The following is a 72,089-nucleotide window of genomic DNA, read 5'->3' on the forward strand; positions in this document are numbered from 1 at the left end:
CTATATAAGACGGGCCACAGCAGTGGGGAAGCCATTCGGCTTTTGACCGGCGATCGGTCAAGTACTCCGAAGGAGGACTAACCAAGGAGTCATCCCCTGGATTGGATCGCCGGATCAATGCGTCCATGCCTCGGGCACTACCGCCGCAGCCGGCGCCAACGCGGGAACCGGGCGCCTCCACTGGAGCCGGGCACCTCCACTAGAGCCGGGCGCTTCCACCGGAGCCGGACGCCACCGCGGGAACCGCAGCCGGGCGCTTCCACCAATTTCTTATAAATTAACGATACAAAATAGATTAAAACTTTTTTATAAATTATGGGTAAGTATTTTAGCAAAACTGAGTATGCAATTTTGTTAAGCTAAGAAAAACCTATTCAGAACAGCTTTCCGATTCCGCCGTTTGGTGTTTCGCCATTTTTTTATTAATATAGGTAAAAAACCGAGCGACCAAAAGTACCAGATCGTCAGAAATATATATCGGCAAAAAATTCCAGAAATTAGTTGGCTATGAAAATATCGATACTTGGTATTTCTCAAATATATTCTCTTGGTCACACTAAGCCTCGCCTCGGCCCTATATAAGACGGGCCACAGCAGTGGGGAAGCCATTCGGCTTTTGACCGGCGATCGGTCAAGTACTCCGAAGGAGGACTAACCAAGGAGTCACCCCCTGGATTGGATCGCCGGATCAATGCGTCCATGCCTCGGGCACTACCGCGGCAGCCGGCGCCAACGCGGGAACCGGGCGCCTCCACTGGAGCCGGGCGCCTACACCGGAGCCGGGCGCTTCCACCGGAGCCGGGTGCCTCCACCGGAGCCGGGTGCCTCCACCGGAGCCGGACGCCACCGCGGGAACCGCAGCCGGGCGCTTCCACCAATTTCTTATAAATTAACGATACAATTATATATAAATTATGGGTAAGTATTTTAGCAAAACTGAGTATGCAATTTTGTTAAGCTAAGAAAAACCTATTCAGAACAGCTTTCCGATTCCGCCGATTGCTGTTCCGCCAGTTTTTTTATAAATATAGGTTAAAATCCGAGCGACCAAAAGTACCAGATCGTCAGAAATATATATCGGCTAAAAATTCCAGAAATTAGTTGGCTATAAAAATATCGATACTTGGTATTTCTCAAATATATTCTCTTGGCCACACTAAGCCTCGCCTCGGCCCTATATAAGACGGGCCACAGCAGTGGGGAAGCCATTCGGCTTTTGACCGGCGATCGGTCAAGTACTCCGAAGGAGGACTAACCAAGGAGTCACCCCCTGGATTGGATCGCCGGATCAATGCGTCCATGCCTCGGGCACCACCGCGGCAGCCGGCGCCAACGCGGGAACCGGACGCCACCACCGGAGCCGGTCGCCACCGCGGGAACCGCAGCCGGGCGCTTCCACCAATTTCTTATAAATTAACGATACAAAATAGATTAAAACTTTTTTATAAATTATGGGTAAGTATTTTAGCAAAACTGAGTATGCAATTTTGTTAAGCTAAGAAAAACCTATTCAGAACAGCTTTCCGATTCCGCCGATTGCTGTTCCGCCAGTTTTTTTTATAAATATAGGTAAAAATCCGAGCGACCAAAAGTACCAGATCGTCAGAAATATATATCGGCAAAAAATTCCATTCCGCGGCAGCCGGCGCCAACGCTGGAACCGGGCGCCTCCACTGGAGCCGGGCGCCTACACCGGAGCCGGGCGCTTCCACCGGAGCCGGACGCCACCGCGGGAACCGCAGCCGGGCGCTTCCACAAATTTCTTATAAATTAACGATAAAAAATAGATTAAAACTTTTTTATAAATTATGGGTAAGTATTTTAGCAAAACTGAGTATGCAATTTTGTTAAGCTAAGAAAAACCTATTCAGAACAGCTTTCCGATTCCGCCGATTGCTGTTCCGCCAGTTTTTTTATAAATATAGGTAAAAATCGGAGCGACCAAATGTACCAGATCGTCAGAAATATATATCGGCAAAAAATTCCAGAAATTAGTTGGCTATGAAAATATCGATACTTCCACCAATTTCTTATAAATTAACGATAAAAAGTAGATTAAAACTTTTTTATATATTATGGGTAAGAATTTTAGCAAAACTGAGTATGCAATTTTGTTAAGCTTAGAAAAACCTATTCAGAACAGCTTTCCGAATTGGATTTCATGCATTTTTGGCCGAGCTTTGAGATTTTCCGCCGATTGTTGTTCCGCCATTTTTTTATAAAAATAGGTAAAAATATATATCGGCAAAAATTTCCAGAAATTAGTTGGCTATCAAAATATCGATACTTGGTATTTCTCAAATATATTCTCTTGGCCACACTAAGCCTCGCCTCGGCCCTATATAAGTCGGGCCACAGCAGTGGGGAAGCCATTCGGCTTTTGACCGACGATCGGTCAAGTACTCCGAAGGAGGACTAACCAAGGAGTCATCCCCTGGATTGGATCGCCGGATCAATGCGTCCATGCCTCGGGCACCAGCGCGGCAGCCGGCGCCAACGCGGGAACCGGGCGCCCCCACCGGAGCCGGGTGCCTCCACCGGAGCCGGGCGCCTCCACCTGAGCCGGGCGCCACCGCGGGAACCGAGCGCTTTCACCGGAGCCGGGCGCTTCCACCAATTTCTTATAAATTAACGATAAAAAATAGCTAAATCTTTTTGCTGTTCCGCCATTTTTTTATAAATATAGGTAAAAATCCGAGCGACCAAAAGTGCCAGATCGTCAGAAATATATATCGGCAAAAAATTCCAGAAATTAGTTGGCTATGAAAATATCGAAACTTGGTATTTCTCAAATATATTCTCTTGGTCACACTAAGCCTCGCCTCGGCCCTATATAAGACGGGCCACAGCAGTGGGGAAGCCATTCGGCTTTTGACCGGCGATCGGTCAAGTACTCCGAAGGAGGACTAACCAAGGAGTCACCCCCTGGATTGGATCGCCGGATCAATGCGTCCATGCCTCGGGCGCCTCCACTGGAGCCGGGCGCCTCCACCGGAGCCGGGCGCCTCCACCGGAGCCGGGCGCCTCCACCGGAGCCGGGCGCTTCCACCGGATCTGGGTGCCTCCACCGGATCCGGGTGCCTACACCGGAGCCGGGCGCCTCCACCGGAGCCGGACGTCACCGCGGGAACCGGGCGCCTCCACCGCAGCCGGGCGATATATAAGACTAGCCACAGCAGTGGGGAAGCCATTCGGCTTTTGACCGGCGATCGGTCAAGTACTCCGAAGGAGGACTAACCAAGGAGTCACCCCCTGGATTGGATCGCCGGATCAATGCGTCCATGCCTCGGGCACCAGCGCGGCAGCCGGCGCCAACGCGGGAACCGGGCGCCTCCACCGGAGCCGGGTGCCTCCACCGGAGCCGGGCGCCTCCACCTGAGCCGGGCGCCACCGCGGGAACCGAGCGCTTTCACCGGAGCCGGGCGCTTCCACCAATTTCTTATAAATTAACGATAAAAAATAGCTAAATCTTTTTGCTGTTCCGCCATTTTTTTATAAATATAGGTAAAAATCCGAGCGACCAAAAGTGCCAGATCGTCAGAAATATATATCGGCAAAAAATTCCAGAAATTAGTTGGCTATGAAAATATCGAAACTTGGTATTTCTCAAATATATTCTCTTGGTCACACTAAGCCTCGCCTCGGCCCTATATAAGACGGGCCACAGCAGTGGGGAAGCCATTCGGCTTTTGACCGGCGATCGGTCAAGTACTCCGAAGGAGGACTAACCAAGGAGTCACCCCCTGGATTGGATCGCCGGATCAATGCGTCCATGCCTCGGGCGCCTCCACTGGAGCCGGGCGCCTACACCGGAGCCGAACGCCACCACCGGAGCCGGGTGCCTCCACCGGAGCCGGGCACATCCACCTGAGCCGGGCGCCACCGCGCGAACCGAGCGCTTTCACCGGAGCCGGGCGCTTCCACCAATTTCTTATAAATTAACGATAAAAAATAGCTAAATCTTTTTGCTGTTCCGCCATTTTTTTATAAATATAGGTAAAAATCCGAGCGACCAAAAGTGCCAGATCGTCAGAAATATATATCGGCAAAAAATTCCAGAAATTAGTTGGCTATGAAAATATCGAAACTTGGTATTTCTCAAATATATTCTCTTGGCCACACTAAGCCTCGCCTCGGCCCTATATAAGACGGGCCACAGCAGTGGGGAAGCCATTCGGCTTTTGACCGGCGATCGGTCAAGTACTCCGAAGGAGGACTAACCAAGGAGTCACCCCCTGGATTGGATCGCCGGATCAATGCGTCCATGCCTCGGGCACCACCGCGGCAGCCGGCGCCAACGCGGGAACCGGGCGCCTCCACCGGAGCCAGGCCTACACCGGAGCCGGGCGCTTCCACCGGAGCCGGACGCCACCGCGGGAACCGCAGCCGGGCGCTTCCACCAATTTCTTATAAATTAACTATACAAAATAGATTAAAACTCTTTTATAAATTATGGGTAAGTATTTTAGCAAAACTGAGTATGCAATTTTGTTAAGCTAAGAAACACCTATTCAGAACAGCTTTCCGATTCCGCCAATTGCTGTTCCGCCAGTTTTTTTATAAATATAGGTAAAAATCGGAGCGACTAAAAGTACCAGATCGTCAGAAATATATATCGGCAAAAAATTCCAGAAATTAGTTGGCTATGAAAATATCGATACTTGGTATTTCTCAAATATATTCTCTTGGTCACACTAAGCCTCGCCTCGGCCCTATATAAGACGGGCCACAGCAGTGGGGAAGCCATTCGGCTTTTGACCGGCGATCGGTCAAGTACTCCGAAGGAGGACTAACCAAGGAGTCACCCCCTGGATTGGATCGCCGGATCAATGCGTCCATGCCTCGGGCACCACCGCGGCAGCCGGCGCCAACGCGGGAACCGGGCGCCTCCACCGGAGCCAGGCGCCTCCACCTGAGCCGGGCGCCACCGCGGGAACCGAGCACTTTCACCGGAGCCGGGCGCTTCCACCGGAGCCGGACGCCACCGCGGGAACCGGACGCCACCACCGGAGCCGGGCGCTTCCACCAATTTCTTATAAATTAACGATAAAAAATAGATTAAAACTTTTTTATATATTATGGGTAAGTATTTTAGCAAAACTGAGTATGCAATTTTGTTAAGCTTAGAAAAACCTATTCAGAACAGCTTTCCGAATTGGATTTCATGCATTTTTGGCCGAGCTATGAGATTTTCCGCCGATTGTTGTTCCGCCATTTTTTTATAAAAATAGGTAAAAATATATATCGGTAAAAAATTCCAGAAATTAGTTGGCTATCAAAATATCGATACTTGGTATTTCTCAAATATATTCTCTTGGCCACACTAAGCCTCGCCTCGGCCCTATATAAGTCGGGCCACAGCAGTGGGGAAGCCATTCGGCTTTTGACCGACGATCGGTCAAGTACTCCGAAGGAGGACTAACCAAGGAGTCATCCCCTGGATTGGATCGCCGGATCAATGCGTCCATGCCTCGGGCACTGCCGCGGCAGCCGGGCACTTCCACTGGAGCCGGGCGCCTCCACCGGAGCCGGGCGCCTCCAGCGGAGCCGGGCGCCTCCACCGGAGCCGGGCGCCTCCACCTGAGCCGGGCGCTTCCATCGGATCCGGGTGCCTCCACCGGATCCGGGTGCCTACACCGGAGCCGGGCGCCTCCACCGGAGCCGGACGCCACCACCGGAGCCGGGTGCCTCCACCGGAGCCGGGCACCTCCACCTGAGCCGGGCGCCCCCGCGGGAACCGGGCGCTTCCACCGGAGCCGGGCGCTTCCACCAATTTCTTATAAATTAACGATAAAAAATAGCTAAATCTTTTTGCTGTTCCGCCATTTTTTTTATAAATATAGGTAAAAATCCGAGCGACCAAAAGTGCCAGATCGTCAGAAATATATCGGCAAAAAATTCCAGAAATTAGTTGGCTATGAAAATATCGAAACTTGGTATTTCTCAAATATATTCTCTTGGTCACACTAAGCCTCGCCTCGGCCCTATATAAGACGGGCCACAGCAGTGGGGAAGCCATTCGGCTTTTGACCGGCGATCGGTCAAGTACTCCGAAGGAGGACTAACCAAGGAGTCACCCCCTGGATTGGATCGCCGGATCAATGCGTCCATGCCTCGGGCACCACCGCGGCAGCCGGCGCCAACGCGGGAACCGGGCGCCTCCACCGGAGCCAGGCGCCTACACCGGAGCCGGGCGCCACCGCGGGAACCGAGCACTTTCACCGGAGCCGGGCGCTTCCACCGGAGCCGGACGCCACCGCGGGAACCGGACGCCACCACCGGAGCCGGGCGCTTCCACCAATTTCTTATAAATTAACGATAAAAAATAGATTAAAACTTTTTTATATATTATGGGTAAGTATTTTAGCAAAACTGAGTATGCAATTTTGTTAAGCTTAGAAAAACCTATTCAGAACAGCTTTCCGAATTGGATTTCATGCATTTTTGGCCGAGCTATGAGATTTTCCGCCGATTGTTGTTCCGCCATTTTTTTATAAAAATAGGTAAAAATATATATCGGTAAAAAATTCCAGAAATTAGTTGGCTATCAAAATATCGATACTTGGTATTTCTCAAATATATTCTCTTGGCCACACTAAGCCTCGCCTCGGCCCTATATAAGTCGGGCCACAGCAGTGGGGAAGCCATTCGGCTTTTGACCGACGATCGGTCAAGTACTCCGAAGGAGGACTAACCAAGGAGTCATCCCCTGGATTGGATCGCCGGATCAATGCGTCCATGCCTCGGGCACTGCCGCGGCAGCCGGGCACTTCCACTGGAGCCGGGCGCCTCCACCGGAGTTGGGCGCCTCCACCGGAGCCGGGCGCTTCCACCGGATCCGGGTGCCTCCACCGGATCCGGGTGCCTACACCGGAGCCGGGTGCCTACACCGGAGCCGGGCGCCTCCACCGGAGCCGGACGTCACCGCGGGAACCGGGCGCCTCCACCGCAGCCGGGCGATATATAAGACTAGCCACAGCAGTGGGGAAGCCATTCGGCTTTTGACCGGCGATCGGTCAAGTACTCCGAAGGAGGACTAACCAAGGAGTCACCCCCTGGATTGGATCGCCGGATCAATGCGTCCATGCCTCGGGCACCAGCGCGGCAGCCGGCGCCAACGCGGGAACCGGGCGCCTCCACCGGAGCCGGGTGCCTCCACCGGAGCCGGGCGCCTCCACCGGAGCCGGGCGCCTCCCCCGGAGCCGGGCGCCACCGCGGGAACCGAGCGCTTTCACCGGAGCCGGGCGCTTCCACCAATTTCTTATAAATTAACGATAAAAAATAGCTAAATCTTTTTGCTGTTCCGCCATTTTTTTATAAATATAGGTAAAAATCCGAGCGACCAAAAGTGCCAGATCGTCAGAAATATATATCGGCAAAAAATTCCAGAAATTAGTTGGCTATGAAAATATCGAAACTTGGTATTTCTCAAATATATTCTCTTGGCCACACTAAGCCTCGCCTCGGCCCTATATAAGACGGGCCACAGCAGTGGGGAAGCCATTCGGCTTTTGACCGGCGATCGGTCAAGTACTCCCAAGGAGGACTAACCAAGGAGTCACCCCCTGGATTGGGTCGCCGGATCAATGCGTCCATGCCTCGGGCACCACCGCGGCAGCCGGCGCCAACGCGGGAACCGGGCGCCTCCACCGGAGCCAGGCGCCTCCACCTGAGCCGGGCGCCACCGCGGGAACCGAGCACTTTCACCGGAGCCGGGCGCTTCCACCGGAGCCGGACGCCACCGCGGGAACCGGACGCCACCACCGGAGCCGGGCGCTTCCACCAATTTCTTATAAATTAACGATAAAAAATAGATTAAAACTTTTTTATATATTATGGGTAAGTAATTTAGCAAAACTGAGTATGCAATTTTGTTAAGCTTAGAAAAACCTATTCAGAACAGCTTTCCGAATTGGATTTCATGCATTTTTGGCCGAGCTATGAGATTTTCCGCCGATTGTTGTTACGCCATTTTTTTATAAAAATAGGTAAAAATATATATCGGTAAAAAATTCCAGAAATTAGTTGGCTATCAAAATATCGATACTTGGTATTTCTCAAATATATTCTCTTGGCCACACTAAGCCTCGCCTCGGCCCTATATAAGACGGGCCACAGCAGTGGGGAAGCCATTCGGCTTTTGACCGGCGATCGGTCAAGTACGCCGAAGGAGGACTAACCAAGGAGTCATCCCCTGGATTGGATCGCCGGATCAATGCGTCCATGCCTCGGGCACTACCACGGCAGCCGGCGCCAACGCGGGAACCGGGCGCCTCCACTGGAGCCGGGCGCCTACACCGGAGCCGGGCGCTTCCACCGGAGCCGGGTGCCTCCACCGGAGCCGGGCGCTTCCACCGGAGCCGGGTGCCTCCACCGGAGCCGGGTGCCTCCACCGGAGCCGGGTGCCTCCACCGGAGCCGGGCGCCTCCACCGGAGCCGGACGCCACCGCGGGAACCGCAGCCGGGCGCTTTCACCAATTTATTATAAATTAACGATACAAAATAGATTAAAACTTTTTTATAAATTATGGGTAAGTATTTTAGCAAAACTGAGTATGCAATTTTGTTAAGCTAAGAAAAACCTATTCAGAACAGCTTTCCGATGTCGCCGATTGCTGTTCCGCCAGTTTTTTTATAAATATAGGTAAAAATCCGAGCGACCAAAAGTACCAGATCGTCAGAAATATATATCGGCAAAAAATTCCAGAAATTAGTTGGCTATCAAAATATCGATACTTGGTATTTCTCAAATATATTCTCTTGGCCACACTAAGCCTCGCCTCTGCCCTATATAAGACGGGCCACAGCAGTGGGGAAGCCATTCGGCTTTTGACCGGCGATCGGTCAAGTACTCCGAAGGAGGACTAACCAAGGAGTCACCCCCTGGATTGGATCGCCGGATCAATGCGTCCATGCCTCGGGCACCACCGCGGCAGCCGGCGCCAACGCGGGAACCGGACGCCACCACCGGAGCCGGGTGCCTCCACCGGAGCCGGGCGCCTCCACCTGAGCCGGGCGCCACCGCGGGAACCGAGCGCTTTCACCGGAGCCGGGCGCTTCCACCGGAGCCGGGCGCTTCCACCGGAGCCGGGCGCTTCCACCAATTTCTTATAAATTAACGATAAAAAATAGATTAAAACTTTTTTATAAATTATGGGTAAGTATTTTTGTTTAGCTTAGAAAAACCTATTCAGAACAGCTTTCCGAATTGGATTTCATGCATTTTTGGCCGAGCTATGAGATTTTCCGCAGATTGTTGTTCCGCCAGTTTTTTTATAAATATAGGTAAAAATCCGAGCGACCAAAAGTACCAGATCGTCAGAAATATATATCGGCAAAAAATTCCAGAAATTAGTTGGCTATGAAAATATCGATACTTGGTATTTCTCAAATATATTCTCTTGGTCACACTAAGCCTCGCCTCGGCCCTATATAAGACGGGCCACAGCAGTGGGGAAGCCATTCGGCTTTTGACCGGCGATCGGTCAAGTACTCCGAAGGAGGACTAACCAAGGAGTCACCCCCTGGATTGGATCGCCGGATCAATGCGTCCATGCCTCGGGCACCACCGCGGCAGCCGGCGCCAACGCGGGAACCGGGCGCCTCCACCGGAGCCAGGCGCCTCCACCTGAGCCGGGCGCCACCGCGGGAACCGAGCACTTTCACCGGAGCCGGGCGCTTCCACCGGAGCCGGACGCCTCCGCGGGAACCGGACGCCACCACCGGAGCCGGGCGCTTCCACCAATTTCTTATAAATTAACGATAAAAAGTAGATTAAAACTTTTTTATATATTATGGGTAAGTATTTTAGCAAAACTGAGTATGCAATTTTGTTAAGCTTAGAAAAACCTATTCAGAACAGCTTTCCGAATTGGATTTCATGCATTTTTGGCCGAGCTTTGAGATTTTCCGCCGATTGTTGTTACGCCATTTTTTTATAAAAATAGGTAAAAATATATATCGGTAAAAAATTCCAGAAATTAGTTGGCTATCAAAATATCGATACTTGGTATTTCTCAAATATATTCTATTGGCCACACTAAGCCTCGCCTCGGCCCTATATAAGTCGGGCCACAGCAGTGGGGAAGCCATTCGGCTTTTGACCGACGATCGGTCAAGTACTCCGAAGGAGGACTAACCAAGGAGTCATCCCCTGGATTGGATCGCCGGATCAATGCGTCCATGCCTCGGGCACTACCGCGGCAGCCGGGCGCCTCCACTGGAGCCGGGCACCTCCACTGGAGCCGGGCGCCTCCACTGGAGCCGGGCACCTCCACTGGAGCCGGGCGCCTCCACTGGAGCCGGGCACCTCCACTGGAGCCGGGCGCCTCCACCGGAGCCGGGCGCCTCCACCGGAGCCGGGCGCTTCCACCGGATCCGGGTGCCTCCACCGGATCCGGGTGCCTACACCGGAGCCGGACGTCACCGCGGGAACCGGGCGCCTCCACCGCAGCCGGGCGATATATAAGACTAGCCACAGCAGTGGGGAAGCCATTCGGCTTTTGACCGGCGATCGGTCAAGTACTCCGAAGGAGGACTAACCAAGGAGTCACCCCCTGGATTAGATCGCCGGATCAATGCGTCCATGCCTCGGGCACCAGCGCGGCAGCCGGCGCCAACGCGGGAACCGGGCGCCTCCACCGGAGCCGGGTGCCTCCACCGGAGCCGGGCGCCTCCACCTGAGCCGGGCGCCACCGCGGGAACCGAGCGCTTTCACCGGAGCCGGGCGCTTCCACCAATTTCTTATAAATTAACGATAAAAAATAGCTAAATCTTTTTGCTGTTCCGCCATTTTTTTATAAATATAGGTAAAAATCCGAGCGACGAAAAGTGCCAGATCGTCAGAAATATATATCGGCAAAAAATTCCAGAAATTAGTTGGCTATGAAAATATCGAAACTTGGTATTTCTCAAATATATTCTCTTGGTCACACTAAGCCTCGCCTCGGCCCTATATAAGACGGGCCACAGCAGTGGGGAAGCCATTCGGCTTTTGACCGGCGATCGGTCAAGTACTCCGAAGGAGGACTAACCAAGGAGTCACCCCCTGGATTGTATCGCCGGATCAATGCGTCCATGCCTCGGGCGCCTCCACTGGAGCCGGGCGCCTACACCGGAGCCGGACGCCACCACCGGAGCCGGGTGCCTCCACCGGAGCCGGGCGCTTCCACCGGAGCCGGACGCCACCGCGGGAACCGCAGCCGGGCGCTTCCACCAATTTCTTATAAATTAACGATACAAAATAGATTAAAACTTTTTTATAAATTATGGGTAAGTATTTTAGCAAAACTGAGTATGCAATTTTGTTAAGCTAAGAAAAACCTATTCAGAACAGCTTTCCGATTCCGCCGATTGCTGTTCCGCCAGTTTTTTTATAAATATAGGTAAAAATCCGAGCGACCAAAAGTACCAGATCGTCAGAAATATATATCGGCAAAAAATTCCAGAAATTAGTTGGCTATCAAAATATCGATACTTGGTATTTCTCAAATATATTCTCTTGGCCACACTAAGCCTCGCCTCGGCCCTATATAAGTCGGGCCACAGCAGTGGGGAAGCCATTCGGCTTTTGACCGACGATCGGTCAAGTACTCCGAAGGAGGACTAACCAAGGAGTCATCCCCTGGATTGGATCGCCGGATCAATGCGTCCATGCCTCGGGCACTACCGCGGCAGCCGGGCGCCTCCACTGGAGCCGGGCACCTCCACTGGAGCCGGGCGCCTCCACCGGAGCCGGGCGCTTCCACCGGATCCGGGTGCCTCCACCGGATCCGGGTGCCTACACCGGAGCCGGGCGCCTCCACCGGAGCCGGACGTCACCGCGGGAACCGGGCGCCTCCACCGCAGCCGGGCGATATATAAGACTAGCCACAGCAGTGGGGAAGCCATTCGGCTTTTGACCGGCGATCGGTCAAGTACTCCGAAGGAGGACTAACCAAGGAGTCATCCCCTGGATTGGATCGCCGGATCAATGCGTCCATGCCTCGGGCACCACCGCGGCAGCCGGCGCCAACGCGGGAACCGGGCGCCTCCACCGGAGCCAGGCGCCTCCACCTGAGCCCGGCGCCACCGCGGGAACCGAGCACTTTCACCGGAGCCGGGCGCTTCCACCGGAGCCGGACGCCACCGCGGGAACCGGACGCCACCACCGGAGCCGGGCGCTTCCACCAATTTCTTATAAATTAACGATAAAAAATAGATTAAAACTTTTTTATATATTATGGGTAAGTATTTTAGCAAAACTGAGTATGCAATTTTGTTAAGCTTAGAAAAACCTATTCAGAACAGCTTTCCGAATTGGATTTCATGCATTTTTGGCCGAGCTATGAGATTTTCCGCCGATTGTTGTTCCGCCATTTTTTTATAAAAATAGGTAAAAATATATATCGGTAAAAAATTCCAGAAATTAGTTGGCTATCAAAATATCGATACTTGGTATTTCTCAAATATATTCTCTTGGCCACACTAAGCCTCGCCTCGGCCCTATATAAGACGGGCCACAGCAGTGGGGAAGCCATTCGGCTTTTGACCGGCGATCGGTCAAGTACTCCGAAGGAGGACTAACCAAGGAGTCATCCCCTGGATTGGATCGCCGGATCAATGCGTCCATGCCTCGGGCACTACCGTGGCAGCCGGCGCCAACGCGGGAACCGGGCGCCTCCACTGGAGCCGGGCGCCTACACCGGAGCCGGGCGCTTCCACCGGAGCCGGACGCCACCGCGGGAACCGTAGCCGGGCGCTTCCACCAATTTCTTATAAATTAACTATACAAAATAGATTAAAACTTTTTTATAAATTATGGGTAAGTATTTTAGCAAAACTGAGTATGCAATTTTGTTAAGCTAAGAAAAACCTATTCAGAACAGCTTTCCGATTCCGCCGATTGCTGTTCCGCCAGTTTTTTTATAAATATAGGTAAAAATCGGAGCGACCAAAAGTACCAGATCGTAAGAAATATATATCGGCAAAAAATTCCAGAAATTAGTTGGCTATGAAAATATCGATACTTGGTATTTCTCAAATATATTCTCTTGGTCACACTAAGCCTCGCCTCGGCCCTATATAAGACGGGCCACAGCAGTGGGGAAGCCATTCGGCTTTTGACCGGCGATCGGTCAAGTACTCCGAAGGAGGACTAACCAAGGAGTCACCCCCTGGATTGGATCGCCGGATCAATGCGTCCATGCCTCGGGCACAACCGCGGCAGCCGGCGCCAACGCGGGAACCGGGCGCCTCCACCGGAGCCAGGCGCCTCCACCTGAGCCGGGCGCCACCGCGGGAACCGAGCACTTTCACCGGAGCCGGGCGCCTCCACCTGAGCCGGGCGCCCCCGCGGGAACCGAGCCCTTTCACCGCAGCCGGGCGCCACCGCGGGAACCGGACGCCACCACCGGAGCCGGGCGCTTCCACCAATTTCTTATAAATTAACGATAAAAAATAGATTAAAACTTTTTTATATATTATGGGTAAGTATTTTAGCAAAACTGAGTATGCAATTTTGTTAAGCTTAGAAAAACCTATTCAGAACAGCTTTCCGAATTTGATTTCATGCATTTTTGGCCGAGCTATGAGATTTTCCGCCGATTTTTGTTCCGCCATTTTTTTATAAAAATAGGTAAAAATATATATCGGTAAAAAATTCCAGAAATTAGTTGGCTATCAAAATATCGATACTTGGTATTTCTCAAATATATTCTCTTGGCCACACTAAGCCTCGCCTCGGCCCTATATAAGTCGGGCCACAGCAGTGGGGAAGCCATTCGGCTTTTGACCGACGATCGGTCAAGTACTCCGAAGGAGGACTAACCAAGGAGTCATCCCCTGGATTGGATCGCCGGATCAATGCGTCCATGCCTCGGGCACTACAGCGGCAGCCGGGCACCTCCACTGGAGCCGGGCGCCTCCACCGGAGCCGGGCGCCTCCACCGGAGCCGGGCGCTTCCACCGGATCCGGGTGCCTCCACCGGATCCGGGTGCCTACACCGCAGCCGGGCGCCTCCACCGGAGCCGGACGTCACCGCGGGAACCGGGCGCCTCCACCGCAGCCGGGTGATATATAAGACTAGCCACAGCAGTGGGGAAGCCATTCGGCTTTTGACCGGCGATCGGTCAAGTACTCCGAAGGAGGACTAACCAAGGAGTCACCCCCTGGATTGGATCGCCGGATCAATGCGTCCATGCCTCGGGCACCAGCGCGGCAGCCGGCGCCAACGCGGGAACCGGGCGCCTCCACCGGAGCCGGGCGCTTCCACCAATTTCTTATAAATTAACGATAAAAAATAGCTAAATCTTTTTGCTGTTCCGCCATTTTTTTATAAATATAGGTAAAAATCCGAGCGACCAAAAGTGCCAGATCGTCAGAAATATATATCGGCAAAAAATTCCAGAAATTAGTTGGCTATGAAAATATCGAAACTTGGTATTTCTCAAATATATTCTCTTGGCCACACTAAGCCTCGCCTCGGCCCTATATAAGACGGGCCACAGCAGTGGGGAAGCCATTCGGCTTTTGACCGGCGATCGATCAAGTACTCCGAAGGAGGACTAACCAAGGAGTCACCCCCTGGATTGGATCGCCGGATCAAATACGCATTGATTGCTGTTCCGCCAGTTTTTTTTATAAATATAGGTAAAAATCGGAGCGACCAAAAGTACCAGATCGTAAGAAATATATATCGGCAAAAAATTCCAGAAATTAGTTGGCTATTAAAATATCGATACTTGGTATTTCTCAAATATATTCTCTTGGTCACACTAAGCCTCGCCTCGGCCCTATATAAGACGGGCCACAGCAGTGGGGAAGCCATTCGGCTTTTGACCGGCGATCGGTCAAGTACTCCGAAGGAGGACTAACCAAGGAGTCACCCCCTGGATTGGATCGCCGGATCAATGCGTCCATGCCTCGGGCACCACCGCGGCAGCCGGCGCCAACGCGGGAACCGGGCGCCTCCACCGGAGCCAGGCGCCTCCACCTGAGCCGGGCGCCACCGCGGGAACCGAGCACTTTCACCGGAGCCGGGCGCCACCGCGGGAACCGGACGCCACCACCGGAGCCGGGCGCTTCCACCAATTTCTTATAAATTGACGATAAAAAATAGATTAAAACTTTTTTATATATTATGGGTAAGTATTTTAGCAAAACTGAGTTTGGCCGAGCTATGAGATTTTCCGCCGATTGTTGTTCCGCCATTTTTTTATAAAAATAGGTAAAAATATATATCGGTAAAAAATTCCAGAAATTAGTTGGCTATCAAAATATCGATACTTGGTATTTCTCAAATATATTCTCTTGGCCACACTAAGCCTCGCCTCGGCCCTATATAAGTCGGGCCACAGCAGTGGGGAAGCCATTCGGCTTTTGACCGACGATCGGTCAAGTACTCCGAAGGAGGACTAACCAAGGAGTCATCCCCTGGATTGGATCGGCGGATCAATGCGTCCATGCCTCGGGCACTACAGCGGCAGCCGGGCACCTCCACTGGAGCCGGGCGCCTCCACCGGAGCCGGGCGCTTCCACCGGATCCGGGTGCCTCCACCGGATCCGGGTGCCTACACCGGAGCCGGGCGCCTCCACCGGAGCCGGACGTCACCGCGGGAACCGGGCGCCTTCACCGCAGCCGGGCGATATATAAGACTAGCCACAGCAGTGGGGAAGCCATTCGGCTTTTGACCGGCGATCGGTCAAGTACTCCGAAGGAGGACTAACCAAGGAGTCACCCCCTGGATTGGATCGCCGGATCAATGCGTCCATGCCTCGGGCACCAGCGCGGCAGCCGGCGCCAACGCGGGAACCGGGCGCCTCCACCGGAGCCGGGTGCCTCCACCGGGGCCGGGCGCCTCCACCTGAGCCGGGCGCTACCGCGGGAACCGAGCGCTTTCACCGGAGCCGGGCGCTTCCACCAATTTCTTATAAATTAACGATAAAAAATAGCTAAATCTTTTTGCTGTTCCGCCATTTTTTTATAAATATAGGTAAAAATCCGAGCGACCAAAAGTGCCAGATCGTCAGAAATATATATCGGCAAAAAATTCCAGAAATTAGTTGGCTATGAAAATATCGAAACTTGGTATTTCTCAAATATATTCTCTTGGCCACACTAAGCCTCGCCTCGGCCCTATATAAGACGGGCCACAGCAGTGGGGAAGCCATTCGGCTTTTGACCGGCGATCGGTCAAGTACTCCGAAGGAGGACTAACCAAGGAGTCACCCCCTGGATTGGATCGCCGGATCAAATACGCATTGATTGCTGTTCCGCCAGTTTTTTTATAAATATAGGTAAAAATCGGAGCGACCAAAAGTACCAGATCGTAAGAAATATATATCGGCAAAAAATTCCAGAAATTAGTTGGCTATTAAAATATCGATACTTGGTATTTCTCAAATATATTCTCTTGGTCACACTAAGCCTCGCCTCGGCCCTATATAAGACGGGCCACAGCAGTGGGGAAGCCATTCGGCTTTTGACCGGCGATCGGTCAAGTACTCCGAAGGAGGACTAACCAAGGAGTCACCCCCTGGATTGGATCGCCGGATCAATGCGTCCATGCCTCGGGCACCACCGCGGCAGCCGGCGCCAACGCGGGAACCGGGCGCCTCCACCGGAGCCAGGCGCCTCCACCTGAGCCGGGCGCCACCGCGGGAACCGAGCACTTTCACCGGAGCCGGGCGCCACCGCGGGAACCGGACGCCACCACCGGAGCCGGGCGCTTCCACCAATTTCTTATAAATTAACGATAAAAAATAGATTAAAACTTTTTTATATATTATGGGTAAGTATTTTAGCAAAACTGAGTTTGGCCGAGCTATGAGATTTTCCGCCGATTGTTGTTCCGCCATTTTTTTATAAAAATAGGTAAAAATATATATCGGTAAAAAATTCCAGAAATTAGTTGGCTATCAAAATATCGATACTTGGTATTTCTCAAATATATTCTCTTGGCCACACTAAGCCTCGCCTCGGCCCTATATAAGTCGGGCCACAGCAGTGGGGAAGCCATTCGGCTTTTGACCGACGATCGGTCAAGTACTCCGAAGGAGGACTAACCAAGGAGTCATCCCCTGGATTGGATCGGCGGATCAATGCGTCCATGCCTCGGGCACTACAGCGGCAGCCGGGCACCTCCACTGGAGCCGGGCGCCTCCACCGGAGCCGGGCGCTTCCACCGGATCCGGGTGCCTCCACCGGATCCGGGTGCCTACACCGGAGCCGGGCGCCTCCACCGGAGCCGGACGTCACCGCGGGAACCGGGCGCCTTCACCGCAGCCGGGCGATATATAAGACTAGCCACAGCAGTGGGGAAGCCATTCGGCTTTTGACCGGCGATCGGTCAAGTACTCCGAAGGAGGACTAACCAAGGAGTCACCCCCTGGATTGGATCGCCGGATCAATGCGTCCATGCCTCGGGCACCAGCGCGGCAGCCGGCGCCAACGCGGGAACCGGGCGCCTCCACCGGAGCCGGGTGCCTCCACCGGGGCCGGGCGCCTCCACCTGAGCCGGGCGCTACCGCGGGAACCGAGCGCTTTCACCGGAGCCGGGCGCTTCCACCAATTTCTTATAAATTAACGATAAAAAATAGCTAAATCTTTTTGCTGTTCCGCCATTTTTTTATAAATATAGGTAAAAATCCGAGCGACCAAAAGTGCCAGATCGTCAGAAATATATATCGGCAAAAAATTCCAGAAATTAGTTGGCTATGAAAATATCGAAACTTGGTATTTCTCAAATATATTCTCTTGGCCACACTAAGCCTCGCCTCGGCCCTATATAAGACGGGCCACAGCAGTGGGGAAGCCATTCGGCTTTTGACCGGCGATCGGTCAAGTACTCCGAAGGCGGACTAACCAAGGAGTCACCCCCCTCAATGCGTCCATGCCTCGGGCACCACCGCGGCAGCCGGCGCCAACGCGGGAACCGGACGCCACCACCGGAGCCGGGCGCTTCCACCAATTTCTTATAAATTAACGATAAAAAATAGATTAAAACTTTTTTATATAATATGGGTAAGTATTTTAGCAAAACTGAGTATGCAATTTTGTTAAGCTTAGAAAAACCTATTCAGAACAGCTTTCCGAATTGGATTTCATGCATTTTTGGCCGAGCTATGAGATTTTCCGCCGATTGTTGTTCCGCCATTTTTTTATAAAAATAGGTAAAAATATATATCGGTAAAAAATTCCAGAAATTAGTTGGCTATCAAAATATCGATACTTGGTATTTCTCAAATATATTCTCTTGGCCACACTAAGCCTCGCCTCGGCCCTATATAAGACGGGCCACAGCAGTGGGGAAGCCATTCGGCTTTTGACCGGCGATCGGTCAAGTACTCCGAAGGAGGACTAACCAAGGAGTCATCCCCTGGATTGGATCGCCGGATCAATGCGTCCATGCCTCGGGCACTACCGCGGCAGCCGGCGCCAACGCGGGAGCCGGGCGCCTCCACCGGAGCCGGACGCCACCGCGGGAACCGCAGCCGGGCGCTTCCACCAATTTCTTATAAATACAAAATAGATTAAAACTTTTTTATAAATTATGGGTAAGTATTTTAGCAAAACTGAGTATGCAATTTTGTTAAGCTAAGAAAAACCTATTCAGAACAGCTTTCCGATTCCGCCGATTGCTGTTCCGCCAGTTTTTTTATAAATATAGGTAAAAATCCGAGCGACCAAAAGTACCAGATCGTCAGAAATATATATCGGCAAAAAATTCCAGAAATTAGTTGGCTATGAAAATATCGATACTTGGTATTTCTCAAATATATTCTCTTGGCCACACTAAGCCTCGCCTCGGCCCTATATAAGACGGGCCACAGCAGTGGGGAAGCCATTCGGCTTTTGACCGGCGATCGGTCAAGTACGCCGAAGGAGGACTAACCAAGGAGTCATCCCCTGGATTGGATCGCCGGATCAATGCGTCCATGCCTCGGGCACTACCGCGGCAGCCGGCGCCAACGCGGGAACCGGGCGCCTCCACTGGAGCCGGGCGCCTACACCGGAGCCGGGCGCTTCCACCGGAGCCAGACGCCACCGCGGGAACCGCAGCCGGGCGCTTCCACAAATTTCTTATAAATTAACGATACAAAATAGATTAAAACTTTTTTATAAATTATGGGTAAGTATTTTAGCAAAACTGAGTATGCAATTTTGTTAAGCTAAGAAAAACCTATTCAGAACAGCTTTCCGATTCCGCCGATTGCTGTTCCGCCAGTTTTTTTATATATATAGGTAAAAATCGGAGCGACCAAAAGTACCAGATCGTCAGAAATATATATCGGCAAAAAATTCCAGAAATTAGTTGGCTATGAAAATATCGATACTTGGTATTTCTCAAATATATTCTCTTGGTCACACTAAGCCTCGCCTCGGCCCTATATAAGACGGGCCACAGCAGTGGGGAAGCCATTCGGCTTTTGACCGGCGATCGGTCAAGTACTCCGAAGGAGGACTAACCAAGGAGTCATCCCCTGGATTGGATCGCCGGATCAATGCGTCCATGCCTCGGGCACTACCGCGGCAGCCGGCGCCAACGCGGGAACCGGGCGCCTCCACTGGAGCCGGGCGCCTACACCGGAGCCGGGCGCTTCCACCGGAGCCGGACGCCACCGCGGGAACCGCAGCCGGGCGCTTCCACCAATTTCTTATAAATTAACGATACAAAATAGATTAAAACTTTTTTATAAATTATGGGTAAGTATTTTAGCAAAACTGAGTATGCAATTTTGTTAAGCTAAGAAAAACCTATTCAGAACAGCTTTCCGATTCCGCCGATTGCTGTTCCGCCAGTTTTTTTTATAAATATAGGTAAAAATCGGAGCGACCAAAAGTACCAGATCGTCAGAAATATATATCGGCAAAAAATTCCAGAAATTAGTTGGCTGTGAAAATATCGATACTTGGTGTTCAGTTTTGCTGCGTGTCCCACTGTGCGGGAGAGTGGCGATCAGCCGATCGCTCACTCGTCGCTGGACAGTGCATACGATGCGGGAAGAAGAGAATGGAAGAGAGGTGAAAAATTTGTCTGATTTTGCAAACGCCGCGGAACGCACGCCGCCGGTCTAGCGCCTTATCTATTGCGAATACACACCCATCTGTACATACATATATATATCTAGTTTAAAGTAAATCAGTGAATAATAATAATTATAACGTTGGAAATTATCCCGACCTGTGTTTACTCTTGCCTGGGAACCCCTCCTACAATGACCTCTTGTTAGTTGCAGACATACAAGGGGACACAACTATACATGGTGGCCCATGAGGGGAACATTGCAATTGTGAAAATTTAAAGTCGATTTTACTGGGTGTAAATAGATTCCGTTAGATCGCGCGGCCGCGTTAAGTTTGCAAGTCGGCTCGGCGAACTGCCTGAAAAGAAGACGGCGATACATAAGCGCATCAACGGCAGGTCAAGGAACGGAGGCGCTCTCTTCTTTTGGTTTCTTTGAGTGGCTTCGGGGTGAAATCTTGTGTGCAAAACGGAGTAAGTGACAAATTGTGTGCGAGACAAGAATTTACCGATATCTTCTTTACATGTTTATTTGGGGTGGTGAGTTGCGCTAAGTTTTGGTTTTACACTCGTCAGCATGGAAACTGTTTCGGATCCTCCAACTTTCGAGCAATTAGTTAACTTACAGGCAAATCGGGCCCAATCCCTTAAATCGACGCTTCTGAATTTTAAAAAGGATTCACAATCGAGGAAAACGAGAATTTATTTAAAGAAGCGGTTGCAACAAGTGGAAGAGCTAAGGAGCGCGTTCCAGGAGACTGATGCCGTGATCGTGAATCTAGAAGGGTTTGCGGAATCGAGCTATGCCGTGAAAAATTTCCAGTCGGAGTTCGAGGAGCGTTATATGGACGCCTATTGTGCCATCGCAGAGGATTTGGATAGACTTGAAGCCGAGACTCCTAAGCTGCAGCCACTGCCAAGTGGAGCCGCTGATCCGGAGGTGCGACTGAACATGCCACAGATGTCAGTTCCCAAGTTTTCCGGTGCGTGTGTGGACTGGCCAGGCTACTATGACGCTTTCACGAGCCTCATACATAACAACAATAATTTGAGTAACGTACAGCGGTTACATTTTCTGAAGGAATCGTTGCCGGTAGGGCGCGATAATGACATCCGTCAAATGCAGCTCACGGAGACGAACTACGCCGTGGCATGGGGAATGATGATTAAAAGGTACAACAATCCTCGTCTAGTGTTTTCCCACCACATGAACGCGATATACGCGTTGCCCAGGCTACAAAAGGATAATACGGATTCCATACGGTCGATGCTGAGCACGGTCAATGTTTGCCTGGCTGCATTCCGCCGCGTCCAAGCCTTGGACGGGGAACGGCAGCACTGGTTGGCGCATTACATAGCAGCGAAGTTGCCCAAGGAGACCCACAACGCTTGGGAGCACCACCAAGGGAGCGGTGCCACCGTTCCCACTTATAAGGATTTAGAATCGTTTTTGAATGATCGGCTGGTCATAATGGATGCGATCGAGAACCGAAGCTCGTCGTACGACTCCAATAATGGCCCAGGATCTGCCGACCCAGGCAAGAGAGTGCGAGTGCATAATGCACAGGAGCACTCAAGGCGCCCGAATAGCCTCTGTTATCACTGTAGCGGTGACCATATCCTGCGTCGTTGTGCCGCCTTTCTGGCCTTGGACTGCTATAAGAGGAAGGACATAGTCACCAGGGCGAAATTATGTATTAATTGTCTGAGTAAAGCACATGCGCTTTCCCGCTGTACTAGCAATAAGAGCTGCCAAATTTGTGGCCAGCGCCATCATACGCTGTTGCATTTCCCAGCATTGGCTCAGGACCGATCGTCAAGCCACACACCGCTGCATCCAGTTCGGTCTGCCGCGACGCATCCTGATGCAGCTGGGGAGACCGTACCTCAGCAGGGCCTACAGTCAACGTCGGGCCAGAATCCGGACGCATCTTACAGATGCTATTCAGCAACTTCGGCGAATGGATCCTCCCGAAATGTGCTCCTCGCCACTGCTCGTATTGCCGTACGAAACCCGGTCAACGGGCTACGAGCGGTCATAAATGCTCTCATCGATCAAGGATCTGAGGCAACCATAGTTTCGGAGCACGTCGTACAGTCCCTGCATCTGAGACGGTGCAATACCCGAGCATCGATTTTTGGGGTGGGCCCAGGGGGCGGTCGTCGTTGCAAGTATACAGTTAATTTCGAAGTTAATAGTATTATTAATCCAAATTTTTCTCTAGAGGTTGATTCAGCATATGTTCTCAATTCAGTTACTTCCTGTCTGCCTAGCCTTAGCTTCACGCCGCAGCGTTGGAATCATATTCGAGGGCTCCCTCTGGCGGATCCGAGCTACGCCCGGTCGAAGAGAGTCGATCTCATCTTAGGAGCGGACATGTTGGCGCAAATCATGCTGCCAGACACCAGGATTGGATTGCCCGGCGACGCTTCGGATGGATTCTATCGGGACGTGCCGAAGGAGTAAGAGAAGCAACACAATTGCGCTGTCATCGAGTGCTGCTGGACACGGAGGCGTTGCTGAAGCGTTTCTGTGAAGTCGAGTCAGTTCCTGATCGCCCTATAGCGACGGAGGGGGACCTCTGGTGCGAGTCGTTTTTTCAGGAGACCCACGTGCGTCGACCGGATGGCCGCTATGTGGTCAGGTTGCCTTTTAAAACCTATCTCGATCCGACCATGGTCTTGGGAAAGTCTCATCAGATGGCGCTTAATCGGTTTCTCCAGATGGAAAGGCGTCTGTCCAACAATCCAGACCGTTGGAGCAAATATGTGGATTAGATTGAGGAATACTTCGCGCTCGAGCAAATAGCGCCGGCAATGGGCAGTGAAAGCAGCACAGTAAGGAGTACGGCCGCGAACAGGCATGTAGCCTCTTGTGTACTTCCGCATCACGCTGTCTTTAAGAAGGAAATTCAGTCAACCAAACAGCGAATCGTCTTCGATGCCTCCTCAAGGACTAGCAATGGAAGATCTTTAAATGACATTTTGTGGACTGGGCCTACTCTTCAAAACGACATGTCTGCAGTCATTCTCAACTGGCGGAAATATCGTTTTGTTTTCACGGCGGATATACAGAAAATGTATCGGTGTATCGATGTTCACCCGGAAGACGCCCAATATCAGCGGATTTTATGGCGGGCGGCGGATGGGTCCATCAACGTTTATGCGTTGACAACGCTAACCTTCGGAACGGCTTCGGCACCCTTCATGGCGATCAGAGTCATTCAACAATTAGCGAAGGATGAGCGGTGTTCGTTTCCTAAGGCGGAAGAAGTATTAAGGGACGAGATCTACGTGGACGACATTCTTTCCGGTGGGCATACGATAGAAGATGCGGAGGATAAACGGGCCCAGGTATCGGGTGCTATAAAATCCGCTTGCATGGAGTTGCGGAAATGGTCCAGCAACGAAGAGAGCCTTTTGCAATCGATTCCCCCAGAGCATCAATGCAGTCGGACACCTCTGAACTGGGACGCTGCGGTTCCGATCAAGGCGTTATGAATGTATTGGCTCCCCAATAAGGACTGCTTCAAATTTCAGGTCAATTTTGAGATACCACCTACTTTCACTAAGAGGACGATCCTGTCGAGCATAGCGAGGCTGTTCGACCCGCTAGGTCTCATCGCGCCAGTCATCATCTCGGGAAAGTTAATATTGAAGGAGGTAACCATGGCTAAGAAAACGCAGGACAACGGCGCTAGGACGGCTCTGGATTGGGACGACGAGGTTCCTAAGGCTCTTGCGGAAAGGTGGCAAGCATTTCGGGACGGCTTGCTGGGGATAGACGGCCTGAGCATACAGCGGTGGATTCATTATTCCCCAGGATCCATAGTATCAGCTCAGCTGCACGCGTTTTGTGACGGATCTTCCACGTCCTATGCAGCTACTACTTATCTAAGGCTCGAGCACGGGAATGGAGCGTGCTACGTCTCGCTGTTGGCCGCAAAATCAAAGGTTACCCCTACTAAACCCCTAACCATACCAAGAACGGAGCTGAGTGGTGCAGTGCTAGCCGTCAAGTTGGTGAAATGGCTTACATCGGCTAGGTGGCTAAATGACCTTCCCATCCAGACCTTTTATTGGACGGATGCCACGATTCTTCTTCATTGGCTGCACGGGGACGTCAATAGATGGAAGACGTTCGTTGCCAACAGGGTCGCCTTCATTCTGGACCACTCGTCGCCATCGCAATGGAGACATGTAGGTACTAGCGAGAATCCAGCGGACTGTGCGACAAGAGGGCTTCCTCCGAGCGAGCTAAAGGATTTTGATTTGTGGTGGCGAGGCCCGGAGTGGCTTACACGCAAGCAAGATGACTGGCCTTCGACGGAGATCGGGCAGGTCGACATATACGATGCCGCGCTGGAGGCAAAGGCGGACAAGGTACGCGTTCACCTGGCAGTTCCGCAACCATCGTTGGTTGAGAGGTTTTCCAATTTCAGCCAGGCCATAAGAGTCACAGCATTTATAATTCGGTTCAAAAGCAATGCTATTAGCAAAGGAGAGAGGTGTACCGGTCCCCTAAGCATTAAGGAGCTCGACTATGCTTTACTCGCCATCGTGCGCATTGTTCAAAGGGAGTCCTTCTCGTCTGAGCTGGCCGCATTGATGAATTCTAAACGGCTGCCCTCCAAAAGCAAGCTTCAGAGTTTGTCACCGATCGTGGTGGAGGGAATCTTACGAGTGAGGGGGCGATTGCGCCATTCGGGGCGATCATACGAACGTCGGCATCCAATAATCCTCCCAAGTTCTCATATTTTTACAGAGCTAGTAATACGGTACTCGCATACTTTGACTCTGCACGGAGGTGCGCAGCTGACCTTGGCCCACGCTCGCCAGCGGTTCTGGATACTGACAGGGAGGCAAGCAGTTCGAAGGGTGCTGCGGAAGTGCGTGAGGTGCTTTCGCACCCGGCCAACCACCTCGGCTCAGCTCATGGGAGACCTGCCGCTACACAGGGTCAACCCCCCTAATCGACCGTTCCTGGCGACGGGAGTTGACTACACAGGCGTAATAGAGCTGAAGGCAGCGCGCTTGAGAGGAACCAGCTTCTACAAGGGATACATAGCCGTTTTCATTTGTCTGGCGACGAAGGCTGTACACTTGGAGGCAGTGACGGGTCTCACCACGGAGCATTTCTTACTGGCTTTAGACCGGTTCACCGGGCGGCGAGGGATGGTTCAGCAGACAACGGAACCAACTTTATCGGCGCGGATAATCTAATGAAGGCATTATTCGGAAGGCTGCAGGAGGATTACGAGAAGCTCATAGCCCCAAAGCTCGCTGCGCAGCGTGCCACTTGGCATTTCAATCCACCTCAATCGCCCAACTTTGGCGGGCTGTGGGAGGCCAATGTGAAGTCGGTGAAGCACCACCTTAAGAGGGTCATCGCCGATCGACGGCTCACCTATGAGGAGTTATCTACGGTGCTCATAAGCATAGAAGCATGCCTCAACTCGCGGCCGCTGTGCCCTCTTACAGCCGATGCTGACGATCTAGAGGTGCTTACGCCGGCTCATTTTCTAATTGGAGACTCCATGTTGGCGCCTCCGGAGTATAGGCCGCAGTCCAAGTCCTTCGCAGAGCAGTTTCTTATCCAGCAGTCAATGATTCGCCATTTCTGGAAGGCTTGGAGTCGAGACTGGCTGGCTCATCTGCAGCAGAGACCGAAGTGGTGTCATGAGGCTGAAGGTCTGCAGTTGAACGACCTTGTCATCATCAAGGATGACCGATTCCCGCCTTCACAGTGGCTGTTAGGACGGGTCGTCGAGTTACACCCAGGGGCGGATGCGTTAGTCCGGGTGGTAACCCTTAAAACCAAGCAAGGCCAATTAAAGCGGTCAGTGTCGAAGCTGTGTCCACTGCCAATCCGTTCTTAAGCGCTCTCACGTACACCTCAATCATAATAAATTATTTCTTGCGCACACCGTTTGTCTCTTGTCTCCATGCTAGATTCTGCCCCGCCTACTACCCCCAGGATGGACTGGACACGCGGAGATGTCTCATGCTAGGTCTAGCATTGGCGGGCGGCATGTTCAGTTTTGCTGCGTGTCCCACTGTGCGGGAGAGTGGCGATCAGCCGATCGCTCACTCGTCGCTGGACAGTGCATACGATGCGGGAAGAAGAGAATGGAAGAGAGGTGAAAAATTAGTCTGATTTTGCAAACGCCGCGGAACGCACGCCGCCGGTCTAGCGCCTTATCTATTGCGAATACACACCCATCTGTACATACATATATATATCTAGTTTAAAGTAAATCAGTGAATAATAATAATTATAACGTTGGAAATTATCCCGACCTGTGTTTACTCTTGCCTGGGAACACCTCCTACAATGACCTCTTGTTAGTTGCAGACATACAAGGGGACACAACTATACACTTGGTATTTCTCAAATATATTCTCTTGGCCACACTAAGCCTCGCCTCGGCCCTATATAAGACGGGCCACAGCAGTGGGGAAGCCATTCGGCTTTTGACGGGCGATCGGTCAAGTACTCCGAAGGAGGACTAACCAAGGAGTCACCCCCTGGATTGGATCGCCGGATCAATGCGTCCATGCCTCGGGCACTACCGCGGCAGCCGGCGCCAACGCGGGAACCGGGCGCCTCCACTGGAGCCGGGCGCCTACACCGGAGCCGGGCGCTTCCAGCGGAGCCGAACGCCACCGCGGGAACCGCAGCCGGGCGCTTCCAACAATTTCTTATAAATTAACGATAGAAAAACCTATTCAGAACAGCTTTCCGAATTGGATTTCAAGCATTTTTGGCCGAGCTAAGAGATTTTCCGCCGATTGTTGTTCCGCCATTTTTTTATAAAAATAGGTAAAAATATATATCGGCAAAAATTCCAGAAATTAGTTGGCTATCAAAATATCGATACTTGGTATTTCTCAAATATATTCTCTTGGCCACACTAAGCCTCGCCTCGGCCCTATATAAGACGGGCCACAGCAGTGGGGAAGCCATTCGGCTTTTGACCGGCGATCGGTCAAGTACTCCGAAGGAGGACTAACCAAGGAGTCATCCCCTGGATTGGATCGCCGGATCAATGCGTCCATGCCTCGGGCACTACCGCGGCAGCCGGCGCCAACGCGGGAACCGGGCGCCTCCACTGGAGCCGGGCGCCTACACCGGAGCCGGGCGCTTCCACCGGAGCCGAACGCCACCGCGGGAACCGCAGCCGGGCGTTTCCACCAATTTCTTATAAATTAACGATAAAAAAAAGATTAAAACTTTTTTATAAATTATGGGTAAGTATTTTAGCAAAACTGAGTATGCAATTTTGTTAAGCTTAGAAAAACCTATTCAGAACAGCTTTCCGAATTGGATTTCATGCATTTTTGGCCGAGCTATGAGATTTTCCGCCGATTGTTGTTCCGCCATTTTTTTATAAAAATAGGTAAAAATATATATCGGTAAAAAATTCCAGAAATTAGTTGGCTATCAAAATATCGATACTTGGTATTTCTCAAATATATTCTCTTGGCCACACTAAGCCTCGCCTCGGCCCTATATAAGACGGGCCACAGCAGTGGGGAAGCCATTCGGCTTTTGACCGGCGATCGGTCAAGTACTCCGAAGGAGGACTAACCAAGGAGTCATCCCCTGGATTGGATCGCCGGATCAATGCGTCCATGCCTCGGGCACTACCGCGGCAGGCGGCGCCAACGCGGGAGCCGGGCGCCACCGCGGGAACCGCAGCCGGGCGCTTCCACCAATTTCTTATAAATACAAAATAGATTAAAACTTTTTTATAAATTATGGGTAAGAAAAACCTATTCAGAACAGCTTTCCGATTCCGCCGATTGCTGTTCCGCCATTTTTTTATAAATATAGGTAAAAAACCGAGCGACCAAAAGTACCAGATCGTCAGAAATATATATCGGCAAAAAATTCCAGAAATTAGTTGGCTATGAAAATATCGATACTTGGTATTTCTCAAATATATTCTCTTGGTCACACTAAGCCTCGCCTCGGCCCTATATAAGACGGGCCACAGCAGTGGGGAAGCCATTCGGCTTTTGACCGGCGATCGGTCAAGTACTCCGAAGGAGGACTAACCAAGGAGTCATCCCCTGGATTGGATCGCCGGATCAATGCGTCCATGCCTCGGGCACTACCGCGGCAGCCGGCGCCAACGCGGGAACCGGGCGCCTCCACTGGAGCCGGGCGCCTACACCGGAGCCGGGCGCTTCCACCGGAGCCGGACGCCACCGCGGGAACCGCAGCCGGGCGCTTCCACCAATTTCTTATAAATTAACGATACAAAATAGATTAAAACTTTTTTATAAATTATGGGTAAGTATTTTAGCAAAACTGAGTATGCAATTTTGTTAAGCTAAGGAAAACCTATTCAGAACAGCTTTCCGATTCCGCCGATTGCTGTTCCGCCAGTTTTTTTATAAATATAGGTAAAAATCCGAGCGACCAAAAGTACCAGATCGTCAGAAATATATATCGGCAAAAAATTCCAGAAATTAGTTGGCTATGAAAATATCGATACTTGGTATTTCTCAAATATATTCTCTTGGCCACACTAAGCCTCGCCTCGGCCCTATATAAGACGGGCCACAGCAGTGGGGAAGCCATTCGGCTTTTGACCGGCGATCGGTCAAGTACTCCGAAGGAGGACTAACCAAGGAGTCACCCCCTGGATTGGATCGCCGGATCAATGCGTCCATGCCTCGGGCACCACCGCGGCAGCCGGCGCCAACGCGGGAACCGGACGCCACCACCGGAGCCGGGTGCCTCCACCGGAGCCGGGCGCCTCCACCTGAGCCGGGCGCCACCGCGGGAACCGAGCGCTTTCACCGGAGCCGGGCGCTTCCACCGGAGCCGGACGCCACCGCGGGACCCGGACGCCATCACCGGAGCCGGGCGCTTCCACCAATTTCTTATAAATTAACGATACAAAATAGATTAAAACTTTTTTATAAATTATGGGTAAGTATTTTAGCAAAACTGAGTATGCAATTTTGTTAAGCTAAGAAAAACCTATTCAGAACAGCTTTCCGATTCCGCCGATTGCTGTTCCGCCAGTTTTTTTATAAATATAGGTAAAAATCCGAGCGACCAAAAGTACCAGATCGTCAGAAATATATATCGGCAAAAAATTCCAGAAATTAGTTGGCTATGAAAATATCGATACTTGGTATTTCTCAAATATATTCTCTTGGCCACACTAAGCCTCGCCTCGGCCCTATATAAGACGGGCCACAGCAGTGGGGAAGCCATTCGGCTTTTGACCGGCGATCGGTCAAGTACTCCGAAGGAGGACTAACCAAGGAGTCATCCCCTGGATTGGATCGCCGGATCAATGCGTCCATGCCTCGGGCACTACCGCGGCAGCCGGCGCCAACGCGGGAACCGGGCGCCTCCACTGGAGCCGGGCGCCTACACCGGAGCCGGACGCCACCGCGGGAACCGCAGCCGGGCGCTTCCACCAATTTCTTATAAATTAACGATACAAAATAGATTAAAACTTTTTTATAAATTATGGGTAAGTATTTTAGCAAAACTGAGTATGCAATTTTGTTAAGCTAAGGAAAACCTATTCAGAACAGCTTTCCGATTCCGCCGATTGCTGTTCCGCCAGTTTTTTTATAAATATAGGTAAAAATCCGAGCGACCAAAAGTACCAGATCGTCAGAAATATATATCGGCAAAAAATTCCAGAAATTAGTTGGCTATGAAAATATCGATACTTGGTATTTCTCAAATATATTCTCTTGGCCACACTAAGCCTCGCCTCGGCCCTATATAAGACGGGCCACAGCAGTGGGGAAGCCATTCGGCTTTTGACCGGCGATCGGTCAAGTACTCCGAAGGAGGACTAACCAAGGAGTCACCCCCTGGATTGGATCGCCGGATCAATGCGTCCATGCCTCGGGCACCACCGCGGCAGCCGGCGCCAACGCGGGAACCGGACGCCACCACCGGAGCCGGGTGCCTCCACCGGAGCCGGGCGCCTCCACCTGAGCCGGGCGCCACCGCGGGAACCGAGCGCTTTCACCGGAGCCGGGCGCTTCCACCGGAGCCGGACGCCACCGCGGGACCCGGACGCCATCACCGGAGCCGGGCGCTTCCACCAATTTCTTATAAATTAACGATACAAAATAGATTAAAACTTTTTTATAAATTATGGGTAAGTATTTTAGCAAAACTGAGTATGCAATTTTGTTAAGCTAAGAAAAACCTATTCAGAACAGCTTTCCGATTCCGCCGATTGCTGTTCCGCCAGTTTTTTTATAAATATAGGTAAAAATCCGAGCGACCAAAAGTACCAGATCGTCAGAAATATATATCGGCAAAAAATTCCAGAAATTAGTTGGCTATGAAAATATCGATACTTGGTATTTCTCAAATATATTCTCTTGGCCACACTAAGCCTCGCCTCGGCCCTATATAAGACGGGCCACAGCAGTGGGGAAGCCATTCGGCTTTTGACCGGCGATCGGTCAAGTACTCCGAAGGAGGACTAACCAAGGAGTCATCCCCTGGATTGGATCGCCGGATCAATGCGTCCATGCCTCGGGCACTACCGCGGCAGCCGGCGCCAACGCGGGAACCGGGCGCCTCCACTGGAGCCGGGCGCCTACACCGGAGCCGGGCGCTTCCACCGGAGCCGGACGCCACCGCGGGAACCGCAGCCGGGCGCTTCCACAAATTTCTTATAAATTAACGATACAAAATAGATTAAAACTTTTTTATAAATTATGGGTAAGTATTTTAGCAAAACTGAGTATGCAATTTTGTTAAGCTAAGAAAAACCTATTCAGAACAGCTTTCCGATTCCGCCGATTGCTGTTCCGCCAGTTTTTTTATATATATAGGTAAAAATCGGAGCGACCAAAAGTACCAGATCGTCAGAAATATATATCGGCAAAAAATTCCAGAAATTAGTTGGCTATGAAAATATCGATACTTGGTATTTCTCAAATATATTCTCTTGGTCACACTAAGCCTCGCCTCGGCCCTATATAAGACGGGCCACAGCAGTGGGGAAGCCATTCGGCTTTTGACCGGCGATCGGTCAAGTACTCCGAAGGAGGACTAACCAAGGAGTCATCCCCTGGATTGGATCGCCGGATCAATGCGTCCATGCCTCGGGCACTACCGCGGCAGCCGGCGCCTCCACTGGAGCCGGGCGCCTACACCGGAGCCGGGCGCTTCCACCGGAGCCGGACGCCACCGCGGGAACCGCAGCCGGGCGCTTCCACCAATTTCTTATAAATTAACGATACAAAATAGATTAAAACTTTTTTATAAATTATGGGTAAGTATTTTAGCAAAACTGAGTATGCAATTTTGTTAAGCTAAGGAAAACCTATTCAGAACAGCTTTCCGATTCCGCCGATTGCTGTTCCGCCAGTTTTTTTTATAAATATAGGTAAAAATCGGAGCGACCAAAAGTACCAGATCGTCAGAAATATATATCGGCAAAAAATTCCAGAAATTAGTTGGCTGTGAAAATATCGATACTTGGTGTTCAGTTTTGCTGCGTGTCCCACTGTGCGGGAGAGTGGCGATCAGCCGATCGCTCACTCGTCGCTGGACAGTGCATACGATGCGGGAAGAAGAGAATGGAAGAGAGGTGAAAAATTAGTCTGATTTTGCAAACGCCGCGGAACGCACGCCGCCGGTCTAGCGCCTTATCTATTGCGAATACACACCCATCTGTACATACATATATATATCTAGTTCAAAGTAAATCAGTGAATAATAATAATTATAACGTTGGAAATTATCCCGACCTGTGTTTACTCTTGCCTGGGAACCCCTCCTACAATGACCTCTTGTTAGTTGCAGACATACAAGGGGACACAACTATACATGGTGGCCCATGAGGGGAACCTTGCAATTGTGAAAATTTAAAGTCGATTTTATTGGGTGTAAATAGATTCCGTTAGATCGCGCGGCCGCGTTAAGTTTGCAAGTCGGCTCGGCGAACTGCCTGAAAAGAAGACGGCGATACATAAGCGCATCAACGGCAGGTCAAGGAACGGAGGCGCTCTCTTCTTTTGGTTTCTTTGAGTGGCTTCGGGGTGAAATCTTGTGTGCAAAACGGAGTAAGTGACAAATTGTGTGCGAGACAAGAATTTACCGATATCTTCTTTACATGTTTATTTGGGGTGGTGAGTTGCGCTAAGTTTTGGTTTTACACTCGTCAGCATGGAAACTGTTTCGGATCCTCCAACTTTCGAGCAATTAGTTAACTTACAGGCAAATCGGGCCCAATCCCTTAAATCGACGCTGCTGAATTTTAAAAAGGATTCACAATCGAGGAAAACGAGAATTTATTTAAAGAAGCGGTTGCAACAAGTGGAAGAGCTAAGGAGCGCGTTCCAGGAGACTGATGCCGTGATCGTGAATCTAGAAGGGTTTGCGGAATCGAGCTATGCCGTGAAAAATTTCCAGTCGGAGTTCGAGGAGCGTTATATGGACGCCTATTGTGCCATCGCAGAGGATTTGGATAGACTTGAAGCCGAGACTCCTAAGCTGCAGCCACTGCCAAGTGGAGCCGCTGATCCGGAGGTGCGACTGAACATGCCACAGATGTCAGTTCCCAAGTTTTCCGGTGCGTGTGTGGACTGGCCAGGCTACTATGACGCTTTCACGAGCCTCATACATAACAACAATAATTTGAGTAACGTACAGCGGTTACATTTTCTGAAGGAATCGTTGCCGGTAGGGCGCGATAATGACATCCGTCAAATGCAGCTCACGGAGACGAACTACGCCGTGGCATGGGGAATGATGATTAAAAGGTACAACAATCCTCGTCTAGTGTTTTCCCACCACATGAACGCGATATACGCGTTGCCCAGGCTGCAAAAGGATAATACGGATTCCATACGGTCGATGCTGAGCACGGTCAATGTTTGCCTGGCTGCATTCCGCCGCGTCCAAGCCTTGGACGGGGAACGGCAGCACTGGTTGGCGCATTACATAGCAGCGAAGTTGCCCAAGGAGACCCACAACGCTTGGGAGCACCACCAAGGGAGCGGTGCCACCGTTCCCACTTATAAGGATTTAGAATCGTTTTTGAATGATCGGCTGGTCATAATGGATGCGATCGAGAACCGAAGCTCGTCGTACGACTCCAATAATGGCCCAGGATCTGCCGACCCAGGCAAGAGAGTGCGAGTGCATAATGCACAGGAGCACTCAAGGCGCCCGAATAGCCTCTGTTATCACTGTAGCGGTGACCATATCCTGCGTCGTTGTGCCGCCTTTCTGGCCTTGGACTGCTATAAGAGGAAGGACATAGTCACCAGGGCGAAATTATGTATTAATTGTCTGAGTAAAGCACATGCGCTTTCCCGCTGTACCAGCAATAAGAGCTGCCAAATTTGTGGCCAGCGCCATCATACGCTGTTGCATTTCCCAGCATTGGCTCAGGACCGATCGTCAAGCCACACACCGCTGCATCCAGTTCGGTCTGCCGCGACGCATCCTGATGCAGCTGGGGAGACCGTACCTCAGCAGGGCCTACAGTCAACGTCGGGCCAGAATCCGGACGCATCTTACAGATGCTATTCAGCAACTTCGGCGAATGGATCCTCCCGAAATGTGCTCCTCGCCACTGCTCGTATTGCCGTACGAAACCCTGTCAACGGGCTACGAGCGGTCATAAATGCTCTCATCGATCAAGGATCTGAGGCAACCATAGTTTCGGAGCACGTCGTACAGTCCCTGCATCTGAGACGGTGCAATACCCGAGCATCGATTTTTGGGGTGGGCCCAGGGGGCGGTCGTCGTTGCAAGTATACAGTTAATTTCGAAGTTAATAGTATTATTAATCCAAATTTTTCTCTAGAGGTTGATTCAGCATATGTTCTCAATTCAGTTACTTCCTGTCTGCCTAGCCTTAGCTTCACGCCGCAGCGTTGGAATCATATTCGAGGGCTCCCTCTGGCGGATCCGAGCTACGCCCGGTCGAAGAGAGTCGATCTCATCTTAGGAGCGGACATGTTGGCGCAAATCATGCTGCCAGACACCAGGATTGGATTGCCCGGCGACGCTTCGGATGGATTCTATCGGGACGTGCCGAAGGAGTAAGAGAAGCAACACAATTGCGCTGTCATCGAGTGCTGCTGGACACGGAGGCGTTGCTGAAGCGTTTCTGTGAAGTCGAGTCAGTTCCTGATCGCCCTATAGCGACGGAGGGGGACCTCTGGTGCGAGTCGTTTTTTCAGGAGACCCACGTGCGTCGACCGGATGGCCGCTATGTGGTCAGGTTGCCTTTTAAAACCTATCTCGATCCGACCATGGTCTTGGGAAAGTCTCATCAGATGGCGCTTAATCGGTTTCTCCAGATGGAAAGGCGTCTGTCCAACAATCCAGACCGTTGGAGCAAATATGTGGATTAGATTGAGGAATACTTCGCGCTCGAGCAAATAGCGCCGGCAATGGGCAGTGAAAGCAGCACAGTAAGGAGTACGGCCGCGAACAGGCATGTAGCCTCTTGTGTACTTCCGCATCACGCTGTCTTTAAGAAGGAAATTCAGTCAACCAAACAGCGAATCGTCTTCGATGCCTCCTCAAGGACTAGCAATGGAAGATCTTTAAATGACATTTTGTGGACTGGGCCTACTCTTCAAAACGACATGTCTGCAGTCATTCTCAACTGGCGGAAATATCGTTTTGTTTTCACGGCGGATATACAGAAAATGTATCGGTGTATCGATGTTCACCCGGAAGACGCCCAATATCAGCGGATTTTATGGCGGGCGGCGGATGGGTCCATCAACGTTTATGCGTTGACAACGCTAACCTTCGGAACGGCTTCGGCACCCTTCATGGCGATCAGAGTCATTCAACAATTAGCGAAGGATGAGCGGTGTTCGTTTCCTAAGGCGGAAGAAGTATTAAGGGACGAGATCTACGTGGACGACATTCTTTCCGGTGGGCATACGATAGAAGATGCGGAGGATAAACGGGCCCAGGTATCGGGTGCTATAAAATCCGCTTGCATGGAGTTGCGGAAATGGTCCAGCAACGAAGAGAGCCTTTTGCAATCGATTCCGCCAGAGCATCAATGCAGTCGGACACCTCTGAACTGGGACGCTGCGGTTCCGATCAAGGCGTTAGGAATGTATTGGCTCCCCAATAAGGACTGCTTCAAATTTCAGGTCAATTTTGAGATACCACCTACTTTCACTAAGAGGACGATCCTGTCGAGCATAGCGAGGCTGTTCGACCCGCTAGGTCTCATCGCGCCAGTCATCATCTCGGGAAAGTTAATATTGAAGGAGGTAACCATGGCTAAGAAAACGCAGGACAACGGCGCTAGGACGGCTCTGGATTGGGACGACGAGGTTCCTAAGGCTCTTGCGGAAAGGTGGCAAGCATTTCGGGACGGCTTGCTGGGGATAGACGGCCTGAGCATACAGCGGTGGATTCATTATTCCCCAGGATCCATAGTATCAGCTCAGCTGCACGCGTTTTGTGACGGATCTTCCACGTCCTATGCAGCTACTACTTATCTAAGGCTCGAGCACGGGAATGGAGCGTGCTACGTCTCGCTGTTGGCCGCAAAATCAAAGGTTACCCCTACTAAACCCCTAACCATACCAAGAACGGAGCTGAGTGGTGCAGTGCTAGCCGTCAAGTTGGTGAAATGGCTTACATCGGCTAGGTGGCTAAATGACCTTCCCATCCAGACCTTTTATTGGACGGATGCCACGATTCTTCTTCATTGGCTGCACGGGGACGTCAATAGATGGAAGACGTTCGTTGCCAACAGGGTCGCCTTCATTCTGGACCACTCGTCGCCATCGCAATGGAGACATGTAGGTACTAGCGAGAATCCAGCGGACTGTGCGACAAGAGGGCTTCCTCCGAGCGAGCTAAAGGATTTTGATTTGTGGTGGCGAGGCCCGGAGTGGCTTGCACGCAAGCAAGATGACTGGCCTTCGACGGAGATCGGGCAGGTCGACATATACGATGCCGCGCTGGAGGCAAAGGCGGACAAGGTACGCGTTCACCTGGCAGTTCCGCAACCATCGTTGGTTGAGAGGTTTTCCAATTTCAGCCAGGCCATAAGAGTCACAGCATTTATAATTCGGTTCAAAAGCAATGCTATTAGCAAAGGAGAGAGGTGTACCGGTCCCCTAAGCATTAAGGAGCTCGACTATGCTTTACTCGCCATCGTGCGCATTGTTCAAAGGGAGTCCTTCTCGTCTTAGCTGGCCGCATTGATGAATTCTAAACGGCTGCCCTCCAAAAGCAAGCTTCAGAGTTTGTCACCGATCGTGGTGGAGGGAATCTTACGAGTGAGGGGGCGATTGCGCCATTCGGGGCGATCATACGAACGTCGGCATCCAATAATCCTCCCAAGTTCTCATATTTTTACAGAGCTAGTAATACGGTACTCGCATACTTTGACTCTGCACGGAGGTGCGCAGCTGACCTTGGCCCACGCTCGCCAGCGGTTCTGGATACTGACAGGGAGGCAAGCAGTTCGAAGGGTGCTGCGGAAGTGCGTGAGGTGCTTTCGCACCCGGCCAACCACCTCGGCTCAGCTCATGGGAGACCTGCCGCTACACAGGGTCAACCCCCCTAATCGACCGTTCCTGGCGACGGGAGTTGACTACACAGGCGCAATAGAGCTGAAGGCAGCGCGCTTGAGAGGAACCAGCTTCTACAAGGGATACATAGCCGTTTTCATTTGTCTGGCGACGAAGGCTGTACACTTGGAGGCAGTGACGGGTCTCACCACGGAGCATTTCTTACTGGCTTTAGACCGGTTCACCGGGCGGCGAGGGATGGTTCAGCATTTATACAGTGACAACGGAACCAACTTTATCGGCGCGGATAATCTAATGAAGGCATTATTCGGAAGGCTGCAGGAGGATTACGAGAAGCTCATAGCCCCAAAGCTCGCTGCGCAGCGTGCCACTTGGCATTTCAATCCACCTCAATCGCCCAACTTTGGCGGGCTGTGGGAGGCCAATGTGAAGTCGGTGAAGCACCACCTTAAGAGGGTCATCGCCGATCGACGGCTCACCTATGAGGAGTTATCTACGGTGCTCATAAGCATAGAAGCATGCCTCAACTCGCGGCCGCTGTGCCCTCTCACAGCCGATGCTGACGATCTAGAGGTGCTTACGCCGGCTCATTTTCTAATTGGAGACTCCATGTTGGCGCCTCCGGAGTATAGGCCGCAGTCCAAGTCCTTCGCAGAGCAGTTTCTTATCCAGCAGTCAATGATTCGCCATTTCTGGAAGGCTTGGAGTCGAGACTGGCTGGCTCATCTGCAGCAGAGACCGAAGTGGTGTCATGAGGCTGAAGGTCTGCAGTTGAACGACCTTGTCATCATCAAGGATGACCGATTCCCGCCTTCACAGTGGCTGTTAGGACGGGTCGTCGAGTTACACCCAGGGGCGGATGCGTTAGTCCGGGTGGTAACCCTTAAAACCAGGCAAGGCCAATTAAAGCGGTCAGTGTCGAAGCTTTGTCCACTGCCAATCCGTTCTTAAGCGCTCTCACGTACACCTCAATCATAATAAATTATTTCTTGCGCACACCGTTTGTCTCTTGTCTCCATGCTAGATTCTGCCCCGCCTACTACCCCCAGGATGGACTGGACACGCGGAGATGTCTCATGCTAGGTCTAGCATTGGCGGGCGGCATGTTCAGTTTTGCTGCGTGTCCCACTGTGCGGGAGAGTGGCGATCAGCCGATCGCTCACTCGTCGCTGGACAGTGCATACGATGCGGGAAGAAGAGAATGGAAGAGAGGTGAACAATTAGTCTGATTTTGCAAACGCCGCGGAACGCACGCCGCCGGTCTAGCGCCTTATCTATTGCGAATACACACCCATCTGTACATACATATATATATATCTAGTTTAAAGTAAATCAGTGAATAATAATAATTATAACGTTGGAAATTATCCCGACCTGTGTTTACTCTTGCCTGGGAACCCCTCCTACAATGACCTCTTGTTAGTTGCAGACATACAAGGGGACACAACTATACACTTGGTATTTCTCAAATATATTCTCTTGGCCACACTAAGCCTCGCCTCGGCCCTATATAAGACGGGCCACAGCCGTGGAGAAGCCATTCGGCTTTTGACGGGCGATCGGTCAAGTACTCCGAAGGAGGACTAACCAAGGAGTCACCCCCTGGATTGGATCGCCGGATCAATGCGTCCATGCCTCGGGCACTACCGCGGCAGCCGGCGCCAACGCGGGAACCGGGCGCCTCCACTGGAGCCGGGCGCCTACACCGGAGCCGGGCGCTTCCACCGGAGCCGAACGCCACCGCGGGAACCGGACGCCACCACCGGAACCGGCGCTTCCACCAATTTCTTATAAATTAACGATAAAAAATAGACTAAAACTTTTTTATATATTATGGGTAAGTATTTTAGCAAAACTGAGTATGCAATTTTGTTAAGCTTAGAAAAACCTATTCAGAACAGCTTTCCGAATTGGATTTCATGCATTTTTGGCCGAGCTAAGAGATTTTCCGCCGATTGTTGTTCCGCCATTTTTTTATAAAAATAGGTCAAAATATATATCGGAAAAAATTCCAGAAATTAGTTGGCTATCAAAATATCGATACTTGGTATTTCTCAAATATATTCTCTTGGCCACACTAAGCCTCGCCTCGGCCCTATATAAGACGGGCCACAGCAGTGGGGAAGCCATTCGGCTTTTGACCGGCGATCGGTCAAGTACTCCGAAGGAGGACTAACCAAGGAGTCATCCCCTGGATTGGATCGCCGGATCAATGCGTCCATGCCTCGGGCACTACCGCGGCAGCCGGCGCAAACGCGGGAACCGGGCGCCTCCACTGGAGCCGGGCGCCTACACCGGAGCCGGGCGCTTCCACCGGAGCCGAACGCTACCGCGGGAACCGCAGCCGGGCGCTTCCACCAATTTCTTATAAATTAACGATAAAAAATAGCTAAATCTTTTTGCTGTTCCGCCATTTTTTTATAAATATAGGTAAAAATCCGAGCGACCAAAAGTGCCAGATCGTCAGAAATATATATCGGCAAAAAATTCCAGAAATTAGTTGGCTATGAAAATATCGAAACTTGGTATTTCTCAAATATATTCTCTTGGCCACACTAAGCCTCGCCTCGGCCCTATATAAGACGGGCCACAGCAGTGGGGAAGCCATTCGGCTTTTGACCGGCGATCGGTCAAGTACTCCGAAGGAGGACTAACCAAGGAGTCATCCCCTGGATTGGATCGCCGGATCAATGCGTCCATGCCTCGGGCACTACCGCGGCAGCCGGGCGCCTCCACTGGAGCCGGGCGCCTCCACTGGAGCCGGGCGCCTCCACTGGAGCCGGGCGCCTCCACCGGAGCCGGGCGCTTCCACTGGATTCGGGTGCCTCCACCGGAGCCGGGCGATATATAAGACTAGCCACAGCAGTGGGGAAGCCATTCGGCTTTTGACCGGCGATCGGTCAAGTACTCCGAAGGAGGACTAACCAAGGAGTCACCCCCTGGATTGGATCGCCGGATCAATGTGTCCATGCCTCGGGCACCAGCGCGGCAGCCGGCGGCAACGCGGGAACCGGGCGCCTCCACCGGAGCCGGGCGCCTCCACCTGAGCCGGGCGCTTCCGCCAATTTCTTATAAATTAACGATAAAAAATAGCTAAATCTTTTTGCTGTTCCGCCATTTTTTTATAAATATAGGTAAAAATCCGAGCGACCAAAAGTGCCAGATCGTCAGAAATATATATCGGCAAAAAATTCCAGAAATTAGTTGGCTATGAAAATATCGAAACTTGGTATTTCTCAAATATATTCTCTTGGTCACACTAAGCCTCGCCTCGGCCCTATATAAGACGGGCCACAGCAGTGGGGAAGCCATTCGGCTTTTGACCGGCGATCGGTCAAGTACTCCGAAGGAGGACTAACCAAGGAGTCACCCCCTGGATTGGATCGCCGGATCAATGCGTCCATGCCTTGGGCACCACCGCGGCAGCCGGCGCCAACGCGGGAACCGGGCGCCTCCACCGGAGCCGGGCGCCTCCACCTGAGCCGGGCGCCACCGGGGGAACCGAGCGCTTTCTCCACTGGAGCCGGGCGCCTCCACTGGAGCCGGGCACCTCCACAGAGTTTGTCACCGATCGTGGTGGAGGGAATCTTACGAGTGAGGGGGCGATTGCGCCATTCGGGGCTATCATACGAACGTCGGCATCCAATAATCCTCCCAAGTTCTCATATTTTTACAGAGCTAGTAATACGGTACTCGCATACTTTGACTCTGCACGGAGGTGCGCAGCTGACCTTGGCCCACGCTCGCCAGCGGTTCTGGATACTGACAGGGAGGCAAGCAGTTCGAAGGGTGCTGCGGAAGTGCGTGAGGTGCTTTCGCACCCGGCCAACCACCTCGGCTCAGCTCATGGGAGACCTGCCGCTACACAGGGTCAACCCCCCTAATCGACCGTTCCTGGCGACGGGAGTTGACTACACAGGCGCAATAGAGCTGAAGGCAGCGCGCTTGAGAGGAACCAGCTTCTACAAGGGATACATAGCCGTTTTCATTTGTCTGGCGACGAAGGCTGTACACTTGGAGGCAGTGACGGGTCTCACCACGGAGCATTTCTTACTGGCTTTAGACCGGTTCACCGGGCGGCGAGGGATGGTTCAGCATTTATACAGTGACAACGGAACCAACTTTATCGGCGCGGATAATCTAATGAAGGCATTATTCGGAAGGCTGCAGGAGGATTACGAGAAGCTCATAGCCCCAAACCTCGCTGCGCAGCGTGCCACTTGGCATTTCAATCCACCTCAATCGCCCAACTTTGGCGGGCTGTGGGAGGCCAATGTGAAGTCGGTGAAGCACCACCTTAAGAGGGTCATCGCCGATCGACGGCTCACCTATGAGGAGTTATCTACGGTGCTCATAAGCATAGAAGCATGCCTCAACTCGCGGCCGCTGTGCCCTCTTACAGCCGATGCTGACGATCTAGAGGTGCTTACGCCGGCTCATTTTCTAATTGGAGACTCCATGTTGGCGCCTCCGGAGTATAGGCCGCAGTCCAAGTCCTTCGCAGAGCAGTTTCTTATCCAGCAGTCAATGATTCGCCATTTCTGGAAGGCTTGGAGTCGAGACTGGCTGGCTCATCTGCAGCAGAGACCGAAGTGGTGTCATGAGGCTGAAGGTCTGCAGTTGAACGACCTTGTCATCATCAAAGATGACCGATTCCCGCCTTCACAGTGGCTGTTAGGACGGGTCGTCGAGTTACACCCAGGGGCGGATGCGTTAGTCCGGGTGGTAACCCTTAAAACCAGGCAAGGCCAATTAAAGCGGTCAGTGTCGAAGCTGTGTCCACTGGCAATCCGTTCTTAAGCGCTCTCACGTACACCTCAATCATAATAAATTATTTCTTGCGCACACCGTTTGTCTCTTGTCTCCATGCTAGATTCTGCCCCGCCTACTACCCCCAGGATGGACTGGACACGCGGAGATGTCTCATGCTAGGTCTAGCATTGGCGGGCGGCATGTTCAGTTTTGCTGCGTGTCCCACTGTGCGGGAGAGTGGCGATCAGCCGATCGCTCACTCGTCGCTGGACAGTGCATACGATGCGGGAAGAAGAGAATGGAAGAGAGGTGAAAAATTAGTCTGATTTTGCAAACGCCGCGGAACGCACGCCGCCGGTCTAGCGCCTTATCTATTGCGAATACACACCCATCTGTACATACATATATATATCTAGTTTAAAGTAAATCAGTGAATAATAATAATTATAACGTTGGAAATTATCCCGACCTGTGTTTACTCTTGCCTGGGAACCCCTCCTACAATGACCTCTTGTTAGTTGCAGACATACAAGGGGACACAACTATACACTTGGTATTTCTCAAATATATTCTCTTGGCCACACTAAGCCTCGCCTCGGCCCTATATAAGACGGGCCACAGCAGTGGGGAAGCCATTCGGCTTTTGACGGGCGATCGGTCAAGTACTCCGAAGGAGGACTAACCAAGGAGTCACCCCCTGGATTGGATCGCCGGATCAATGCGTCCATGCCTCGGGCGCGGCAGCCGGCGCCAACGCGGGAACCGGGCGCCTCCACTGGAGCCGGGCGCCTACACCGGAGCCGGGCGCTTCCACCGGAGCCGAACGCCACCGCGGGAACCGCAGCCGGGCGCTTCCACCAATTTCTTATAAATTAACGAAAAAAAATAGATTAAAACTTTTTTATATATTATGGGTAAGTATTTTAGCAAAACTGAGTATGCAATATTGTTAAGCTTAGAAAAACCTATTCAGAACAGCTTTCCGAATTGGATTTCATGCATTTTTGGCCGAGCTAAGAGATTTTCCGCCGATTGTTGTTCCGCCAGTTTTTTTCTAAATATAGGTAAAAATCCGAGCGACCAAAAGTGCTAGATCGTCACCCCACCGGGGGAACCGAGCGCTTTCTCCACTGGAGCCGGGCGCCTCCACTGGAGCCGGGCGCCTCCACTGGAGCCGGGCGCCTCCACTGGAGCCGGGCGCCTCCACCGGAGCCGGGCCCCCACACTGGAGCCGGGCGCCTCCACCGGAGCCGGGCGCTTCCACCGGATCCGGGTGCCTCCACCGGAGCCGGGCGCCTCCACCGGAGCCGGGTGCCTCCACCGGAGCCGGGCGCCACCGCGGGAACCGGACGCCACCACCGGAGCCGGGCGCTTCCACCAATTTCTTATAAAATAACGATAAAAAAAAATAGATTAAAACTTTTTTATAAAATATGGGTAAGTATTTTAGCAAAACTGAGTATGCAATTTTGTTAAGCTTAGAAAAACCTATTCAGAACAGCTTTCGAATTGGATTTCATGCATTTTTGGCCGAGCTATGAGATTTTCCGCCGATTGTTGTTCCGCCAGTTTTTTTCTAAATATAGGTAAAAATCCGAGCGACCAAAAGTACCAGATCGTCAGAAATATATATCGGCAAAAAATTCCAGAAATTAGTTGGCTATCAAATTATCGATACTTGGTATTTCTCAAATATATTCTCTTGGCCACACTAAGCCTCGCCTCGGCCCTATATAAGACGGGCCACAGCAGTGGGGAAGCCATTCGGCTTTTGACCGGCGATCGGTCAAGTACTCCGAAGGAGGACTAACCAAGGAGTCATCCCCTGGATTGGATCGCCGGATCAATGCGTCCATGCCTCGGGCACTACCGCGGCAGCCGGCGCCAACGCGGGAGCCGGGCGCCTCCACTGGGGCCGGGCGCCTAAACCGGAGCCGGGCGCTTCCACCGGAGCCGGGTGCCTCCACCGGAGCCGGGCGCTTCCACCGGAGCCGGGTACCTCCACCGGAGCCGGGCGCCTCCACTGGAGCCGGGCGCCTACACCGGAGCCGGGCGCTTCCACCGGAGCGGGGTGCCTCCAGCGGAGCCGGGCGGTTCCACCGGGGCCGGGTACCTCCACCGGAGCCGGGCGCCTCCACCGGAGCCGGACGCCACCGCGGGAACCGCAGCCGGGCGCTTCCTACACCGCGGGAACCGGGCGCCTCCACCGCAGCCGGGCGATATATAAGACTAGCCACAGCAGTGGGGAAGCCATTCGGCTTTTGACCGGCGATCGGTCAAGTACTCCGAAGGAGGACTAACCAAGGAGTCACCCCCTGGATTGGATCGCCGGATCAATGCGTCCATGCCTCGGGCACCACCGCGGTAGCCGGCGCCAACGCGGGAACCGGGCGCCTCCACCGGAGCCGGACGCCACCGCGGGAACCGCAGCCGGGCGCTTCCACCAATTTCTTATAAATTAACGATAAAAAATAGATTAAAACTTTTTTATATATTATGGGTAAGTATTTTAGCAAAACTGAGTATGCAATTTTGTTAAGCTAAGAAAAACCTATTCAGAACAGCTTTCCGATTCCGCCGATTGCTGTTCCGCCATTTTTTTTATAAATATAGGTAAAAAACCGAGCGACCAAAAGTACCAGATCGTCAGAAATATATATCGGCAAAAAATTCCAGAAAATTCCACCTGAGCCGGGCGCCTACACCGAATCCGGGCGCTTCCACCGGAGCCGGGTGCCTCCACCGGAGCCGGGCGCTTCCACCGGAGCCGGGTACCTCCACCGGAGCCGGGCGCCTCCACCGGAGCCGGACGCCACCGCGGGAACCGCAGCCGGGCGCTTCCTACACCGCGGGAACCGGGCGCCTCCACCGCAGCCGGGCGATATATAAGACTAGCCACAGCAGTGGGGAAGCCATTCGGCTTTTGACCGGCGATCGGTCAAGTACTCCGAAGGAGGACTAACCAAGGAGTCACCCCCTGGATTGGATCGCCGGATCAATGCGTCCATGCCTCGGGCACCACCGCGGTAGCCGGCGCCAACGCGGGAACCGGGCGCCTCCACCGGAGCCAGGCGCCTCCACCTGAGCCGGGCGCCACGGCGGGAACCGAGCACTTTCACCGGAGCCGGGCGCTTCCACCGGAGCCGGACGCCACCGCGGCAGCCGGCGACAACGCGGGAACCGGGCGCCTCCACTGGAGCCGGGCGCCTACACCGGAGCCGGACGCCACCGCGGGAACCGCAGCCGGGCGCTTCCACCAATTTCTTATAAATTAACGATAAAAAATAGATTAAAACTTTTTTATATATTATGGGTAAGTATTTTAGCAAAACTGAGTATGCAATTTTGTTAAGCTAAGAAAAACCTATTCAGAACAGCTTTCCGATTCCGCCGATTGCTGTTCCGCCATTTTTTTTATAAATATAGGTAAAAAACCGAGCGACCAAAAGTACCAGATCGTCAGAAATATATATCGGCAAAAAATTCCAGAAATTAGTTGGCTATGAAAATATCGATACTTGGTATTTCTCAAATATATTCTCTTGGTCACACTAAGCCTCGCCTCGGCCCTATATAAGACGGGCCACAGCAGTGGGGAAGCCATTCGGCTTTTGACCGGCGATCGGTCAAGTACTCCGAAGGAGGACTAACCAAGGAGTCATCCCCTGGATTGGATCGCCGGATCAATGCGTCCATGCCTCGGGCACTACCGCGGCAGCCGGGCGCCTCCACTGGAGCCGGGCGCCTCCACTGGAGCCGGGCGCCTCCACTGGAGCCGGGCACCTCCACTGGAGCCGGGCGCTTCCACCGGAGCCGGGCGCCTCCACAGGAGCCGGGCGCTTCCACCGGATCCGGGTGCCTCCACCGGAGCCGGACGTCACCGCGGGAACCGGGCGCCCCCACCGCAGCCGGGCGATATATAAGACTAGCCACAGCAGTGGGGAAGCCATTCGGCTTTTGACCGGCGATCGGTCAAGTACTCCGAAGGAGGACTAACCAAGGAGTCATCCCCTGGATTGGGTCGCCGGATCAATGCGTCCATGCCTCGGGCACTACCGCGGCAGCCGGGCGCCTCCACTGGAGCCGGGCGCCTCCACTGGAGCCGGGCGCCTCCACTGGAGCCGGGCGCCTCCACTGGAGCCGGGCGCCTCCACTGGAGCCGGGCGCCTCCACTGGAGCCGGGCGCCTCCACTGGAGCCGGGCGCCTCCACTGGAGCCGGGCGCCTCCACTGGAGCCGGGCACCTCCACTGGAGCCGGGCGCCTCCACAGGAGCCGGGCGCTTCCACCGGATCCGGGTGCCTCCACCGGAGCCGGACGTCACCGCGGGAACCGGGCGCCTCCACCGCAGCCGGGCTATCGCCCGGCAGTGGGGAAGCCATTCAGCGCGGCATCCGGCGCCAACGCGGGAACCGGGCGCCTCCACCGGAGCCGGGCGCCTCCACCGGAGCCGGGCGCCTCCACCGGAGCCGGGTGCCTCCACCGGAGCCGGGCGCCTCCACCTGAGCCGGGCGCTTCCAGCAATTTCTTATAAATTAACGGTAAAAAATAGCTAAATCTTTTTGCTGTTCCGCCATTTTTTTATAAATATAGGTAAGTGACCCCGCAAACAAAAACAGGAGCAACCTGTCTGACAAATTCTTATCTCTTCCAGACCCTGAATGCCCCCTCATGCAGTTCACCCCACGTGCCAAGCCTGCAGCCGTGGATAACGGCTCTGGTGATGATGCAGCATCGATCACAACTTCTATGGTTGAAGATCTTGTCAGGCCGTTGGATCAGCAGCCTGTCAACGTTGTCCAGGCGTCCACATTGCACGCTGCAGCCTCTGCTGAAGTTGCTGCACCTGTCCCCATTCTAGGAGGGGGCGAAGCCACCATGCTCCCGGTTCAGCAGCCTGTCTACACCGATCAGGCATCCACGTCGCGTGCTGCTGCCATCAACGACGCGTCGGTGGTGTCAAATCCCAACCCAGTGGCTCCCCCGGTGGTCACTATCTCGGTGCCGGCCGTTACCAGAAGCGGCCCCCAACAGTCGACAATTTCTGGCGTTGCCAAACGCGGACCGGTGCCTTTGGCTGGTGTTGCTCCGAAAAACAGATTTTTGTTTCCCGCCTCAATCCAGATGCTTCTGAGGGCGACGTTAAGACCCACTTGAGCAGCAAATTGAATGTTTCTGTTACTGAATTTAGTGTCTCCAAATTCAATTTTAAGGAAAGACGTGATATATCTTCGTTTAAAATTACAATTTCTGACCTACTATTTTCTAAGGCTCTTGATCCTTCTGTGTGGCCTAAGCATGCAATTGTTCATGAATTCGAACACAAAAGTACTCCTCGTGCTCGCGGGCCTCAAACTCCTTCAACTAGGCCTCCAAAAAACTAATAGACTCTTTTGTTCTCCACTATCAGAATGTTCGTAGTTTACTTGGCAAGCTCAGTAGGCTGCACGTCAATAGTGTCTCTTTCGATGCCAATGTTATTGTCTTTACAGAAACATGGCTCAACTCCTCTGTGTCTGACTCTGAGATTTTTTCAGGGAACTATGCCATTTTTAGACGTGATCGTCCTATACGGACAGGCGGTGGTGTTCTCATTGCGGTTAAATCCGACCTGGTTTCCAATATCATTTCTAAAACTGACACTGATATAGAGTTTGTGGCGGTTCGCATCCAGGTTTACGATTATTCTATCTACGTTTCATGCTCGTATATTCCACCTAGGTCTGACACTGATATTTAAATGCAGCATTTATCCTTAATTCAAGAAATTCATTCTTCCCTTGGTATTAATGACCACCTTATCGTCACGGGTGATTTTAATCTGCCCTCCATTTCCTGGATGCCCTTACCTGATTCAAATGTTCTTGTTCCCACCTCACCCCACGATTTAATTCATGGTCTCATTGACCATTCATTGGGAGAATTAAAATTTGTTAGGAACTGCAGTAATAACGTCTTAGACCTCATCTTTGTCTCTGAGTTTGCCAATGCCTACGTCACTAGAATTGACCCTCTTTCTAGTCCTGAGGACGCTTATCATCCCACTTTGGAGCTAACCCTCGAAGCCTCCACACCATTATTATTGTGTCCGGAAGCTGAGCCTGCAACGTTTCGTTGCTTTCGAAAAGCTAAGTTTACAGAAATGAACCACCACTTATCCTTAACGGATTGGACTTTCTTGAACTCCACAGAGGATCCCTCAGACATTGTTAAGCGTTTCTATGAAATAATGTACTCAGTTTTCGACATGTATGTCCCTTCATTTCCCTCACCAGAAGTTTCTCAGAAGCCCCCTTGGTTTTCTCGTCGGCTTTCATATCTAAAAAATCTGAAATCCAGACTGTTTAAAAAGTACAGCAAATCTGGTCTTCAAGTCGACCATTCGAGATATTTAACTGCTCGTACAAATTTCCTAGCACACAATTCTGAATGCTACAGAAACCACTTAAATCGGTGCAAAATTGAGTTTCAGGCTAACCCGAAGCAATTTTACGCTTTTGTAAACTCGAAACGGAAATCTCAACAATTTCCTTCATGTCTTCATTTCGATAATGCCTCCGCTTCCAATGAGCCTGATATCGCGAACCTGTTCGCAAAATTCTTCCAGACTACATACTCACAAACTAATTTTGATAACAACTCAGAGTATTCTTTTCCACTCCTGCACTCCAATTGCATTTTTATGCCTGTAATCAGCGAAGATGATGTTCCTCATAATCTCAGAACAATCAAACTTTCCTTTTCCTCTGGTCCAGATCTTGTACCTAGCTGCGTTCTGAGAAATTGTGCCAGTTCATTATGTAGACCACTGTCTAGACTTTTCCAGTTATCACTTCAGCATTCGTTTTTCCCCAAAGTTTGGAAAGAATCGTTTATCATTCCGCTTCATAAAAAGGGCAGTAAATCTAATATTGAACACTATAGAGGTATAGCAAAACTTAGTGCGATTCCCAAATTATTCGAATTTCTGATTACTACTCAGCTTCAGCACCAATGTAGCTCAATAATGTCCCCCTCACAGCATGGCTTCATGAAACGTAAATCAACGTCTACAAATCTCCTTGAGTTTGTTGCTGTCATTAGAAACGCGTTTAAAAATAACACCCAAACCGATGTTATCTTTACAGATTTCAGCAAAGCTTTCGATTCGGTGAATCATCAATTACTGCTGAAGAAACTTTGTCTGTTGGGTTTTCCGGTTACGTTGATCAAGTGGATTTCTACTTATTTGTCGAACCGTAATCAAAGAGTTGCATTCAAGGGTTCATTCTCAAACCTTGTTCACGTGACTTCTGGTGTTCCTCAAGGGAGCCACCTCGGTCCTCTTCTATTTGGCATTTTTATAAATGATCTGTCCCAAGTTATTCTCCACTCTTACGTCTTGATGTATGCTGATGACGTAAAACTATGTTTGCCTCTTGTGAATCCTGACTCTGCTCAGCTTTTGCAAGCTGATTTAAACAACATGATGTCCTGGTGCACTCAAAATTTATTGTTTCTTAACAACTCCAAATGTAAATACATGTCGTTTTACCGCAGAAATTGTTTCCAGGATAACTATTCCTTAGGCACGAGTGTTCTTGAACGTATCCACTCTGTAACGGATCTTGGTGTTCTATTTACCCACAACTTGAGCTTCACTGATCACATCGGTATAATTGTTGGTAAAGCAAAGGGTGTTTTTGCTTTCGTAAAACGATGGTCTAAGGAATTCGATGATCCCTACACTACAAAACTCTTATATATATCCCTGGTTCGGCCCATACTCGAATATTGTTCGTGCGTATGGTCCCCCCAATATGCAAAGTATCAGGATCTTATCGAATCGGTACAGAAACAATTCCTTTTGTTCGCTCTTCGGGGTTTAGACTGGGACCCACATCGCCACCTTCCTCCGTATGCCGACAGACTACGCCTTCTGGACCTGCCCTCTCTTAAGGATCGTCGGACCTGCCATGGCGTGATGTTCCTGCATAAATTAATAAATGGATATATTTTTTCCAGTAATCTTCTTAAACAAATACGCTTTTCAGTTCCTTCTAGGCCATCACGTTACTTTCGGCCTATAGCTTTGGATATTTGTAAAACTAATTTCGAGGCACACGATCCTTTTCGCGTTTTATGTTCGCTTTACAACGACATGTACTCTCTGTTATATTTTGAAATGTCACTAGACTTTAACAAAAATAATATCTTAAGACACCTATCCTTGCCTCTGACCACCTGATGTGAGTCGGAGCATATCATTAAAAAACACTCCTTATCCGGTCTGAGGTAAGGATATGGATTTAAAATGGCAGATATTTGCTATTCTTAATAAATAAATAAATAAATAAATAATAAATAAAAATCCGAGCGACCAAAAGTGCCAGATCGTCAGAAATATATATCGGCAAAAAATTCCAGAAATTAGTTGGCTATGAAAATATCGAAACTTGGTATTTCTCAAATATATTCTCTTGGTCACACTAAGCCTCGCCTCGGCCCTATATAAGACGGGCCACAACAGTGGGGAAGCCATTCGGCTTTTGACCGGCGATCGGGCAAGTACTCCGAAGGAGGACTAACCAAGGAGTCACCCCCTGGATCGGATCGCCGGATCAATGCGTCCATGCCTTAGGCACCACCGCGGCAGAAGCCGCTAACGCGGGAACCGGGCGCCTCCACAGGAGCCGGGTGCCTCCACCGGAGCCGGGCGCCTCCACCTGAGCCGGGCGCCACCGCGGGAACCGAGCGCTTTCACCGGAGCCGGGCGCTTCCACCAATTTCTTATAAATTAACGATAAAAAATAGATTAAATCTTTTTTATAAATTATGGGTAAGTATTTTAGCAAAACTGAGTATGCAATTTTGTTAAGCTTAGAAAAACCTATTCAGAACAGCTTTCCGAATTGGATTTCATGCATTTTTGGCCGAGCTATGAGATTTTCCGCCGATTGTTGTTCCGCCATTTTTTTATAAAAATAGGTAAAAAAATATATCGGTAAAAAATTCCAGAAATTAGTTGGCTATCAAAATATCGATACTTGGTATTTCTCAAATATATTCTCTTGGCCACACTAAGCCTCGCCTCGGCCCTATATAAGACGGGCCACAGCAGTGGGGAAGCCATTCGGCTTTTGACCGGCGATCGGTCAAGTACTCCGAAGGAGGACTAACCAAGGAGTCACCCCCTGGATTGGATCGCCGGATCAATGCGTCCATGCCTCGGGCACCACCGCGGCAGTCGGCGCCAACGCGGGAACCGGGCGCCTTACCGGAGGCGGGTGCCTCCACCGGAGCCGGGCGCCACCGCGGGAACCGAGCACTTTCACCGGAGCCGGGCGCTTCCACCGGAGCCGGACGCCACCGCGGGAACCGGACGCCACCACCGGAGCCGGGCGCTTCCACCAATTTCTTATAAATTAACGATAAAAAATAGATTAAAAATTTTTTATAAATTATGGGTAAGTATTTTAGCAAAACTGAGTATGCAATTTTGTTAAGCTTAGAAAAACCTATTCAGAACAGCTTTCCGAATTGGATTTCATGCATTTTTGGCCGAGCTATGAGATTTTCCGCCGATTGTTGTCCCGCCATTTTTTTATAAAAATAGGTAAAAATATATATCGGTAAAAAATTCCAGAAATTAGTTGGCTATCAAAATATCGATACTTGGTATTTCTCAAATATATTCTCTTGGCCACACTAAGCCTCGCCTCGGCCCTATATAAGTCGGGCCCCAGCAGTGGGGAAGCCATTCGGCTTTTGACCGACGATCGGTCAAGTACTCCGAAGGAGGACTAACCAAGGAGTCATCCCCTAGATTGGATCGCCGGATCAATGCGTCCATGCCTCGGGCACCACCGCGGCAGCCGGCGCCAACGCGGGAACCGGGCGCCTCCACCGGAGCTGGGTGCCTCCACCGGAGCCGGGCGCCTCCACCTGAGCCGGGCGCCACCGCGGGAACCGAGCACTTTCACCGGAGCCAGGCGCTTCCACCGGAGCCGGACGCCACCGCGGGAACCGGACGCCACCACCGGAGCCGGGCGCTTCCACCAATTTCTTATAAATTAACGATAAAAAATAGATTAAAAATTTTTTATAAATTCCATAAGTATTTTAGCAAAACTGAGTATGCAATTTTGTTAAGCTTAGAAAAACCTATTCAGAACAGCTTTCCGAATTGGATTTCATGCATTTTTGGCCGAACTATGAGATTTTCCGCCGATTGTTGTTCCGCCATTTTTTTATAAAAATAGGTAAAAATATATATCGGTAAAAAATTCCAGAAATTAGTTGGCTATAAAAATATCAATACTTGGTATTTCTCAAATATATACTCTTGGCCACACTAAGCCTCGCCTCGGCCCTATATAAGTCGGGTCACAGCAGTGGGGAAGCCATTCGGCTTTTGACCGACGATCGGTCAAGTACTCAGAAGGAGGACTAACCAAGCAGTCATCCCCTGGATTGGATCGCCGGATCAATGCGTCCATGCCTCGGGCACTACCGCGGCAGCCGGGCGCCTCCACTGGAGCCGGGCGCCTCCACTGGAGCCGGGCTCCTCCACTGGAGCCGGGCGCCTCCACTGGAGCCGGGCGCCTCCACCAATTTCTTATAAATTAACGATAAAAAATAGATTAAAACTTTTTTATAAATTATGGGTAAGTATTTTAGCAAAACTGAGTATGCAATTTTGTTAAGCTTAGAAAAACCTATTCAGAACAGCTTTCGAATTGGATTTCATGCATTTTTGGCCGAGCTATGAGATTTTCCGCCGATTGTTGTTCCGCCATTTTTTGTATAAATATAGGTAAAAAACCGAGCGACCAAAAGTACCAGATCGTCAGAAATATATATCGGCAAAAAATTCCAGAAATTAGTTGGCTATGAAAATATCGATACTTGGTATTTCTCAAATATATTCTCTTGGTCACACTAAGCCTCGCCTCGGCCCTATATAAGACGGGCCACAGCAGTGGGGAAGCCATTCGGCTTTTGACCGGCGATCGGTCAAGTACTCCGAAGGAGGACTAACCAAGGAGTTACCCCCTGGATTGGATCGTCGGATCAATGCGTCCATGCCTCGGGCACCACCGCGGCAGCCGGCGCCAACGCGGGAACCGGGCGCCTCCACCCGAGCCGGGTGCCTCCACCGGAGCCGGGCGCCACAGCGGGAACCGAGCGCTTTCACCGGAGCCGGGCGCTTCCCCCGGAGCCGGGCACCTCCGCCGGAGCCGGACGCCACCGCGGGAACCGGACGCCACCACCGGAGCCGGGCGCTTCCACCAATTTCTTATAAATTAACGATAAAAAATAGATTAAAACTTTTTTATAAATTATGGGTAAGTATTTTAGCAAAACTGAGTATGCAATTTTGTTAAGCTTAGAAAAACCTATTCAGAACAGCTTTCCGAATTGGATTTCATGCATTTTTGGCCGAGCTATGAGATTTTCCGCCGATTGTTGTTCCGCCATTTTTTTATAAAAATAGGTAAAAATATATATCGGTAAAAAATTCCAGAAATTAGTTGGCTATGAAAATATCGATACTTGGTATTTCTCAAATATATTCTCTTGGCCACACTAAGCCTCGCCTCGGCCCTATATAAGTCGGGCCACAGCAGTGGGGAAGCCATTCGGCTTTTGACCGACGATCGGTCAAGTACTCCGAAGGAGGACTAACCAAGGAGTCATCCCCTGGATTGGATCGCCGGATCAATGTGTCAATGCCTTGGGCACCACTGCGGCAGCCGGCGCCAACGCGGGAACCGGGCGCCTCCACCTGAGCCGGGCGCTACCGCGGGAACCGAGCGCTTTCACCGGAGCCGGGCGCTTCCACCAATTTCTTATAAATTAACGATAAAAAATAGATTAAATCTTTTTTATAAATTATGGGTAAGTTTTTTAGCAAAACTGAGTATGCAATTTTGTTAAGCTTAGAAAAACCTATTCAGAACAGCTTTCCGAATTGGATTTCATGCATTTTTGGCCGAGCTATGAGATTTTCCGCCGATTGTTGTTCCGCCATTTTTTTATAAAAATAGGTAAAAATATATATCGGTAAAAAATTCCAGAAAATAGTTGGCTATCAAAATATCGATACTTGGTATTTCTCAAATATATTCTCTTGGCCACACTAAGCCTCGCCTCGACCCTATATAAGACGGGCCACAGCAGTGGGGAAGCCATTCGGCTTTTGACCGGCGATCGGTCAAGTACTCCGAAGGAGGACTAACCAAGGAGTCACCCCCTGGATTGGATCGCCGGATCAATGCGTCCATGCCTCGGGCACCACCGCGGCAGCCGGCGCCAACGCGGGAACCGGGCGCCTTACCGGAGCCGGGTGCCTCCACCGGAGCCGGGTGCCTCCACCGGAGCCGGGCGCCTCCACCTGAGCCGGGCGCCACCGCGGGAACCGAGCACTTTCACCGGAGCCGGGCGCTTCCACCGGAGCCGGACGCCACCACCGGAACCGGGCGCTTCCACCAATTTCTTATAAATTAACGATAAAAAATAGATTAAAAATTTTTTATAAATTATGGGTAAGTATTTTAGCAAAACTGAGTATGCAATTTTGTTAAGCTTAGTGTTCAGGTCAGGAGCTTATGTTCCCGCCCCCCGCGACTCCGAAGCGCTCCCGCTTCTTCAAAGGTCCTCCGCTTGCTCTCGCTCTTCTAGCGGATGCTTCGGCTCTGGCCGATCGTCGCATCGCTGAGCGGCCGCTCCCGCTCTCCTAGTTGTTTGATCTCTCACTCCAGCTTGTACTTTTAATTCCTTTTACGACATCAAATAAAGAAGACCACGTCCACGGTCGTTTACCATGGAAAATAACCACGCCCCCGGGCCTCCTACTTTCGTGCGATATTCTTTTTGGTGGTGACTTTTTCTTTGGTGTTTACTGCGGCGCGGGAATGATTTTCTTTAATAATAATTCGTGCTTATCCTACGGAAGTGAAAGAAGAATTTCCCCCCCAGCCGAACACTTAGAAAAACCTATTCAGAACAGCTTTCCGAATTGGATTTCATGCATTTTTGGCCGAGCTATGAGATTTTCCGCCGATTGTTGTTCCGCCATTTTTTTATAAAAATAGGTAAAACAAGAAAGGAAGCTAACTTCAGCACACCGAAGTTTGTATACCCTTGCAGATTGGTTTTGATGTTTATATTATAAATTTAAATGCTGAAAACACTCACAAAACAGAGTTTCATTACATTTTACTTATACTTATTATGTTTACAGTTTGACAGTTACAGTTTTACATTCCCAGCTTTACATTTTCTCCACATTTACAGATCGTTTATATGACAGCTATATGATATAGTTGTCCGATTTTCATAAAAATTTTACCAAAATTCTGAAATAATAAAAGAAGCTTATATCTAAAAGTAGATAAGAATATGTTGAAAAACAACGAAGTTATAATTTTTTTCCTATTCTTTTTCCGATCGTTCCTATGGCAGCTATAAGATATAGTCGTCCGATTTTCAAAAAATGTTTACCAAAATTCTGTAATAATATAAAATGGCTATATCTCAAAAATTATGCAAAAATATTGAAAAACAGCCAAGTTATAATTTTTTTTCTAAAAATTTATCGAACATTTGTATGGGAGCAATATGATATAGTCGTCCGGTCCGGCCCGTTCCGACATATATAGCAGTGAGAGTATATAGAAGACTCTATGCAAAGTTTCATTCAGATAGCTTTAAAACTGAGGGACTAGTTTGCGTAGAAACAGACAGACGGACAGACGGACAGATGGACAGACGGACAGACGGACATGGCTAGATCGACTCGGCTGTTGATGCTGATCAAGAATATATGTACTTTATAGGGTCGGAAACGTCTCCTTCACTGCGTTGCAAACTTCTGACTGAAAATATAATACCCTGCAAGGGTATAAATATATATCGGTAAAAAATTCCAGAAATTAGTTGGCTATCAAAATATCGATACTTGGTATTTCTCAAATATATTCTCTTGGCCACACTAAGCCTCGCCTCGGCCCTATATAAGTCGGGCCACAGCAGTGGGGAAGCCATTCGGCTTTTGACCGACGATCGGTCAAGTACTCCGAAGGAGGACTAACCAAGGAGTCATCCCCTGGATTGGATCGCCGGATCAATGCGTCCATGCCTCAGGCACTACCGCGGCAGCCGGGCGGCTTTACTGGAGCCGGGCGCCTCCACTGGAGCCGGGCACCTCCACTGGAGCCGGGCGCCTCCACCGGAGCCGGGCGCCCCCACTGGAGCCAGGCGCTTCCACCGGATCCGGGTGCCTCCACCGGAGCCGGACGTCACCGCGGGAACCGGGCGCCTCCACCGCAGCCGGGCGATATATAAGACAAGCCACAGCAGTGGGGAAGCCATTCGGCTTTTGACCGGCGATCGGTCAAGTACTTCGAAGGAGGACTAACCAAGGAGTCACCCCCTGGATTGGATCACCGGATTAATGCTTCCATGCCTCGGGCACCAGCGCGGCAGCCGGCGCCAACGCGGGAACCGGGCGCCTCCACCGGAGCCGGGTGCCTCCACCGGAGTCGGGCGCCTCCACCTGAGCCGGGCGCCACCGCGGGAACCGAGCGCTTTCACCGGAGCCGGGCGCTTCCACCGGAGCCGGACGCCACCGCGGGAACCGGACGCCACCACCGGAGCCGGGCGCTTCCACCAATTTCTTATAAATTAACGATAAAAAATAGATTAAAACTTTTTTATAAATTATGGGTAAGTAATTTAGCAAAACTGAGTATGCAATTTTGTTAAGCTTAGAAAAACCTATTCAGAACAGCTTTCCGAATTGGATTTCATGCATTTTTGGCCGAGCTATGAGATTTTCCGCCGATTGTTGTTCCGCCAGTTTTTTTTATAAATATAGGTAAAAATCCGAGCGACCAAAAGTACCAGATCGTCAGAAATATATATCGGCAAAAAATTCCAGAAATTAGTTGGCTATGAAAATATCGATACTTGGTATTTCTCAAATATATTCTCTTGGCCACACTAAGCCTCGCCTCGGCCCTATATAAGACGGGCCACAGCAGTGGGGAAGCCATTCGGCTTTTGACCGGCGATCGGTCAAGTACTCCGAAGGAGGACTAACCAAGGAGTCACCCCCTGGATTGGATCGCCGGATCAATGCGTCCATGCCTCGGGCACCACCGCGGCAGCCGGCGCCAACGCGGGAACCGGGCGCCTCCACCGGAGCCGGGTGCCTCCACCGGAGCCGGGTGCCTCCACCGGAGCCGGGTGCCTCCACCGGAGCCGGGCGCCTCCACCTGAGCCGGGCGCCTCCACCTGAGCCGGGCGCTTTCACCGGAGCCGGGCGCTTCCGCCGGAGCCGGACGCCACCGCCGGAACCGGACGCCACCACCGGAGCCGGGTGCCTCCACCGGAGCCGGGCGCCTCCACCTGAGCCGGGCGCCACCGCGGGAACCGAGCGCTTTCACCGGAGCCGGGCGCCTCCACCTGAGCCGGGCGCTTTCACCGGAGCCGGGTGCCTCCATCGGAGCCGGACATCACCGCGGGAACCGGGCGCCTCCACCGCAGCCGGGCGATATATAAGACTAGCCACAGCAGTGGGGAAGCCATTCGGCTTTTGACCGGCGATCGGTCAAGTACTCCGAAGGAGGACTAACCAAGGAGTCACCCCCTGGATTGGATCGCCGGATCAATGCGTTCATGCCTCGGGCACCACCGCGGCAGCCGGCGCCAACGCGGGAACCGGGCGCCACCGCGGGAACCGAGCGCTTTCACCGGAGCCGGGCGCTTTCACCGGAGCCGGGCGCTTCCACCAGAGCCGGGCACCTCCGCCGGAGCCGGACGCCACCGCGGGAACCGGACGCCACCACCGGAGCCAGGCGCTTCCACCAATTTCTTATAAATTAACGATAAACAAGAAAGGAAGCAAACTTCGGCACGCCGAAGTTTGTATACCCTTGCAGATATTATTTCATTACATTTTACCTATACTTATTATGTTTACAGTTTGACAGTTACAGTTTTGCATTCCCAGCTTTACATTTTGTATACATCTACCGATCGGTTTATATGGCAGCTATATGATATAGTTGTCCGATTTTTTTGAAATTTATACCAAAATTCTAGAATAATAAAATAAGCTTATATCCCGGAGTAGATGAAAATACGTTGAAAAACAACGAATATATAATTTTTTTCTATTAATTTCCCGATCGTTCCTATGGCAGCTATATGATATAGTCGTCCGATTTTCATAAAATTTTTAACAAAATTCAAAAATAATATAAAATGATCATATCTAAAAAATGGTGCCAAAATGTTGAAAAACAACAAAGTTATAATTTTTTTTCTAAAAATATATCGAACATTTGTATGGCAGCTATATGATATAGTCGTCCGATCCGGCCCGTTCCGACATATATAGCAGTGAGAGTATATAGAAGACTATATGCAAAGTTTCATTGAGATAGCTTTAAAACTGAGGGACTAGTTTGCGTAGAAACGGACAGACGGACAGACGGACGGACAGACGGACAGACGGACAGACGGACATGGCTAGACCGACTCGGCTGTTGATGCTGATCAAGAATATATATACTTTATAGGGTCGGAAACGTCTCCTTCACTGCGTTGCAAACTTCTGACTGAAATTATAATACCCTGCAAGGGTATAAAAATAGATTAAAACTTTTTTAAAAATTATGGGTAAGTATTTTAGCAAAACTGAGTATGCAATTTTGTTAAGCTTAGAAAAACCTATTCAGAACAGCTTTCGAATTGGATTTCATGCATTTTTGGCCGAGCTATGAGATTTTCCGCCGATTGTTGTTCCGCCATTTTTTGTATAAATATAGGTAAAAAACCGAGCGGCCAAAAGTACCAGATCGTCAGAAATATATATCGGCAAAAAATTCCAGAAATTAGTTGGCTATGAAAATATCGATACTTGGTATTTCTCAAATATATTCTCTTGGTCACACTAAGCCTCGCCTCGGCCCTATATAAGTCGGGCCACAGCAGTGGGGAAGCCATTCGGCTTTTGACCGACGATCGGTCAAGTACTCCGAAGGAGGACTAACCAACCTGGATTGGATCGCCGGATCAATGCGTTCATGCCTCGGGCACCACCGCGGCAGCCGGCGCCAACGCGGGAACCGGGCGCCTCCACCGGAGCCGGGCCCCACCGCGGGAACCGAGCGCTTTCACCGGAGCCGGGCGCTTTCACCGGAGCCGGGCGCTTCCACCAGAGCCGGGCACCTCCGCCGGAGCCGGACGCCACCGCGGGAACCGGACGCCACCACCGGAGCCAGGCGCTTCCACCAATTTCTTATAAATTAACTATAAACAAGAAAGGAAGCTAACTTCGGCACGCCGAAGTTTGTATACCCTTGCAGATATTATTTCATTACATTTTACCTATACTTATTATGTTTACAGTTTGACAGTTACAGTTTTGCATTCCCAGCTTTACATTTTGTATACATCTACCGATCGGTTTATATGGCAGCTATATGATATAGTTGTCCGATTTTTTTGAAATTTATACCAAAATTCTAGAATAATAAAATAAGCTTATATCCCGGAGTAGATGAAAATACGTTGAAAAACAACGAATATATAATTTTTTTTCTATTAATTTCCCGATCGTTCCTATGGCAGCTATATGATATAGTCGTCCGATTTTCATAAAATTTTTACCAAAATTCAAAAATAATATAAAATGGTCATATCTAAAAAATGGTGCCAAAATGTTGAAAAACAACAAAGTTATAATTTTTTTTCTAAAAATATATCGAACATTTGTATGGCAGCTATATGATATAGTCGTCCGATCCGGCCCGTTCCGACATATATAGCAGTGAGAGTATATAGAAGACTATAAGCAAAGTTTCATTGAGATAGCTTTAAAACTGAGGGACTAGTTTGCGTAGAAACGGACAGACGGACAGACGGACAGACGGACGGACAGACGGACAGACGGACATGGCTAGATCGACTCGGCTGTTGATGCTGATCAAGAATATATATACTTTATAGGGTCGGAAACGTCTCCTTCACTGCGTTGCAAACTTCTGACTGAAATTATAATACCCTGCAAGGGTATAAAAATAGATTAAAACTTTTTTAAAAATTATGGGTAAGTATTTTAGCAAAACTGAGTATGCAATTTTGTTAAGCTTAGAAAAACCTATTCAGAACAGCTTTCGAATTGGATTTCATGCATTTTTGGCCGAGCTATGAGATTTTCCGCCGATTGTTGTTCCGCCATTTTTTGTATAAATATAGGTAAAAAACCGAGCGGCCAAAAGTACCAGATCGTCAGAAATATATATTGGCAAAAAATTCCAGAATTAGTTGGCTATGAAAATATCGATACTTGGTATTTCTGAAATATATTCTCTTGGTCACACTAAGCCTCGCCTCGGCCCTATATAAGACGGGCCACAGCAGTGGGGAAGCCATTCGGCTTTTGACCGGCGATCGGTCAAGTACTCCGAAGGAGGACTAACCAAGGAGTCACCCCCTGGATTGGATCGCCGGATCAATGCGTCCATGCCTCGGGCACCACCGCGGCAGCCGGCGCCAACGCGGGAACCGGGCGCCTCCACCGGAGGCGGGCGCTTTCACCGGAGCCGGGCGCTTCCACCAGAGCCGGGCACCTCCGCCGGAGCCGGACGCCACCGCGGGAACCGGACGCCACCACCGGAGCCAGGCGCTTCCACCAATTTCTTATAAATTAACGATAAACAAGAAAGGAAGCTAACTTCGGCACGCCGAAGTTTGTATACCCTTGCAGATATTATTTCATTACATTTTACCTATACTTATTATGTTTACAGTTTGACAGTTACAGTTTTGCATTCCCAGCTTTACATTTTGTATACATCTACCGATCGGTTTATATGGCAGCTATATGATATAGTTGTCCGATTTTTTTGAAATTTATACCAAAATTCTAGAATAATAAAATAAGCTTATATCCCGGAGTAGATGAAAATACGTTGAAAAACAACGAATATATAATTTTTTTTATATTAATTTCCCGATCGTTCCTATGACAGCTATATGATATAGTCGTCCGATTTTCATAAAATTTTTAACAAAATTCAAAAATAATATAAAATGGTCATATCTAAAAAATGGTGCCAAAATGTTGAAAAACAACAAAGTTATAATTTTTTTTCTAAAAATATATCGAACATTTGTATGGCAGCTATATGATATAGTCGTCCGATCCGGCCCGTTCCGACATATATAGCAGTGAGAGTATATAGAAGACTATATGCAAAGTTTCATTGAGATAGCTTTAAAGCTGAGGGACTAGTTTGCGTAGAAACGGACAGACGGACAGACGGACAGACGGACGGACAGACGGACAGACGGACATGGCTAGATCGACTCGGCTGTTGATGCTGATCAAGAATATATATACTTTATAGGGTCGGAAACGTCTCCTTCACTGCGTTGCAAACTTCTGACTGAAATTATAATACCCTGCAAGGGTATAAAAATAGATTAAAACTTTTTTAAAAATTATGGGTAAGTATTTTAGCAAAACTGAGTATGCAATTTTGTTAAGCTTAGAAAAACCTATTCAGAACAGCTTTCGAATTGGATTTCATGCATTTTTGGCCGAGCTATGAGATTTTCCGCCGATTGTTGTTCCGCCATTTTTTGTATAAATATAGGTAAAAAACCGAGCGACCAAAAGTACCAGATCGTCAGAAATATATATCGGCAAAAAATTCCAGAATTAGTTGGCTATGAAAATATCGATACTTGGTATTTCTCAAATATATTCTCTTGGTCACACTAAGCCTCGCCTCGGCCCTATATAAGTCGGGCCACAGCAGTGGGGAAGCCATTCGGCTTTTGACCGGCGATCGGTCAAGTACTCCGAAGGAGGACTAACCAAGGAGTCACCCCCTGGATTGGATCGCCGGATCAATGCGTCCATGCCTCGGGCACCACCGCGGCAGCCGGCGCCAACGCGGGAACCGGGCGCCTCCACCTGAGCCGGGCGCCACCGCGGTAACCGACCGCTTTCACCGGAGCCAGGCGNTTCCACCGGAGCCGGACGCCACCGCGGGACCCGGGCGCCACCACCGGAGCCGGGCGCTTTCACCGGAGCCGGGCGCTTCCACCGGAGCCGGGCACCTCCGCCGGAGCCGGACGCCACCGCGGGAACCGGACGCCTCCACCGGAGCCGGGCGCTTCCACCAATTTCTTATAAATTAACGATAAAAAATAGATTAAAACTTTTTTATAAATTATGGGTAAGTATTTTAGCAAAACTGAGTATGCAATTTGGTTAAGCTTAGGAAAACCTATTCAGAACAGCTTTCCGAATTGGATTTCATGCATTTTTGGCCGAGCTATGAGATTTTCCGCCGATTGTTGTTCCGCCATTTTTTGTATAAATATAGGTAAAAAACCGAGCGACCAAAAGTACCAGATCGTCAGAAATATATATCGGCAAAGAATTCCAGAAATTAGTTGGCTATGAAAATATCGATACTTGGTATTTCTCAAATATATTCTCTTGGTCACACTAAGCCTCGCCTCGGCCCTATATAAGTCGGGCCACAGCAGTGGGGAAGCCATTCGGCTTCTGACCGACGATCGGTCAAGTACTCCGAAGGAGGACTAACCAAGGAGTCACCCCCTGGATTGGATCGCCGGATCAATGCGTCCATGCCTCGGGCACCACCGCGGCAGCCGGCGCCAACGCGGGAACCGGGCGCCTCCACCGGAGCCGGGCGTCACCGCGGGAACCGAGCGCTTTCACCGGAGCCGGACGCCACCGCGGGAACCGGACGCCACCACCGGAGCAGGGCGCTTTCACCGGAGCCGGGCGCTTCCACCGGAGCCGGGCACCTCCGCCGGAGCCGGACGCCACCGCGGGAACCGGGCGCCTCCACCGGAGCCGGGCGCCACCGCGGGAACCGAGCGCTTTCACCGGAGCCGGACGCCACCGCGGGAACCGGACGCCACCACCGGAGCCGGGCGCTTTCACCGGAGCCGGGCGCTTCCACCGGAGCCGGGCACCTCCGCCGGAGCCGGACGCCACCGCGGGAACCGGACGCCACCACCGGAGCCGGGCGCTTCCACCAATTTCTTATAAATTAACGATAAAAAATAGATTAAAACTTTTTTATAAATTATGGGTAAGTATTTTAGCAAAACTGAGTATGCAATTTGGTTAAGCTTAGGAAAACCTATTCAGAACAGCTTTCCGAATTGGATTTCATGCATTTTTGGCCGAGCTATGAGATTTTCCGCCGATTGTTGTTCCGCCATTTTTTGTATAAATATAGGTAAAAAACCGAGCGACCAAAAGTACCAGATCGTCAGAAATATATATCGGCAAAGAATTCCAGAAATTAGTTGGCTATGAAAATATCGATACTTGGTATTTCTCAAATATATTCTCTTGGTCACACTAAGCCTCGCCTCGGCCCTATATAAGTCGGGCCACAGCAGTGGGGAAGCCATTCGGCTTCTGACCGACGATCGGTCAAGTACTCCGAAGGAGGACTAACCAAGGAGTCATCCCCTGGATTGGATCGCCGGATCAATGCGTCCATGCCTCGGGCACCACCGCGGGAACCGGACGCCACCACCGGAGCCGGGCGCTTCCACCAATTTCTTATAAATTAACGATAAAAAATAGATTAAAACTTTTTTATAAATTATGGGTAAGTATTTTAGCAAAACATGCATTTTTGGCCGAGCTATGAGATTTTCCGCCGATTGTTGTTTGTATAAATATAGGTAAAAAACCGAGCGACCAAAAGTACCAGATCGTCAGAAATATATATCGGCAAAAAATTCCAGAAATTAGTTGGCTATGAAAATATCGATACTTGGTATTTCTCAAATATATTCTCTTGGTCACACTAAGCCTCGCCTCGGCCCTATATAAGTCGGGCCACAGCAGTGGGGAAGCCATTCGGCTTTTGACCGACGATCGGTCAAGTACTCCGAAGGAGGACTAACCAAGGAGTCACCCCCTGGATTGGATCGCCGGATCAATGCGTTCATGCCTCGGGCACCACCGCGGCAGCCGGCGCCAACGCGGGAACCGGGCGCCTCCACCGGAGCCGGGTGCCTCCACCGGAGCCGGGCGCCACCGCGGGAACCGAGCGCTTTCACCGGAGCCGGGCGCTTTCACCGGAGCCGGGCGCTTCCACCAGAGCCGGGCACCTCCGCCGGAGCCGGACGCCACCGCGGGAACCGGACGCCACCACCGGAGCCAGGCGCTTCCACCAATTTCTTATAAATTAACGATAAACAAGAAAGGAAGCTAACTTCGGCACGCCGAAGTTTGTATACCCTTGCAGATATTATTTCATTACATTTTACCTATACTTATTATGTTTACAGTTTGACAGTTACAGTTTTGCATTCCCAGCTTTACATTTTGTATACATCTACCGATCGGTTTATATGGCAGCTATATGATATAGTTGTCCGATTTTTTTGAAATTTATACCAAAATTCTAGAATAATAAAATAAGCTTATATCCCGGAGTAGATGAAAATACGTTGAAAAACAACGAATATATAATTTTTTTTCTATTAATTTCCCGATCGTTCCTATGACAGCTATATGATATAGTCGTCCGATTTTCATAAAATTTTTAACAAAATTCAAAAATAATATAAAATGGTCATATCTAAAAAATGGTGCCAAAATGTTGAAAAACAACAAAGTTATAATTTTTTTTCTAAAAATATATCGAACATTTGTATGGCAGCTATATGATATAGTCGTCCGATCCGGCCCGTTCCGACATATAGAGCAGTGAGAGTATATAGAAGACTATATGCAAAGTTTCATTGAGATAGCTTTAAAACTGAGGGACTAGTTTGCGTAGAAACGGACAGATGGACAGACGGACAGACGGACAGACGGACGGACAGACGGACAGACGGACATGGCTAGATCGACACGGCTGTTGATGCTGATCAAGAATATATATACTTTATAGGGTCGGAAACGTCTCCTTCACTGCGTTGCAAACTTCTGACTGAAATTATAATACCCTGCAAGGGTATAAAAATAGATTAAAACTTTTTTAAAAATTATGGGTAAGTATTTTAGCAAAACTGAGTATGCAATTTTGTTAAGCTTAGAAAAACCTATTCAGAACAGCTTTCGAATTGGATTTCATGCATTTTTGGCCGAGCTATGAGATTTTCCGCCGATTGTTGTTCCGCCATTTTTTGTATAAATATAGGTAAAAAACCGAGCGACCAAAAGTACCAGATCGTCAGAAATATATATCGGCAAAAAATTCCAGAATTAGTTGGCTATGAAAATATCGATACTTGGTATTTCTGAAATATATTCTCTTGGTCACACTAAGCCTCGCCTCGGCCCTATATAAGACGGGCCACAGCAGTGGGGAAGCCATTCGGCTTTTGACCGGCGATCGGTCAAGTACTCCGAAGGTGGACTAACCAAGGAGTCACCCCCTGGATTGGATCGCCGGATCAATGCGTCCATGCCTCGGGCACCACCGCGGCAGCCGGCGCCAACGCGGGAACCGGGCGCCTCCACCGGAGCCGGGTGCCTCCACCGGAGCCGGGCGCCACCGCGGGAACCGAGCGCTTTCACCGGAGCCGGGCGCTTTCACCGGAGCCGGGCGCTTCCACCAGAGCCGGGCACCTCCGCCGGAGCCGGACGCCACCGCGGGAACCGGACGCCACCACCGGAGCCAGGCGCTTCCACCAATTTCTTATAAATTAACGATAAACAAGAAAGGAAGCTAACTTCGGCACGCCGAAGTTTGTATACCCTTGCAGATATTATTTCATTACATTTTACCTATACTTATTATGTTTACAGTTTGACAGTTACAGTTTTGCATTCCCAGCTTTACATTTTGTATACATCTACCGATCGGTTTATATGGCAGCTATATGATATAGTTGTCCGATTTTTTTGAAATTTATACCAAAATTCTAGAATAATAAAATAAGCTTATATCCCGGAGTAGATGAAAATACGTTGAAAAACAACGAATATATAATTTTTTTTCTATTAATTTCCCGATCGTTCCTATGACAGCTATATGATATAGTCGTCCGATTTTCATAAAATTTTTAACAAAATTCAAAAATAATATAAAATGGTCATATCTAAAAAATGGTGCCAAAATGTTGAAAAACAACAAAGTTATAATTTTTTTTCTAAAAATATATCGAACATTTGTATGGCAGCTATATGATATAGTCGTCCGATCCGGCCCGTTCCGACATATAGAGCAGTGAGAGTATATAGAAGACTATATGCAAAGTTTCATTGAGATAGCTTTAAAACTGAGGGACTAGTTTGCGTAGAAACGGACAGATGGACAGACGGACAGACGGACAGACGGACGGACAGACGGACAGACGGACATGGCTAGATCGACACGGCTGTTGATGCTGATCAAGAATATATATACTTTATAGGGTCGGAAACGTCTCCTTCACTGCGTTGCAAACTTCTGACTGAAATTATAATACCCTGCAAGGGTATAAAAATAGATTAAAACTTTTTTAAAAATTATGGGTAAGTATTTTAGCAAAACTGAGTATGCAATTTTGTTAAGCTTAGAAAAACCTATTCAGAACAGCTTTCGAATTGGATTTCATGCATTTTTGGCCGAGCTATGAGATTTTCCGCCGATTGTTGTTCCGCCATTTTTTGTATAAATATAGGTAAAAAACCGAGCGACCAAAAGTACCAGATCGTCAGAAATATATATCGGCAAAAAATTCCAGAATTAGTTGGCTATGAAAATATCGATACTTGGTATTTCTGAAATATATTCTCTTGGTCACACTAAGCCTCGCCTCGGCCCTATATAAGACGGGCCACAGCAGTGGGGAAGCCATTCGGCTTTTGACCGGCGATCGGTCAAGTACTCCGAAGGTGGACTAACCAAGGAGTCACCCCCTGGATTGGATCGCCGGATCAATGCGTCCATGCCTCGGGCACCACCGCGGCAGCCGGCGCGAACGCGGGAACAGGGCGCCTCCACCGGAGCCGAGCGCCTCCACCGGAGCCGGGAGCCACCGCGGGAACCGGGCGCTTTCACCGGAGCCGGGCGCTTTCACCGGAGCCGGGCGCTTCCACCAGAGCCGGGCACCTCCGCCGGAGCCGGACGCCACCGCGGGAACCGGACGCCACCACCGGAGCCAGGCGCTTCCACCAATTTCTTATAAATTAACGATAAACAAGAAAGGAAGCTAACTTCGGCACGCCGAAGTTTGTATACCCTTGCAGATATTATTTCATTACATTTTACCTATACTTATTATGTTTACAGTTTGACAGTTACAGTTTTGCATTCCCAGCTTTACATTTTGTATACATCTACCGATCGGTTTATATGGCAGCTATATGATATAGTTGTCCGATTTTTTTGAAATTTATACCAAAATTCTAGAATAATAAAATAAGCTTATATCCCGGAGTAGATGAAAATACGTTGAAAAACAACGAATATATAATTTTTTTTCTATTAATTTCCCGATCGTTCCTATGACAGCTATATGATATAGTCGTCCGATTTTCATAAAATTTTTAACAAAATTCAAAAATAATATAAAATGGTCATATCTAAAAAATGGTGCCAAAATGTTGAAAAACAACAAAGTTATAATTTTTTTTCTAAAAATATATCGAACATTTGTATGGCAGCTATATGATATAGTCGTCCGATCCGGCCCGTTCCGGAATATAGAGCAGTGAGAGTATATAGAAGACTATATGCAAAGTTTCATTGAGATAGCTTTAAAACTGAGGGACTAGTTTGCGTAGAAACGGACAGACGGACAGACGGACAGACGGACGGACAGACGGACAGACGGACATGGCTAGATCGACTCGGCTGTTGATGCTGATCAAGAATATATATACTTTATAGGGTCGGAAACGTCTCCTTCACTGCGTTGCAAACTTCTGACTGAAATTATAATACCCTGCAAGGGTATAAAAATAGATTAAAACTTTTTTAAAAATTATGGGTAAGTATTTTAACAAAACTGAGTATGCAATTTTGTTAAGCTTAGAAAAACCTATTCAGAACAGCTTTCGAATTGGATTTCATGCATTTTTGGCCGAGCTATGAGATTTTCCGCCGATTGTTGTTCCGCCATTTTTTGTATAAATATAGGTAAAAAACCGAGCGACCAAAAGTACCAGATCGTCAGAAATATATATCGGCAAAAAATTCCAGAAATTAGTTGGCTATGAAAATATCGATACTTGGTATTTCTCAAATATATTCTCTTGGTCACACTAAGCCTCGCCTCGGCCCTATATAAGTCGGGCCACAGCAGTGGGGAAGCCATTCGGCTTTTGACCGTCGATCGGTCAAGTACTCCGAAGGAGGACTAACCAAGGAGTCATCCCCTGGATTGGATCGCCGGATCAATGCGTCCATGCCTCGGGCACCACCGCGGCAGCCGGCGCCAACGCGGGAACCGGGCGCCTCCACCGGAGCCGGGCGCCACCGCGGGAACCGAGCGCTTTCACCGGAGCCGGACGCCACCGCGGGAACCGGACGCCACCACCGGAGCCGGGCGCTTTCACCGGAGCCGGGCGCTTCCACCGGAGCCGGGCGCCTCCGCCGGAGCCGGACGCCACCGCGGGAACCGGGCGCCTCCACCGGAGCCGGGCGCCACCGCGGGAACCGAGCGCTTTCGCCGGAGCCGGACGCCACCGCGGGAACCGGACGCCACCACCGGAGCCGGGCGCTCTCACCGGAGCCGGGCGCTTCCACCGGAGCCGGGCACCTCCGCCGGGGCCGGACGCCCCCGCGGGAACCGGACGCCACCACCGGAGCCGGGCGCTTCCACCAATTTCTTATAAATTAACGATAAAAAATAGATTAAAACTTTTTTAAAAATTATGGGTAAGTATTTTAGCAAAACTGAGTATGCAATTTTAAGCTTAGAAAAACCTATTCAGAACAGCTTTCCGAATTGGATTTCATGCATTTTTGGCCGAGCTATGAGATTTTCCGCCGATTGTTGTTCCGCCATTTTTTTTATAAAAATAGGTAAAAATATATATTGGTAAAAAATTCCAGAAATTAGTTGGCTATGAAAATATCGATACTTGGTATTTCTCAAATATATTCTCTTGGCCACACTAAGCCTCGCCTCGGCCCTATATAAGTCGGGACACAGCAGTGGGGAAGCCATTCGGCTTTTGACCGGCGATCGGTCAAGTACTCCGAAGGAGGACTAACCAAGGAGTCATCCCCTGGATTGGATCGCCGGATCAATGCGTCCATGCCTCGGGCACTACCGCGGCAGCCGGGCGCCTCCACTGGAGCCGGGCGCCTCCACCGGAGCCGGGCGCCTCCACCGGAGCCGGGCGCCTCCACCGGAGCCGGGCGCCTCCACCGGAGCCGGGCGCCTCCACCGGAGCCGGGCGCCTCCACCGGAGCCGGGCGCCTCCACCGGAGCCGGGCGCCACCACCGGAGCCGGGCGCCTCCACCGGAGCCGGGCGCTTCCACCGGAGCCGGGTGTCTCCACCGGAGCCGGAAGTCACCGCGGGAACCGGGCGCCTCCACCGCAGCCGGGCGATATATAAGACTAGCCACAGCAGTGGGGAAGCCATTCGGCTTTTGACCGGCGATCGGTCAAGTACTCCGAAGGAGGACTAACCAAGGAGTCACCCCCTGGATTGTATCGCCGGATCAATGCGTCCATGCCTCGGGCGCCACCGCGGCAGCCGGCGCCAACGCGGGAACCGGGCGCCTCCAACGTAGCCGGGTGCCTCCACCGGAGCCGGGCGCCACCCCGGGAACCGAGCACTTTCACCGGAGCCGGGCGCTTCCACCGGAGCCGGACGCCACCGCGGGAACCGCAGCCGGGCGCTTCCACCAATTTCTTAGAAATTAACGATACAAAATAGATTAAAACTTTTTTATAAATTATGGGTAAGTATTTTAGCAAAACTGAGTATGCAATTTTGTTAAGCTAAGAAAAACCTATTCAGAACAGCTTTCCGATTCCGCCGATTGCTGTTCCGCCATTTTTTTATAAATATAGGTAAAAATCCGAGCGACCAAAAGTACCAGATCGTCAGAAATATATATCGGCAAAAAATTCCAGAAATTAGTTGGCTATGAAAATATCGATACTTGGTATTTCTCAAATATATTCTCTTGGTCACACTAAGCCTCGCCTCGGCCCTATATAAGACGGGCCACAGCAGTGGGGAAGCCATTCGGTTTTTGACCGACGATCGGTCAAGTACTCCGAAGGAGGACTAACCAAGGAGTCATCCCCTGGATTGGATCGCCGGGTCAATGCGTCCATGCCTCGGGCACTAGAAGGTGTGTGTGAAGTCGCGCTGAACGGACGCCCGCGCGGGTGCTCCGGCTAAGTCTCGTGCTGTGGCAGTGCCCCTAGGGGAAAAAAGTGGTAGCAGTGCGCGGGATGCAGGATGAGGGCTGTCTCCAGACTTACCTGTCGAGGCACGGCTCCTGCGGCCCGCGGAGGGCACTTTCTGTGCCCCTATGCTCCGGTGAGATGGTCGACGGCCAGGGGTAAGGGGGGATCTTTTCTTCCGAAACTTTATTTTTCATCTCTTTCGATGCCGCCCTCTCTTTGTGGGCCAAAATGTGGATGCCTCCACATATTTGTGCCGGTCACGCCAGCTGATTGCTCGATCAGCTGGCGTGTAGTGTAGTGAAGCGAGCGCAATGCAGCTGTGTGGCAGCACTGCAGCGCCGATGCACTATACATGCGCACATTATCGCCACCTATGGTGTAAAAACCCCGGCACGTGACAGAAGCTTGCTACAAGCTTCAGCTAACGATCGCTGCGGAATCCGTACCATACATTCCCGGGCTGCTGCCCGAAGTACTTATCAGGAATCGGAATTTGGCTATGTTCCGTCGGAATTGAGGTTCGCACACGTTGCCAAATGGTGGAAAAGGTCACGGATCTGACCGACTGCCATCCCCTCCGCCCTGGCGGTACACCCAAAAAGGGGCTCTGGCGACCGAGGCGGGGCGGTATAACCCCCATCAGTTAGAAGTCGGAGGGAAATATTCGACCAACGAGGGAGGCTCCGTGTCGTCCCGACCTGGTGGAAGTGACCGCCACACCCATTCGACTTAATCCACGCAGCGTCTGCCCATACTGGGCGGCTGCGTGATCTGCGTCTGCGCCATAGTGGCCGGCAGTGGAACTAACCTGGCAGCAGGTATCCGCTGCACACTAACCCAAACCCAGGTAGCGTCTGGGACGGAAGAAGTTTGTTTACTCACAGTGATTAGACGTGTTTTTCCGAGCTCCAAAAGAAAAATATAGAAAAAATATTGTAGACAGCTCGAAAGACCTTAAAAGGTGACATTACTATTTGTGAGACAACTGGGGAAAGGTACGTACCAGAATCGACCCCGGCTGGCTATCCGGGCTCCTCGAATCTAGGCACTTGGAACCGCCATTGGAACCCGTGGGCAAGGGGGGGACTCTCTCCTGTCCAGCGAGCGGCTCTATTTCCCACGAACGCTCTCACAGCTTGGAATAGTTTCCACACGCCACTTTTTCCCTCGCGTTTTTCCCTTTTAGGCGCAACACACGATCAGCTGATCATAGTGTTGTGCAGCGCATGCGCAGCGAGCTTTCGCACCCGCGCAGTATTGGGAAACGCGAGCAGACAAATTCCCGCCATAGCCAGAACTTAAATTTAGATTTGGATTTGGATTTGAATTTGGATCTGAATTTGAACTTGAATTTGAATTTAGATTTTAAATTTTGAATTTTAAATTTTGAGTTTTGAATTTAGATTTTGAACTTTAAATTTTATACTTTAAATTTTGAATTTTAGATTTTAAATTTTGAATTTTGAATTTTAAGTTTTAAATTTTGAATTTTTAATTTTAGGTTTTAAGCTCTGAATTTTAAATTATAAATTTTGAATTTTAGGTTTTGAATTTTGAATTTTAGATTTTGAATTTTGAATTTTAGATTTTAAATTTTAAATTTTGGATTTTGAATTTTAAATTTTGAGTTTTAAATTTTAAATTTTGGATTTTAAATTTTGAATTTTAAATTTTGAATTTTGGGTTTTAAATTTCGAATTTTGAATTTTAAATTATAAATTTTAAATTTTTGAATTTCGAGTTTTGAATTTTGAATTTTAAGTTTGAATTTGAGTTTAGGTTTGAATTTGGGCTTAGGTTTGGGTTTGGATTTGAATTCAAGTTTAAATCTAAATTTAAGACTTGATTTGATCTGGATCCAAGGTTTAAATCAAGCTCGGATTTGTGCTTAAATTAGGGCTTAGGAATTGTCATCCACATTCCGCAGTTGGCTCCGGTGGGGCTAAGAGCACAAGGCCAAGGATCTCGCCATTTTCCAACCCCCCCGCTGAGGCGGCGCCAACCAAAAGGGGCTCTGGGGACCGAGAAGGAGCGGTATAACTCCCATCAGGCATTCGCAGGGGGAAATCCCCGCGCACCGAGGGACCCCGCTAGGAGCAGGTGCGATGAGTGAGGAGAAGCTGCGATCAGGCCGGGACGACGAGACCCAGGCACTAGCAGTAATGAGAGCTGAGCAGGAGCTGATGCGGGACTTCCAGCGACTCAAGCAGAAGGTCCAGCACTCGCCTCCGGCCAGCGCGCCGGATATCCACCCGGTGTCAGCGCCGCCGAAAGTGCATCTGCCGGTTTTATGCTTTGGCGACATAATCGAAGATCAGGCAACCCCGAAGCGAAGCTGGGACGCGGTAAGCCCTGACGGGAAGCAGGCCGAAGCCCACAAGAGGCAAAAGGTCGAAGCTAATGCCCCAGCGCTAGTCGAGAAGCTAGGAGCAA

The 72,089-nt window shown here is 50.4% G+C and overlaps 3 protein-coding genes across 3 annotated transcripts; all 3 read left to right on the top strand.

Moving 5' to 3' along the window:
• Positions 1 to 20,581: 20,581 nt before the first annotated feature.
• LOC121502617 (uncharacterized) lies at positions 20,582 to 22,471 on the top strand. The gene has a single exon (XM_070285562.1). It carries the CDS (start codon positions 20,582 to 20,584, stop codon positions 22,469 to 22,471), a length of 1,890 nt encoding a protein of 629 aa, XP_070141663.1.
• A 350-nt stretch (positions 22,472 to 22,821) lies between these two features.
• LOC121502616 (uncharacterized) lies at positions 22,822 to 26,161 on the top strand. Its single transcript, XM_070285563.1, has 4 exons — positions 22,822 to 23,358; positions 23,545 to 25,160; positions 25,247 to 25,843; positions 25,957 to 26,161. The coding sequence occupies exons 1-4, from the start codon at positions 22,822 to 22,824 to the stop codon at positions 26,159 to 26,161; spliced, it is 2,955 nt and encodes a 984-aa protein (XP_070141664.1).
• Positions 26,162 to 32,176: 6,015 nt separating this feature from the next.
• LOC138928482 (uncharacterized) lies at positions 32,177 to 34,066 on the top strand. Its single transcript, XM_070285564.1, has one exon. It carries the CDS (start codon positions 32,177 to 32,179, stop codon positions 34,064 to 34,066), a length of 1,890 nt encoding a protein of 629 aa, XP_070141665.1.
• Positions 34,067 to 72,089: the final 38,023 nt, after the last annotated feature.

Source organism: Drosophila kikkawai, chromosome 3L (assembly GCF_030179895.1).
Source record: "Drosophila kikkawai strain 14028-0561.14 chromosome 3L, DkikHiC1v2, whole genome shotgun sequence".
NCBI lineage: Eukaryota > Metazoa > Arthropoda > Insecta > Diptera > Drosophilidae > Drosophila > Drosophila kikkawai.

Coding starts and splice junctions, on each gene's coding strand:
- LOC121502616 (XM_070285563.1), top strand. CDS start 22,822: ATGGGCAGTGAAAGCAGCACAGTAAGGAGTACGGCCGCGAACAGGCAT. Junction 23,359..23,544: donor CGGAGGATAAACGGGCCCAG/GTATCGGGTGCT, acceptor TTCAAATTTCAG/GTCAATTTTGAGATACCACC. Junction 25,161..25,246: donor TTCTTACTGGCTTTAGACCG/GTTCACCGGGCG, acceptor ATTATTCGGAAG/GCTGCAGGAGGATTACGAGA.
- LOC121502617 (XM_070285562.1), top strand. CDS start 20,582: ATGGAAACTGTTTCGGATCCTCCAACTTTCGAGCAATTAGTTAACTTA.
- LOC138928482 (XM_070285564.1), top strand. CDS start 32,177: ATGGAAACTGTTTCGGATCCTCCAACTTTCGAGCAATTAGTTAACTTA.